We start from the raw sequence: 64270 nt of genomic DNA on the forward strand, positions 1-64270 counted from the left end.
TCACGGACTCTTCGGAAGATTCAGGAGGACCAAGCAGAAGTACTCCTAATAGTACCCTACTGGCCGAAGAGGAGTTGGTTTTCCCTGCTGAAGAAGATGGCACAGGACGAACCCATTCTTCTGCCTTTGAGAGAACACCTCCTCAACCAGGGCCCGGTATTTCATCACGATCTGAAGAGACTCCAGCTTTCAGCCTGGACCCTGAAAGGGAGATCCTAAAGGCTCGCGGTCTCTCGGACCAAGTAATATCCACGATGCAGGCAAGCAGAAAACCAGTCACCTCTGCAATATATATGAAGATTTGGAGAAGGTTCTGTACTGAGAGTGGCAATGCAGAAATAGATTCTTCCCTCCCCAATATTCCTAAAATATTAGATTTCCTTCAGGCGGGATTTAATAAGGGGTTGAGACCCAGTACACTGAAGGTTTAGGTTTCGACCCTAAAAGTATTTTTTGACTATCCCCTAGCATCTCATCCGTGGGTGGTCAGATTCCTAAAAGCCATCCAGAGGCTAAGACCCAGAATTAGGAAATCCTTTGCTCCCTGGGATCTAAATTTAGTCCTTAATGCTCTGTGTAAACACCCATATGAGCCAGCGGAAGATATTTCTATTGCAAATCTGTCCCTCAAAACGGCCTTTCTAGTGGCGAGAACGTCGGCGAAGAGAATAGGGGAAATATAGGCCCTCTCTATTCAGGATCCTTATCTTCGTATCTTAGATGACCGTATAGTGCTTAGCTTTAACCCAGCCTTTAGACCAAAGGTTGTCTCCACCAAAAATCTTAATCAGCAAGTAATTTTGCTGTAATTTTGTCAAAACCCTAGGAACCCCAAGGAACAGTCTCTCCATTCCTTGGATGTGAGACAGTCAGTAATTAATTACCTTCAGGCGACTAAGGGTTGGAGACAGGACCAAAATCTATTTCTCCAATATGGGGGGTAAGAATAGGGGGAAGAAAGCCTCAAAACAGACTATAGCCAGTTGGATTACTTCTACTATCTCGGGGGCCTATATTTCAGAAAATAGATCTCCCCCTATGGAATTGAAGGCCCATTACACCAGAGCAGTTTCCACCTCTTGGGCAGAGAGAGCAGGGGCTTCGGTGGAGCAGATCTGTAGTGCAGCCACATGGTCTAGCACAGGGGTCCTCAAACTACAGATTTTTATCCGGCCCGCCGGGTTGTGGGCGGAGGAGAACGGTGTCAGCGCCCTCTCCCTCCCGCTTGCTCAGGGCCCCGACAGCCGGATACTTACCTCTCCCCGTGCCTCTGCAGATCCGCTGTCTTCCTGCTGTGCGCTCCCTGTGACATCTCAGGTCAGAAGGTGCGGTGACGTCTTTCCACTGAGCCCTCCCCTGAGCCGTCACAGGCAGCTCAGAGCGGAAAGACGCCGGTGACGCTGGAGTCCGGACCCGAGCAGCGGCGGCAGGTGAGAAGTGAGGTTTTTTTTTTTTTTTTTATGTATGGAGGCATAGGGCATAATATTAGGGGTGACATCCTGCATGGGGCATAATATGGGGGGGTGACATCCTGCATGGGGCATAATATGGGGGAGTGACATGCTGCATGGGGCATTATAAAGAGAGGGGTGATATCCTGCATGGTGCATTATAACGACAGGGGAGTGATATCCTGCATGGGGCATTATATGGGAGGATGACATCCTGAATGGGGCATTATAACGACAGGGGAGTGATATCCTGCATGGGGCAGGTGACATCCTGAATGGGGCATTATATGGGGGGGTGAAATGCCGCATGGGGCATTATATGGGGGGGTGACATCCAGCATGGGGCATTATATGGGGGGGTGACATGCTGCATGGGGCATTATATGGGGGGGGTGACATCGTGAATGGGGCATTATAAAGACAGGGGAGTGATATCCAGCATGGGGCATTATATGGGGGGGTGACATCCAGCATGGGGCATTATATGGGGGGGTGACATCCTGAATGGGGCTTATAAAGACGGGAGTGATATCCTGCATGGGGCATTATATGGGGGGGTGACATCCTGAATGGGGCATTATAAAGACAGGGGAGTGATATCCTGCATGGGGCATTATATGGGGGGGTGACATCCTGCATGGGGCATTATATGGGGGGGGGTGACATCCTGCATGGGGCATTATATGGGGGGGTGACATCCTGCATGGGGCATTATATGGGGGGGTGACATTTACCTGCCTATTGGGGACAATTACCTGCCTATTGGGGACCTATGCTGCCTATTGAAATACCGGTTGATTTAACTTTACTTGTTCTTCATTTTAAATATTGTATTTGTTCCTGTATTGTTTTTTTACTTCAAAAAAAGATATGTGCAGTGTGCATAGGAATTTGTTCATAGTTTTTTTTTTTTTAAATTATATTCCGGCCCTCCAATTGTCTGAGGGACAGTGAACTGGCCCCCTGTTTAAAAAGTTTGAGGACCCCTGGTCTAGCATAAGCACCTTTTGTAAACATTATAAGTTAGATGTTGTCTCAGGTCATCAGTTGGGGTTCGGCCGAAAAGTTTTACAGGCTGTGGTTCCTCCCTAGAGTTGCCATACTTTGGTATTCTCCATGGTGCCGTCAGGATGGACGTAATGGAAAACCAGAATTAGTCTTACCGGTAATTATGTTTCCAGGAGTCCATCCGGGCGGCACCGTTAGTTCCCTCCCTTCTTGGTATATTGATGTGTACATCCTAAAATGTATAAAATTAAAAATAAACAAAATTTAGCATCCATCCAGGTGTGGTACTTGGAAAAACACAGAGGGTGGTGGGAGGGGCTTTTAACCTCTTGCATTTCCTGTCCCTGTAAAGAATAGGCAGGACAACCTCCATGGTGCCATCAGGATGGACTCCTTGAAACATAATTACCGGTAAGACTAATTCCGTTTTTTTTCAATTGTTGAATTTTTTTTATTTTTATTTTTTGAATGATAAATTCCTTTCAATGTGAAAGTGTCTGTTGATGGGAATGAAGTAGTGACCAGTTGTATGACTTTAATACACTTATGTTGACACACAAGTTATCACTGAAATGCCAAACATGTGCATGGATGGGAGTCTCATTAACCACATAGTGATGGAGCCAATTTTAACCTTAATAACCAGGTCAAATTTTTGACTAGTGTCACTTCATATGGTAATAACTATGGGATGCTTTAACATATCCCAGTGATTCAGATTTTTTTTTTTTTCGTTACACATTGTACTTTTTCAGTGGTAAATTGAAATATTGAAATGTTTTGCATTTTTATTTGTGAAAACATCAGAATTTTGAACAATTTGCAATTTTCAAACTTTCAATCTTTATTATCCTTAAACCAGTTAGACATGCTGCACAAAATTAATAAATAACATTTCCCATATGTCTGAATTACCACTGTATCATTTTTCAAATGTCTATTTTGTAAAAAATGTTGGGGTTAAAAGTTTAGCACTAGCAGCAATTTCTCATTTTTAAGAAATGTAGAAAACCTGATCTTTAGGGACCTATTCACATTTAAATGGACTTTGAGGGGCCTAGATATTTAAATCCCCCCAAATGTGATACCATTTTACAAACTGCACCCCCTCAAATACTTAAATTGCTGTTGGGAATTTTTTTTAACCCTTCAGGTGCTATACAGGAATTTAATGCAAAATGAAATGAAAAAAATTAATTGTAGTTTCTCTAAAATATTGCTTTAGCCTAAATTTTCTTTTTTTTTTTTTTTTTTTTTTTTACAAGGAATAGCACAAGAAAATGGATCCTAAAATTTTGTTTCCCAGTTTCTTCTGAGCGCGCTGATACCTCATATGTGGTCAGAAACTTCTATTTGAACAAATGTCAGGGCTCGGAAGGGAAGGAGCACTACCTGAATTTTGGAACGCTAATTTGGGTGAAACAGATTGCGGGCTCCATGTTGCATCTGCAGGGCCCTTAAGGTGCCTAAAGAGCAGAGCAGAACACCCCACCTCTATCCCCACAAGTGACCCCATTTTGTAAACTACTCCCCACAATGATTTTATCCAGGGTTATAGCAAGTAATTTGAACTCACAGGTATTACAGCATTTGATAACATTAGGTCATCATATTGCAAATTTTCTTTTTTTCCTAAAAATGTTGCTTTCGTCCCATATTTTTCACTTTTGCAAGAGGAACCATGAAAAAGTGGACACCAGAGTTTATTACTCACTTTCTTCTGAGCACAGCGATACCCCACATGTAGTTAAAATGTTCTGTTGGGACACACGGCAGGGCTCGGAAGGGAAGAAGCGACATTTGGAATGTACATTTGGCTGGAATAGATTGCAGACCCCATGTCTGTCTCATTTGCAGAGCCTCTGAGGTACCAAAAAAGCCGAAACCCCCACAAGTGACCCCATTTTGGAAACCAGACCCATCAAGAAATTAATCTAAGGCCTCCTTCACACGTGAGTGTCTCCGGTACATGTGGTGACAATTTCCACACATACCAGAGACACTTACACACATAGACCCATCTGCGTACATGTCAGTGTGTCTCCACAGAGCGTGTGTCCATGGGCACAAAACGCTGACATGTCAGTTATCAGCAGCACGGGCCGCAAAACGTCCCGCACACATGCACACTAATGACACACTTGTCACCTAACTCCCTGAAGCCATTGTCCTTTGTAAACAAACCAAAAATAAAAAACAATATCCCGCACCTGTCTAAAGTGTAAACAATCCAGTGTGCCACGCCGTAATCCATCTGCGCAACATTTTTTCAGCAGCGTGAGCGGTGGCATGAGGCGACCGTTCACACTGTGGAGCAGGGGAGAATGACTCGATGCAGCGAGCGGGCCCCTGAACTGCGCTGAGCTCAGCGCAGTTCACTGTGAGAATTTCTCATGGAGAACTGAGCTGAGCTCACTGAGCAGTTCATTTCTTGCTGCATCGAGTCATTCTCCCCTGCTCCTCAGCGTGAGCGGTCGCCTCAAGCCACCGCTCACTCTGATGAAGAAATGTCGTACAGATGGAGTAAGGCGTGGGACACTATAGATTCTTTACAATTTGGACAGGTGAGGGATATTGTTGTTTTTTATTTTTTGTTTGATTACAGGGGACATTGACGTCAGGGAATTAGGGGTGAATGTGAGTATAATGTATTTATTTTATTCTTAATTAATTCTTAATTTCTATGTAGACAGCGGGGGCTGAATACAACTCAACATTGTCCCTTGATCGCGCTGATCTCAGCGCAAGCAGGGGTCAATGAGAGATGCCTTCAGCATCCGGCGCTTGGGAACAGCGCTAACTGTACTGCCGATTCCCAGGCACTGGTACGTGTGATGCTGATGCAGCACACTGGAGAAAATGGACCTCATAATTTGTTATGCAATGTTTCATCAAACGTGGCAGTACCCTATATGTGGATGTATACTACTGTTTGAGTACACGGCCGGGGTCGGATGGGAAGGAGCGCTACTTGGCTTTTAGAACGGAGATTTCATTTGAATAGATTGTGGGCTCCATTAGCCGAGCCCCTGAGGTGCCAGAACAGCAGAAATACCCATAAGTGACCCCATATTGGAAACTTCACTGCTTAAGAAATTCATTTAGGAGTGTAGTGAGTATTTTGAACCCATAGGTGCCTCAAAGAATTTTATAACATTTGGACGTGGAAAATAACATTTTAGTGGTAAAATTGTAATTTTTATTTGCTGCAAATTTGTCAGTTACATAAGGGTTAATAGGTGAAACTGGACCCCAAGATTTGTTGCGCAATTTCTCCCAAACGCAGTGATGCCCTATATGTCGTCAGAAACTACTGTTTGGCCACATGTCAGAGCTGAGAAGGAAGGAGCGCTATTTGGAGCCCTAGAATAGTGTGCAGGTGACATTTGCAGAGACCCTAAGGTGCCAGAACAGCAAAAAAAAAACAAACAAAAGTGACCCCATTGTAGAAATTGCACCTCTCATTGAATTCATCTATGGCTGCAGTGACTATTTTGTAACATCGATCCTGTGCTTTTTTTCTAGACAATTGCAAACATGCCAATTTAGTGCCCATACATTGTGTACCCATATATTGTAGCACCCCCACACATTGTGCCCAGCTTGAGCTTCTGGCGTCATGCACCCCGTAAATTGTTAAGTGCTCTCTCCCTACTACAATAATGCCAAACATGTGGCCACTTACTGTGGTCTAGGCACAGTGGGGCTCGTAAGAAGGGGGAATTTGGATGCACAGATTTCACTGGATTTTGAGGGGATGGGAGCCATCGCTTTTCCAGAGTCTTTGTTCTACCAGGAACCCCCTATAGTTCCAGTAACAGATGACGGACCTGAGTGTGGGCTGGTTTTTCAGATAAATTAGGGGTTTTATTGGTAACATTTTGGGGTACATAATATTTTTTGATCGCTTCCAGAATAAGGCTTGGATCACATTCTTGTGTTCTATGCTGAACACTTACTTTGGGGTATCCGTGTAAATCCCACAAAAATGCAATTCAAACAAAACCCCCGATGGAACCATTCCCTATAATGAGGCAGATGGAGACACTTTGGAGTTTGTTTAGCATCTGCTCCGGTGATATCCATCTTTTTAGGCGTGCACAGATCTGTGGTCACCCACACTTGTGCGCTAAAAAGACACCTAAAATGATGGGACACTGCCCGAACATAGACCAGTCCAAAGTGACTGCTTCTGCCTCATGTGTGTGGTTGCGTTGGGGGTTTTGTCTGAATCACATTTTTGGGGATTTACACGAAAACCCCGGAAAAATGTGACCCGAGGCTTGTTTCGATTTTTGGGAGACAGAATGAACAAATAGACAGCAGTAGAAGAATAGTTATTTTTACACTGTTCACAGTGTTGTATAAGTAATAAAGACAGCGTTATTCTTCAGGTCAGTGCGATTAGTGATACCAGATTTAGATCAGGTTTTTTATATTTTGCAGCTATCAGAGTAAAAAAATTTTTTTTTTCGGGACCATAATCTGAGAGCTTCAGCTTTTTTTCCGAAAAGTGCTGTATCAGGGTTTACTTTCTGCATGACTTTCTTTTTTGAATAATTTTGGGCACATAACATCTTTTGATCACTTTTTAATCAGACTTTTCATACACAGAATGAACAAAAACAAGCAATTCAGTTATTGTTTTTTTTAATTTTTAGAGGGGTTCACCTTGCAGTAAAAGTGATGATCGATTTGTTTGTCAGGTCAGTACGATTATAGCGATACCAGATTTATCTTTATGCTTTGCCACTTTTACTGACAAAATATTTTACAGAATTTGCTTTTGCAACACCATATTCTGAGAGCTGTAACTATTTTTTTTTACTGAATGAGCCATCTTAGGGTTTGTATTTTTGCGTGATTGTTTGGGGTTTTCATTTAGGCTTATTTTTTTTACATCCGACTTTTTGATCACTTTTTCAATATTTTTGTGTAAATATGATGAAAAAGCATCATTTTTGGCGTGCTTTATTGATTTATTTTTTTAAGATGTTGGCCATACGGAATAAATAACATTCCACTTTTATAGATCAGGTAGTGCCGGATGCAACTATACCAATTATGTGTACTTTTTTCTGTTTAATTTTGTTTTAATGCAAATGCTGCATTCTTACTGGCAAAACAGCTTTGTGTTTTATGTTTTTACATATTTTATTTTACTTTTTCACTTAGTCCCACTGAGGGACATGTATATTTTTTACTTTGATCGCTGGTCTCAAGCATTGAAGTACTCGTATATTGCAGTGCTTGAGACCTGTCTGACTCGCTGACTTTTATTCTTTTGGGAAATCAGTTGCCACCATAGGTGTCAGGCTGCTTCTCTCTCACCATGGAAAACTCATGCTTGTCTGAACTGAACATTCATGTGCATGGGTGAGAGTGGGTTAAGAACATAGATGTGAGCCACGCACCTTAACAGCATTTGTGAGATAGTGTGTGAACATGGTTTACATAAGTAAATGTGCACTAAATCCATCAGGGCACTAGCATTGATGGGTATAGTGCAGGGCCTGTGTTATGCCTGCAGCTATCATTGAAAGCACAATAGGTGGTGCTTTCGTCAGAAAGTAAGTATCAATGTTGGCTCCTTGATGCAGGTCAAAATTGTAATAGGTTGGTATTCTGGTTAGATAATGCCCTGATGGTGGCCCTGATTGGCACTACTGCCCTTACTACTGTATGGGGCCCAGTGACCAGAAACAAAAAGGGGGGACCCCACCAGCCCATGGCCCCCCTCTCTTTGCTTCTGTTTACCAGGCCCTTAGGGACAGCAGCTCGGCGCACGATGCACCCGGTGAACGGAAATGAGTGTTGTACCTTTAATACGCCGGGTGCATCATGGTCCTGTGACAGGCTGCGCGGCTGTGCGCGCTCATGGTAAGGCAAGGCATTGTGTATGTGTTTGTTAGTGAGGAAGTGGCGTGCAGTGTGTTTGTATGTGATAGCGAGGGGGATGCTGAGGGGGAGGCTGCTGAGAAGGAGGCTGAGGGGATGCTGCTGAGGGGAGGCTACTGAGGGAGGCTAATGAGAGGGAGGCTGATTAGAGAGAAGCTGCTGAAAGGGAGGCTGCTGAGAGGGATGCTACTGAGGGGATACTGGTGTGGGGAGGCTGCTGAGAGGGAGGCTACTGAGGGGTTGCTGATGAGAGGGAGGCTACTGAGGGGATGCTGCTGAGGGGAGGCTGATGAGAGGGATACTGCTGAGGGGAGGCTACTGAGGGGAGTCTGATGAGAGGATGCTGATGAGGGGAGGCTACTGAGGGGATGCTGAGGAGAGGGAGGCTACTGAGGGGATGCTGGTGTGGGGAGGCTGCTGAGAGGGAGGCTACTGAGGGGATGCTGATGAGAGGGAGGCTACTGGGGATTCTGAGGGGAGGCTGATGAGAGGGAGGCTACTGAGGGGATGCTGATGAGAGAGGCTACTGTGGGGATGCTGCTGAGAGGGAGTCTACTGTGGGGGATGCTACTGAGGGGAGGCCGATGAGAGGGAGGCTACTGAGGGGAGGCCGATTAGAGGGATGCTGATGAGAGGGAGGCTACCGAGGGGTTGCTGTTGTGGGGAGGCTGATGAGAGGGAGGCTGATGAGGGGATTTCTGGTGAGTGGCTGCGGAGCAGGGGGTGCCAATTTTGTTTCAAGAGGGTGCCAACCTCCGCAGACAGGTAGGGACAACTAGTTTCTAAATGGGGTACCCCCCCTTACTCTTGACTACTTGATAATTTTTTTATATTATCACTTTGAGTTATGTTTTGAGGTGTATTTGTATTTATATTCTAGAATTTATAGGTTTTTAATGAATACCAATAATTTTTTAGTAGTGTATAATTGGTGACTACATATGCAATAATATACCATTTATATTTGTTAATTTAGTGATTGCAGGCTGAGACGGCGGCGGTGGGCAGGCTGAAGCAGCCATTAGATTCTTCTTGACTGGGCGGCAGAGCCACTGGCTATGTGAGTACCTAACTTAAGTCCATGCATTAATTTGTCCACCATTTCAGCACGTAATTGTATGATGCAATCATTCCCTCCCCCCTTCCAAACGTCAACCAAAACTTATAAGCTACTGGATGATCCTGAGCAAAACTAAATACCGAATTACAACATCAGACGGCCGCGCTCAGGATTCTCCAGGAGCTTATACATTCTGGTTGGGGAGGGAGGGAATGATTGATGGAATCTGCAATCAGAAATACAGATTATTATAATAACAAAAAAAAAAAAAAAAAATTTGTTACAATTAGTTAAAAAAAAAAGAAGAAATGTATGTGACTCATTCTCTTAAAGAAAAATAAATATAATACTCTTTATTAAATACAATACTCTTTTTTAGGTATATTTTAAGAAATGTTTAATAGGTTAGAGCAGAGTAGGGCCCGGCCAGAAGTCCTGGTAGCGGCGTAAGAAATCTTTTGGCCAAAATAAAAGCTGCTGGCTATGTGTGTGATCTGGTGTTCGATAGGAACTATTAATGTGTGATTGGTGAGGACGTGGTGCAGAATGGAGATTTTCCAAGAGTGGGCGGTGGGACTGTGGAAGGTTCAAGGGGTGGAGGTGGAGCCTGGGCGGAGTCTCAAATGGGACTGGAAATTTTGACAGTATGGGGCCCTGAAATTCCTATTGGCAGCCCTGGTGCCAATATCATTTTTGCATTGATCAGCTATAAAAGATCAGAAATAATTGCACTGAAGCTCAAAGAGGAGATTATGAGTAAATGAGGACTATAGTTTTGTGATGTAGTATAAACCTGATGGCAGGAAAAAAATATGCAAGTGTTTTGGCAGGAGTACAGTAATAACTTAATCAGTATGAGCCATTAAGTGCATTTATGTTCTACGGCACAGACACACAGCTCTGTAAAACTGCATTAGAGGGAACATGCAGAATTTTTATGCAGTAGTATTGCGCCATAGTCCAGTTTTGAAGTGCACAAAGCTATTGTTGGTGCTTTCGGCAGTGGGCAGGATTGGCCGTCTTGATCATTCTGTCCATCAGTAGCTCCGTTTTGGGGATTTAGGACTGATTCCTTGGACTACTTCTGGTAGTACTAACCAAACCATCCCAGGATTTCCCTATCCCCCATCATTTAAAGATGCTCAGCCACACTGATAAACATTATTTAGCCTTCGTCAAAGTCACTCAGATTCTTATGCTTGTTCAGGTTTAACAATTTTACCAAAATAATAACTTACTGTTCAATACTGCCTAATAAGCCATGCCAGGTGCCATTGTCCCGAGATATTGAGAGAGGGGCTATCTGCTGATTTTAGGCTACGTGCAGAATTTTTTTTTTGTCTTGTGTTCCTTTAGAATCCGCTTTAAAGGATGGACATAGACTTCCTCCTTTCTACCAGGCATTTTCAAAAACCTCTTCTGAGAGGAGGGGGTGGGCAGACACATGCACACCACTACTCATGTGAAAAGCAAAAGTAGATTTCCCATAGAAATTAGTGGGAAGTATTTTCCCCAGATATTTTTGAGGATCTTACAGAGGCTCTGCTCAGAAATGAAGACACCCTTAAAAAAACTTCCATATGAAGTAATGAAAAATTGATCTGATTTTTTTCAAGCAGAAAAAGACAAAGTAAAATAAAATTCACCATCGGAACACTCTCCTTCATAGACATAAATATGCACTTTCATATGAGTGGATGTCTATATTCTTTTCGAATATTTGGTAGGTGGTCCCTGGCAGCAGTTTTATTCTCTGTGAAGCATCAGGCTTGTTAGATATAATGCAAGTACAGACCCCTTTATGCTGATAGGCTTTGAAAGTAAATCTCAGTAGGATCAACCCACCTAAGTCCTCTATATGGGATGTGGGTCACAGAACGTTGAATAAAATGATACTTTGATATCTGCGATCTAAGGTCTCATTCCAGAGAAATACACGTTTTTCTTATATGTAAATGAGCTGTTCCAGACTATGGGCCAGACATTGATATGCATGAGAATCTGCCTAAAAGGAGGAGTTACCAGTGTGATGTATAATGACTGACATGTCACTGGCACACAGCTCCGCAGTCAGACTGGAGCTAGCTGCACAGGAGAAGATAGAAGATACCTTTGTCTCATTGCAAAGATTTTCAGCAGCACTTCTCCTCTCATTGTACTAGTAGCTCCGCTGTGCCTGATTTTAACCAGCACAGTACAACAGAGTTGAACCTTGTCTCATTGCAAATACATTTGTAGTGATATCAGCTCTGCTATACATCTTGCTCCCCCACACTGGTGGGGAGATGGAAGCTGAAGCACTAGGTGGACACCTGCAGTGCAAATGTGTTAGTCCAAAAGAAGAGTAGTGTCTTGTTACAGTTCTGATCTAATTATAGAGCTGTGCGTCTTGGGTCACACTGGTGTAAAAAAAAAAAAAAAAAAAAAAAAAATCCAATGTGGATTTCTCTGGAAAAAGACATTGCATTGCAGATATTTGATTCACCTTCCTATGACCAGCATGACCGTATAGACTGCTTAGGAGGGTTGATCCTAATTAATTATGAACATTTGTAAAGTTTGACACTTTGTTTTCCTGTAGCTTACTCAACTTTGTGGCATAGACCAATGTCAGCAAGATAGCAATGTCAACTTAACCGCTGAAGGCCTGGATAAAGCTCTGCATACACCTCCCCTACCTCTCGCTCGTTTCTAGGGGAGGGGCAATACCCTGTCATTTCACAGAAAATCATTATCATAATAAATAAATCTATATATCAGGTATTTAATTTTATCAACTGCTCCACTCAAAACAACTCATTGCTTATTAGCAGATATCATGTTGTACATTTGTTTTCCAAACAGACAGAAAAATGTGCAGAAGACTAAGGCTGTGTGCCCACTATGTGTTTAAGCATTTCCGCAGCGGCAATTCCGCTGCAGAAATGCTTAAAAAAACACTGGGTAGAAGGTCTGCCATGTTCCCCAATGATAATCCGCATGTGCTGTGCACATGCTGCGGAAGTTTCCGCTGTGGATTATCATTGCGGAAAAATACGCAGCACCGCCAATTATTTTGCGGAAGTGCTGCATTTTCGCCGCCATTGACTTGCATTGGAACGCATGAATTACTCATCACTGCATCTGTACATGCGGATTCGATGCGTTTCAATGTGCGGATGGTACCCGGGTTTGGAGAAGAGGAGACTCTCCTCCGGACCCGGGACCATAGTACCTGTAAAAAAATACGAATAGTAAAATAAAAAATATACATTATACTTACCTTCTGATGGCCCCCAGTGTCTTTATCCGATGCGTCCTGGCTTGCCGGCAGCTCGGGGTGGACTCAAGGACCTGCCACGATGTCATTTAGTCATAGTAACAGTTTTTAAGGTTGAAGGAAGAACAAATCCATCTAGTTCAACCCATAGCCTAACATGTTGATCCAGAGGAAGGCAAAAAAAAAAAAAAAACAATGTGGCAAACACCAAGCTCCACATTGGGGAAAAAAATTCCTTCCTGCCTCCATACGACAATCAGACTAGTTCCCTGGATCAACGCCCTATCAAGGAATCTAGTATATATAACCTGTAATATTATACTTTTCAAGAAAACCATCCATGCCCTTCTTAAATTTTAATAGTGAATCACTCATTACAACATCATGCGGCAGAGAGTTCCATAGTCTCACTGCTCTTACAGTAAAGAATCCACGTCTGTGATTAGGATTAAACCTTCTTTCCTCCAGACATAGAAGATGCCCCCTTGTCCCCGTCTCAGAGCAAAAAGATCAGTAGAAAGGTCTTTGTACTGTCCCCTCATATACTTGTACATCCCTAAGCCTTCGTTTTTCCAAAGTAAATAACCCCAAGTGTAATAACCTGTCTTGGTATTGCAGACCCCCCAGTCCTCTAATAACCTTGGTCGCTCTTCTCTGCACCCTCTCTAGTTCAGCTATGTCTTTCTTATACACCGGAGACCAGAACTGTACACAGTATTCTAAGTGTGGTCGCACTAGTGACTTGTATAGAGGTAAAATTATGTTCTCCTCATGAGCATCTCTGCCTCTTTTAATGCATCCCATTATTTTATTTGCCTTTGAAGCAGCAGCCTGACACTGGCCACCAAACGTGAGCTTGTCATCCACCAATACACCCAGGTCTTTTTCAGTGACAGCTTTGCCCAGTGTTTTACAATTAAGCATATAATTATACATTTTATTTCCTCTGCCCAAGTGCATTACCTTACATTTATCCCCATTAAAGCTCATTTGCCATTTATCAGCCCAAGCTTCTAGTTTACATAGATCCTCCTGTAATATAAAATTGTCCTCCTCTGTATTGATTACCCTGCAGAGTTTAGTGTCATCTGAAAATATTGAAATATTACTCTGTATGCCCGCTACAATGTCATTAATAAATATGTTAAAAAGAAGGGGGCCCAATACTGACCCCTGTGGTACCCCACTGTTAACCGAGACCCAGTCTGAGCGTGCTCCATTAACCCCTTAAGGACCAGAGCTTTTTCCGTTTTCATTTTTTGCTCCCCTTGTTCCCAGAGCCATAGCGTTTTTATTTTTTTGTCAATATGGCCATGTGAGGGCTTATTTTTTGCGGGACGAGTTGTACTTTTCAACGCCATTACTAGTTTTACGATATCGTGTATGGGAAAAAAATTCCAAGTGCGGTGAAATTGCAAAAAAAGTGCAATACCTCAGTTGTTTATTTATTTTTTTTACCACGTTCACTGAATGCTAAAACTGACCTGCCATTCTTATTCTCCAGGTCATTACGAGTTTGTAGACACCAAACATGTATAGGTTCTTTTTTACTTAAGTGGTGGAAAAAAAAATCCAAAATTTGGTAAAAAAAAAAAAAAAAAAAAAAAAAATAGCCCAATTTTCTAAGACCAGTAGCGTCTACATTTTTCGGGATCTGGGGCAGGGTGAGGGCTTATTTTTTGCGCGCCGGGGTGACGTTTTTATTGATAACATTTTGGGGTGGATCCGATGTTTTGATCACCCGTTATTGCATTTTATTGCAATTTTGCGGCGACCAAAAATCGTAATTCTCGCGTTTAGAATTTTTTTCTCGTTACGCCGTTTACCGTTGGGATTAATTCTTTTTTATATTGATTGGGCGATTCTGAACGCGGCGATACCAAATATGTCTATGTAGGTTTTTTTTTTTTTTTTTAAATATTTTCAGTTTGAATGCGGCGAAAGGAGGGTGATTTAAACTTTTATATTTTTTTTAAAAACTTTTTTTTTTCACTTTTTGCATGCTTTAAATAGTCTCCATAGGAGACTAGAAGCAGCAACTATCCGATCGGCTCTGCTACATACAGGGGATCAGCAGATCCCCTGCATATAGCAGAATTGGTCCTGTGCTATGAGCGCCGGCGCCGACCACTAGGTGGCGCTCATAGCGACCAGATCATGACAACCACAGGCGTCTGCTGCAGACCCTGGGTTGTCATGGACGCCCATCGGTGACCCGCGATCACGTGACGCAGTTGCCAGTGGGCGGGGCTTAGGACACGCTTCCCGGAGATTGACAGCGGCATTTAACATGTTAACAGCCGCGGGTGGATCGCGATTCCACCCGCGGCTGTTGCGGGCACATGTCAGCTGTAAGAATCAGCTGACATGTGCTTGGTTCAGTGCAGGCTCAGCGCCGGAGCCCTCACTGAACCGGGGGAGGAGCCCTATGACGTACTAAGACATCATGGGTTGCAAAGGGGTTAATAACCACATCATGTGACGGGTCAGGCGACCGCTGACGTCGGCAGGTCCTTTAGTGTACCGCGAGCTGCCGGCAAGCCAGGACGCATCGGATAAAGACACCGGGGGCCATCAGAAGGTAAGTATAATATTTATTTTTTATCATTCTTTCGGTCACACTATATAAATCCATGCCTTTTGCATGGATTTATATAGTGTGACCAAGTTGTCAAGCAATTTCCAAGTGATGCTAAAATCGTTTGGAAAGTACTTGACAACCCGCATGCAGAAATGTACGTGAAGAACGCTTCACATCCGCATGTCCCTGGCAGGAAAAACGCATGTACAATCCGCATGTACAATCCGCATGCGTTTTTACTGCCAGGGAGATGCATAAATGCTCAGGAAAAAAATCCGGAGCATCGTGGGCACATAGCCCAAGACCCTTTCACACGTCCCATTTTCTCTTAAGTGTTTCTAGTCTATGGGGCTCTATGTGGCCACAAAAAAAAAAAAAAAGTTTGATTTTAGTCAGTGTCACTGATGAAAAATCACCCTTTCAAGTCTATGATGAGTGAAAACTGCGGACAGCACTCTGATAGTATCTCAGTTCCCCCTTAGTGCTGTCAATTCTTCACCATTTGATAGAAGCTTGAGGTTTTTTTTTAACACAATCCATGATAAGGAAAACAAACTGATCCTGATAACTGAAGAGGATCAAACATGTTTTAAAAAAAAAAAAAAAACCCTCACATCTGCAATGAAAACAACAAAATAAACCACAGACCTGTGAACCAACCCAACACTAACTCATACCAAATTGTGAAAAAAAAAACACAAGAGATACTTATTCGCATGGTTTTATTTAACACTAATCTCAGCACACTGCTGGCAAGATGTTGACAAGATGGACAAGGACATTTCCAGTATCACACCATAAGCTACACAGCGGCCCAGGGACAACAGACAAACACTCTTACAGCAGCATACTGGTATGGGACACTAGGAGAGGGGTGTGAGCACAAGTAGCACTATGTTTTCCCATGGAGTGCAGCACTTCTAATAATTGACTATGACTAGAGGGAGTGTAACAAGCAGCAGAACAGTGCTATGTACACACGCTGTAATGCTTCTGTCCCATACATGAAAATGGGCTAATTGCAGCTGCCAGTGTGTACTTCCATCATGGGCAAAACCGTTCTAAGTGAAGAAAAAGGAGGGGGTGAGCAAAGCTGTTGGAATATGGCAATGTTTAAGGAACTGGGACCACTCTCATGGTGTTGGTGAAGCCAGAACCTGGCTGCCAGCCAGTTAGCACAATGGCAGAGTCACCTGTCTTGAAGAAACCACGGGCTTTGCCTACGGGAAGAAAAAAATAATAATTTAGAAATAATCAGAAGAAGCAAAGAACAAAGTGTATTCTAATACTGCCAAAAGTTCAAATTATACAAACTATGTTACCCAATAATGCTAAAAAATCCACAATAATCTTCGCACTCTGCACATTCCCACAATTTTGTATTCGTACACCGGTAAGCTATAACATTAAAACCCAATATTGTGTAGGTCCCCTCGTGCTGCTAAAACAGACTGCATAAATTCTCTAAATGGGTCTGGTAGTTTCTGGCAGCAAGGAATTGGCCAGACCCTTGAATTCCTGTAAATTGTGAGGTGAGGTCTCCATGGATTTCACTTTCCTGCAAATCACACAGATGTTCAATTGGATTGAGCTCCTGGTAATTTAGAGAGCAATTTAGAAGGGAAAGCATGTTTGCATCATCCCGCTAAAAGAATAAAGTGTACATCAAAAGATACAACATGAATGCCAGGACCAAGGTTTCCCCAGAGCACCACACTGTCTTAGCCAGCTTGCATTATAGTCAAAGCACATGCACCCTGCTGACCACCTTCTTCCATTGAGCCATTGTCCCCGTTCTGATACTCCGGTGTCTTTTTTTTTTTTAGATGCTTTTGATAATTGACAGGGCTTGGCATGGGCATGATAATAGTACACAGCCCCGTATACAAGCCATGATGCACAGTTATGTTCAGAGATCTTTATCATAGCAACACATTTTTTTCAGCAATTTGTGTTACAGTAGCTCTTCTGTGGGATCCAAGCAGGCAACCACCACTGCCCAACCACTTATCTTTACTTCAACCACTTTTGCTAGGCACTAACCACTGATAGAGAACATCCTACAATACCTGCAGATCTGGAGGTTCTCTGTTCCAGAAATTCTGACGTTTAGACTGGGTCAGTCATGTCACGTATGGCCCAATACACTGCTCAAATTAAAGGAACACCTAAATCGCATACAATCTCATTTGATTAAAGACTTAAATTGGAAACCTCCACTGAAATTGTGCAATTCACTGAGAACAAAAAGGACATGTCAAGGGAAACTAAACTCTTCAACCAACTGCGGTCTGCATGCCAAATCACATCAAAAAGAAAAAAAAAAATTACTAGCAGATTCAACTTAAGAAAATTTCATTGCAGCAAATCATAATGATTTGTGTGTGCCGCTGCCCCACCACATGCCTGCACACACTCCCAACAATGTCTGCGCTTGCGCCTACTGATACAACAGATTGTGTCCTGGGGTATTTCCACCCAGACCTTGGTCACTGGACCAGAAAGCTTTTGGACAGTCTTTTTTGCTACTTGGTAACATTGGATGCATGGATTTAAAATGTCCCTAATTGGATTCAAGTCATCTTAAACAAACTGTCTATGCTGGCGACAAGTCATCGATAAATCCTCAGAGGCACTGTTGGCCATCACTTGGGAGATTCGTACAACCCCAGATGATCAATTAACCACAGCCAGCCTGGTCATGGTGGATGATGTTCTAAGCGCCAAACGATTCAACATGAAGTCTCCAGACATTCATGTCTGTCACATGCACTGTGTGCACCAGTTCTCATTTATGAGAATGTAATGTCAATGGCAGACATGCCAATTTTAGCGTTCTCTGCCGATAACCAAACGAGCTGCATGGTGCCGAGCAGTAAATTCCCATTACAGAATGTTGGGCCTTCATGCCACTCTAAACTTTCAGAATCTGACTACACGAGTCACACCAGTTTCCTGCTGGCAGTGCGGATACTTTCCCCCTTGCATAAAAGGAGCAGATAACAGTCCTGCTGTTGGGTTGATGCCCTTCTGTGGCCTTTGCTGGAGGAGCTGACACACACACACACACACACTACAGTGCAGAATCTGGTCCTTTCTGCACAAGCAGTCTTACCAATCTCCATAGCAAAGTTGACTCTACGATCAACATCTTCTGCCCAGGCCTGATCTACTGGCTCTTTATACAGTACAGGGAAGATACCACGGTAGAGATGTGCTTGCCGGGCCGTTTGTCCATTACGGGTCACAGCTATAATTGGAGCACGTGGGCGATACCGAGATACCAGGTGTGCAGACCTGCAAATAGATAGTGAACAGTGTTTCCAGAGAAAGATATGCATTTTTAATTCAACCATCTACAGCACACTTTTTGACACATTTTATAGAAATCTGGCTGTAAGCAACAGAATTGTAAGAAACCTTCAGCACTCCAGCTGTTGCAAAACTACAACGCCAAGCATTCCACCAACTTTCAGGTTCAGGTAAGGAGTTGGGAGTTTCACAACAGCTGAATGCTGCAGGTTGCTGATCCTTGCATTAAATTACACTACCACAGAGGTTTACAAGACTTAAAGGGGTAAGCCGAGGAAATAAAAATGTATTCACATCGACAACTTTAGAAGTGATAAAGACTCATATCTATTGTACCTTTTCAGTGGTCACTATTATAACAGAGATGCAGCTCCTCAGTGACCCCCCCCCCCCCTCTTCTGGACCGCTACGCCACAGGTCAACGAGCCTGGCTTCTAATGCAAGTCAGCCCCTTCCCTCCATTCACAAGTAAGGGGGCATGGCTTGCTTGTTATGCAAGTTAGCCCCCTGACCAAGCCCTATGTTGTCTCTGCCTTTAATGTCATGCTTTGGTTGAGCTCTGGCTGCTCGACATCCATGCCCGCTTCTCCACAGCTTCCCTCTAAGCGCCTTGACATAGGTCAGTGAGCTGGCTTGCATTAGTAACCAGAAGCAAACCATGCCCTATGATCTGTAATGTATCAGAAGGGGGTGGGAACACTTCGGATCTGCATCTCTATTACAATGATTAGTTCTAATTAGCAAAAAGTGATGAAAACAGTACTAAGGGTATGAGACTACTGTTTAAGTTGTTCATGAAAATACATTTTTATTTCCCCAGAGCACACCTTCAATCCTGTACCTAGTCCCTGTAGCTCTGTATCAGACAAATTTCACAATATGGCATCCAAGAATTAATTTTTCTATTGCGTTCATGCTTAAAAGGGTACCTGAACTTTCAAGAAACCATTCCGAATAAACTGCAGTGTGTACATAAGGAAACTATTTGACCATTGTAGGACTTGTATCCTGCAGTTCCACAAGTTTTCTCCTCTGCAGGCTCTAATTTGCAATTCACTCTGAACTGGCTGAGAGAGGAGACTGTGGGGAGGGGTGAAGATAGTAGCTGCTGTGACCACCCCCATACACGCACACAACAGAGGGATTCTTGCTCTTAATTCTTTTTATCACGCAGAGAAGCAATATGGAAAAAAATACAGCAGCGCAGCACTGGGGTGAGGTACAAGACTTGTTAGAAAACTCAGCAGTGTATGTGTGTTTACTCCCTCTGCTTCTCACTCACACCCCTCTTCATAGACTATAATGGGCTGTCACATGACATTTTAGTAAGATGGCAGTCCAGTTTCTTTGAACAACAGATTAGGATTTATTTTTTTTCTGAGTGGATGACAAGTTCAGGAGATACATTTGTTGGGGGCATTTTCCATGGTATAAACCCTTTAAATGAAGATGTTCAACCCTTCCAATTTTGAGTACTTTTAAATCAAAACTCTGAAAAGAAAACACAAAAATGCTTTACCAAAGTTTTCATGTGCACTGGTTTCTTTTAAAGGAGTTATTTTTGAATAGTTAAAAGTAATTATAAATAAATTTGCTAACTAAAGGCATTCAATAGGTTAACTCCATGGGCAAATTAGTGTGACGACTATATAGAGCATTAAAAGGGATATTCTCAACTTGCATGTTCATCAGCACACAGCTTTCAAAGTCTCTCACTTCTTGTTGCTGGGGAGGCAGGCACTCTCAGTGACAGTTCTGATCAGCAGTACAACTTGTTCTGCACTTTATCATTCTACTGTAACACATTTAACTACCAGTATGCTTATGTTCTAAATAAGGCCTTTAAACAAGCACATGGCTGGAAAAGCCAGAGCAGAAATTAATAGAGCTCCTCTGGAAGCAACTACAGGTGGGGGTTGGGTGATTGTGATTTTGCAGGATTGATAACAGGTCAGGAGCCGAGTAGCTAACTGCTCTATAGAAATCAATGGGCTGGAGAGAGATGAATGAGTTAATGCCAGTGTGAAAATCAATTGTCTTGATGAATGGGGCCCTAGTTTCTTGCTTATCTGACAAAAGGATATTAGCTGCAGTGGTCATGTGATAACCAATCCCTTCCCTCTCCATCCTGGCTTCTAGGTGAATGTTGACTGGGAACACTGCAGCAAGTGTGTTAGAGCAGCCTAGGAAGAGAGTATGGGAATATTTTTTTTCAATTTATTTTCTTTTAAATTACCATATCCTAGACCCACGGAGAATAACTTAAAATTGGGAGAGATCTTTAAAATGTGTGCCATATTGTGGTAACTGCCACGTGTTAACAGGATTGTTTGAGCAAAAATATTTCTTCCCATTATGAAAAATATGCTGTGTCAATGAAATTTTACAGTCAACTGAGCTGGGGAATACATGTACAAGTTATTGCATGGCTGCTGATATATACCAGTCACAGCTGAACACTGACATTCTGAATTCCAGGACTCAAGTGTCAGTATTCGTCAATCGTCGTATTGGAGTAGAATTACCCTTTAAAATGACTTATTTTTTAAGCTAGACCTGAATGGTATATAGCTATATCATATTCTTTGCATATAAAAGCAGATTTCAAATTGGTTAAATATCTGTTATTTAAGTGTTTTTTGAAACATGGATATTATGCAATGCCCGTACACAAGGAAATGACCCTCACTATAGAAAGTCAAATGCTATAAATATACAGCAAAGAAAGGTCACAGAGTGAAGGAACCACATGGGAAAATGTCACCTGAAATAGGAGTAGCAACTTCAGCTGTCTGGACTGCTAAAAAAAAACAAAAAACAAAGAAAAAAAACCCTCCTTATCCATTTAATGGTCATATAACTTTACATGCTCATCACTGGGAAGTTACCTGATCTAATATATGATAATATAGGACTATTTGTGATGCAAAAACAACAAATAAAATATATACAGTACAGACCAAAAGTTTGGACACACCTTCTCATTTAAAGTTTTTTTCTGTATTTTCATGACTATGAAAATTGTACATTCACACTGATGGCATCAAAAATATGAATTAACACATGTGGAGTTATATACTTAACAAAAAAGTGTGACACAACTGAAAATATGTCTTATATTCTAGGTTCTTCAAAGTAACCACCTTTTGCTTTGATGACTGCTTTGCACACTCTTGGCATTGTCTTGATGAGCTTCAAGAGGTAGTCACCAGAAATGGTCTTCCAACAATCTTGAAGGAGTTCCCAGAGATGCTTAGCACTTGTTGGCCCTTTTGCCTTCACTCTGCGGTCCAGCTCACCGCAAACCATCTCGATTGGGTTCAGGTCTGGTGACTGTGGAGGCCAGGTCATCTGGCGTAGCACCCCATTACTCTCCTTCTTGATCAAATAGCCCTTACACAGCCTGGAGTTGTGTTTGGGGTCATTGTCCAGTTGAAAAATAAATGATGGTCCAACTAAACGCAAACCGGATGGAATAGCATGTTGCTGCAAGATGCTGTGGTAGCCATGCTGGTTCAGTATGCCTTCAATTTTGAATAAATCCCCAACAGTGTCACCAGCAAAGCACCCCAACACCATCACACCTCCTCCTCCATGTAGAGTCCATCCGTTCACCTTTTCTGCGTCGCACAAAGACACGGTGGCTGGAACCAATGATCTCAAATTTGGACTCATCAAACCAAAGCACAGATTTCCACTGGTCTAATGTCCATTCCTTGTGTTATTTAGCCCAAACAAGTCTCTTCTGCTTTTTGCCTGTCCTTAGCAGTGGTTTCCTAGCAGCTATTTTACCATGAAGGCCTGCTGCACAAAGTCTCCTCTTAACAGTTACTGTAGAGATGTGTCTGCTGCTTGAATTCTGCGTGGCATTGACCTGGTCTCTAATCTGAGCTGCTGTTAACCTGCGATTTCTGAGGCTGGTGACTCGGATAAACTTATCCTCAGAAGCAGAGGTGACTCTTGGTCTTGCTTTCCTGGGGCGGTCCTCATGTGAGCCAGTTTCTTTGTAGCGCTTGATGGTTTCTGCAACTGCACTTGGGGACACTTTCAAAGTTTTCCCAATTTTTCGCACTGACCCACCTTCATTTCTTAAAGTAATGATGGCCACTCGTTTTTCTTTACTTAGCTGCTTTTTTCTTGCCATAATACAAATTCTAAAAGTCTATTCAGTAGGACTATCAGCTGTGTATCCACCAGACTACTGCACAACACAACTGATGGTCCCAACCCCATTTATAAGGCAAGAAATCCCACTTATTAAACCTGACAGGGCACACCTGGGAAGTGAAGACCATTTCTGATGATTACCTCTTGAAGCTCATCAAGAGAATGCCAAGAGTGTGCAAAGCAGTCATCAAAGCAAAAGGTGGCTACTTTGAAGAACCTAGAATATAGTTGTTTCACACTTTTTTGTTAAGTATATAACTCCACATGTGTTAATTCATAGTTTTGATGCCTTCACTGTGAATGTACAATTTTCATAGTCATGAAAATACAGAAAAATCTTTAAATGAGAAGGTGTGTCCAAACTTTTGGTCTGTACTGTATATTTTTTGTTTTGAACACTATGCAAGCGAGTCCCGTATGGCCTTGGCCTAAATCAGCATACGTGGCTTTTACCACTCACAATCTTGAGCAGAAGCCTCAGCTGTGGGTAGAATACTTTCCATACAAATTTTTGCAATTGTTTAAAATAGATCTATGATGAAAATATGGTATATCCAATGAGCTAGCGTAACAAATATATTGAACAAAGTAAGAAAAGAAAAATTACAGCTCTGATGTAGCAAACAATTTTTAAAAGACTTAAAAAGGGAACCTGTCACAAAAAAACGCTATTAAACAGTAGAATTGGGGTTAACCCCTTCACCCCCCAGTCTAGTTTCACCTTCATGGCCAGACCAAAATTTTACAATTCTGACCAGTGTCACTTTATGAGGTAATAACTCTGGAACGCTTCCAACGAATCCTACTGACTCAGCCTTTTTTTGGTGACATACTGCACTTCATAACAGAGGTAAATTTAGGTTGACATTTTTTGCGTTTGTAAAAATATTGGAATTTTGGCGAAAACTTAATTATGTCACACAAAATAGTTGCCCATTTACCACATGTCTACTTTACATCAGCATCATTTTTTAAACAATTTTTGTTAGAAAGTTAGAAGGGTTAAAAGTTAATCAGCAATTTCTCGTTTTCCCAACATTTTTTTTTTTTTTTTTTTTTTTTTTTTTTTAAAAGGACCATTTGAAGTGGCTCTGAGGGTGTATGTGGCAGAAAATATCCCAAAGTGACAATTTTAAAAACTGCATCCCTCAAAACCACATTCAATAAGTTTATTAACCCTTCAGGTGTTTCACATGAATTAAAGTAATTTGGAAAGAAAAAAAATGAAACATTTTACTTTTACCCCACAAAAATGTTGTTTTAGCACCAAATTTTGCATTTTCGCAGGAGAAACTGCACAACAAAGTTTACTGTCCATTTTCTCCTGAGTACATCGATAACCCATATGTGGTGGAAAACTAATGTTTGGGTCTCGGAAGGGAAGGACGCCATTTGACTTTTGAAGTGCAAAATTGGCTGGAATAGATAGCGGACGTCAAGTCGTGTTTGCAGAGCCCCTGATGTGCCGGGAACCACCCCACAAGTGACCCCATTTTGGAAACTACACCCCTCAAGAAATTTATCTAGTTGTGTGGTGAGAAACTAAAACCTGGACATGGGGTGAAATATAGGAAAAAAACATTTTTTTATAAGATGGGGGTCGGTCTTCTAGCCTGAATAGGTATCTTACCTGGAGGGGGTCCTTCAGGAATCCGGCGCTCCTGCAGCAGGAAGTTGCGGTGGAGCAGAATCGCAGGGCCCTCCGTTCCCTCCCTCAGGAACCTGGCGGCTGCAGCAGGAGAGGCGAGATGGCCGGGGGCCGGTGCGGCAGAGCTGGCATCTTTCTGAAGCTGTGATCTACAGGAAAATGGCTGCCCGAGCTACCAGTCTGCACATGCGCTGGCTCAACTGGTCATTTTCCTGTAGATCACAGCTTCCGGAAGATGGTTGAGCACACCAGAAAGCCGCGCCGCTCTATCAGGCCGCTCACCGACCTGTAGCATCTCACCTCTACTGCCGCCAGGTTCCTGAAAGAGAGTGGGAATGGAAGGCCCTGCGAGCTCGCTCCGCTCCATCACCACTGCAACTATCAGGTAAGCTCTGCGTTCGGACCATAAGGCGGAACCCCCCCATTTTCCTCCCAAATTTTGGGGGGGGGGGGGGTGCGTCAAATGGTCTGAAAAATATCGTATTTATTGGTATAATATTTTTCAACTTTATTTAGTTCCTTTATTAGTTTTTTTTTTATTACTTTGATTGCTGGCATAATGCATTGCAATGCATTATACCTATCAGTATTACACTGACAGGAGACTCTCAGACCATGCTCCACCTTAGCTGGCAGATGTCACGGGTGCACCGATCAGAAGGGAGAGGGAGTCCCCTCCCAGCCTCCTAAATGTTGCAAGCGATATCAATCGTAGCATTTAGGGGATTAAGAGACAGTGACAACTGGAGCTCAGCTATTAGCTACATTGCACTCCTGGCAGCAATCGCGCTGGCACTGATCCTGTGCCCACACGATGGACCAGTGCCAGTGCGATTGATGAAAGCCAGAGGCTGCCAGAAGGAATAGAGGTACAGCTTGAGTTACCACTCAATACGTAGTGAGCATCGGTTGTAACCACGCCCCGGCACCGACAGCCGGCTCTGTACTGATGCACTGTTGTCAGTCTGTGCTGGGGGTTGTTATAGCAAACGATCACTATGTTGATTGAAGGAATAAAATGTATCTCCTCCCAGCAGCCAGGTTTTCAGTATGGCAGCCGCATTAGAACTCTATTAACCTGCAGATTAAACCAAACAGCCACACTTCTTTACAATGCTAGTAACTTGCAGATCAACCCAATATCTGCAGGTTAATAGAAGATTGTTTTTTTTTGTTTTTTTTACATGACAAGTTCCATTTAAGTAAAATATAAATACATTATTACGGCAGCAATTGTTAATTTCTTTAGCAGCTTTACCTGTAGGACTTCAAGGTGATAGTACACAATTTTAATAGTCCCCTCCCCACTCCTACCTGCCAGATTTGGTAAGGACGATGATTGCTCCACTACAGCATTTGAATGATGCTTCCACTGCTCCAACAGCAGTCGCTTCTGTTGGATCCTGGGTCAACGGGGACACACGTCTCAGCTCTTCAAACAGCTGTCTGTGGTAAATGGCTGCCTCCGCCTCGCGAGCGATCTAACAGCAATTGGACGGGGAGCCACAATTGCCAAATTCAGGCAATGGGGGAATGTGTCGTCAATGAATGAGCAAGAAGGAAGGGGAAACAGGAGGGGAGACATTCACATCAATCAGACTTGATTTTTTTCAAACAGAAACTACTTCACCTGACCCCATTCAGACAACAGCCATACTATTGACCTGCCTCTTCTGTGGATTGGAATAGCGCAAGATTTCGCAGCATTACCAGCAAAAAGGATTTTGCTACAGGTGAGCCCTACCTGCCAGACTCTGTTAGAACTATGAGAGCTCTTGCTAAACACTTAAAAGATGCCCCCACTGCGCCTACAGCCATCGCTTCCGCAGGGTGCCTGGAGCTAATGGTGACACGGGAAAGTTCCTCAAACAGCTGGCGGTGGAAAGAAGCAGCCTCGGCCTCCAGAGCAATCTGTGAGCCGGAGGGAAGGAGAAGAGAAGGAGAGGAGAGAAGGGATACAAACCAAAAGAAAGAAAATAAAGCAGAGTGATTCTCTGAGTCAAAAGTCACAAGGTTAGAGTGGAAGAGATAGAAACACTAGGGTTAAAGAAAGAAAGAAAACTAAGAAAGTATGAATCAGAAGAGGGACAGAACAATGGTAAAGATCAATCATCACACCTTTGAACCCAATACAATGCAGGATATCACAACTCAGAGATATACACTCCTCAACATTGAAAATGCAACACCAATAAGGAGAAGTGATGGAATTATGGAAATCACAGGATTGATAGACTTGAATGATTTGAAAACTTTGTGTCCGCTTTTCTTCATTCACATAATCTCAATTTGCTCGGTATCGAGTATGAGCACCACACACAAATACATGCAATTACTCCCTTTAGCATGTGAGCAATGAGATTCTTAATGGTTGGCAGAACTTTCCTCAAACACACTGAATGCACTTGGGCAGGCTATTCATCAAGATCTGCTGCTGGCAGCTTTATCTGCAATTTTCGTAAAAGGACGTCGCAGACGTGCTTGATAAGTCCAGAGATGCTGCAGGCCATGGTAGCATGTCTAGGCCACACAGGATGCTCACAGTAGCACGTGCAACATGCGGCCTGGAGTGGTGTTAAAAAACTCTTCTCATGTTCCTCATGAAGAGGTCCACAAGAGAACATCACACGAGTCATACTACCAGGATTATGGTATGGAGTAGCATAAGGTATAGTAGCCGGACCCTTCTAGTCTTCATTCCAAGTATACCAACAGCTCAGCATTACATGGATTTTGGTCGTGGAACTGCCATTTCTCCATAGTGTGCAGGGAGCCATTTTTCAACACTGCACTTTGCCAGTGCTTGCAAGTCTCTACAGATTTGTCCTCCATCCTGCAGATCTGGGACATCATTGGTCGGCAATTACAAAGGGAGCTGCCAGCAGCAGATCTTGATTTCTGTGCCCAGGTGCATTCAGTTTGGCAGTACATTTCCCAGACAACTATTAAAACCCTCAATGATTGCAAGCCACGGTGTGTAAACGCGTGCATTTCTTTGCGTGACGCCCATACGCTATACTTAATGAATTGAGATGTTTTGAAACGGTTTATATTTTATCATCCTGTGAATATCATTAACATGCATATTGAAGGGGTTGTCCAGTACTATTGATAATGCCCTAATGCATTTTTATGGTGAAAAGAAGGGTCTTTGCAAATACCTTCTGTTGCAGTTTCTGCCTGTGAGCGGCGCTGTTGCTGGCCGCTCACAGGCATCACGTGTCCCCCTGGCTGCAGCCGGCTTCGACATCCGCTGACGTCACGTCATGTTCCGGATACAGCCGGGGGTCTCTGCTGCGTTCCACGGTGGATTCTGGGTTGTGGGCGGGGTTACCCAGCGCGCTCTCCCTCTCCTCATTCATTGGGAAAGCGCCCAGTGGATGCTGGGTGTGACGCGCAGGGTAACCCGGTCCACAGCCCATCATCAACTGCGGGGACCACGTCACGCCTCACTTGACGTGACATCATCAGGTCATGTGATGCCTGTGAGCGGCCAGCGATAGCGCCACTCACAGGCAGTAACAGCAACGCAAGGTATTTACAAAGACACTTCTTTTAACCATAAAAATACATTGGGGCATTATCAATAGTACTGGGCAACCCCTTTAATCCGGTGAATTCTATAATTCCCCCACTTTTCCTACTTCGTCTTGAAATTTCAATGTTGAGGAATGTATAAAGGTTGACCTTCTGTTAAAATATGTTGCACCTCACAGTGAATATGATAACTCCAAATGCTAGAGACAATATACCAGAATAGACAGTGTGCATATACCACCCTACGATGGTGTATATTGGATCTGATCTTCCCATAGAAGTCCTGTTTTGTTGGCTTTTAAATTAACCTTCACAGATAAAAGTAGTTTGCACTGTAGTTCTGTATTGTGCAACAAATTACATTATGTACATACTTCAGTATAGGAGGCCCTGGATTAACTAGATCATATTCTTTATATTTATATTAGAGTTTTTTTTTTTATATTCAAATAGGTCCAACATTTTGTGCCATTAAATACAACATTTATAGGCTTTTTTTTCTGACAGTATAATATCCCTTACTTCCTTTCACACAGCCAAAGTGATAAAGGATATAATTCTGGCTGTCTCTTCCGCAAAAGAATCTAAAAATAATAGTTAGATTGCCAAAACAGCAACGGTGATAAATGTTGCAAAATGGCTGAAAACACTGGGGGTGAAGAAAAACAATGCACATTCACTGACTATTTTATGATAATTGCTCAGAAAAATTTGTGATCCTAAGAATGTACTAAAATTTTAATACCTTAAACGGATTGTCGCATGAACAAAGTACAGTACATGTTAATCAAAATCTTGGAATAATAATAATTTCCACAATTGGATGTGTTTAAATAAAATGTTCCTGTGCTGAGATAATCTTATAAATGTGCCCCTGCTGTGTACTGTGTAATGGCTGTGTCTGACCGTACATGAACATGGACTGATCATACCACAGCTCCTGGGCAGGGGAACATGTGATCACTGCCGATTCTTTCCTTTACCTCACAAAAAAAAATGTTTTACCTCACAGAAATATGCTCCAGATCCAAATTGTGGAACTTGCCTTTGTTCCAAGATCTATTGATTAAAATGTACTTTGCCTACAGTTAAAGGGGTTGTCCAGTGAACAGTTAGTATACTGCAATGAATACGGAGTAAAAACTATGGTAATGGTGCACTAATTAACCCCCTTTACGACCTATGATGTATAGGTACGTCATAGATCGCCTTCCCTTTTTGGTGCGGCTCCGCAATTCACCCACGGCTGTTAACATGTTGAATGCCGCCGTCAACGGCATTTGACACGATTGTGCAGGAAGCGCGTCATTAGCTCTGCCCATTGGCATGCCAGTCACATGATTGTGGGCCGCCGATGGTTTTGGCATGGCAACCCGGGGTCTGTTGGAAACTCCTAGCAAATTAGCATTTTTGTTACATATAGCAGGGCTTCAGACCTATCATGTGCAACACAAGCGATTAGATGATTGCAGCTTCTAGTCTCCCATGGAAAAAAATCTAAAAAGTTCAAATCACCGCCCCCCCTTTTGCCCCATTCCAAACAAAAAAAATAACACATAATTTGGTATCACCGTGTTCAGAATTGCCCAAATCTATATATAAAAATTATTCAGATCGGTAAACGGCGTAATGGGAAAAAAAGTCAAAATGTCAGAATTATGGTTTTTTGGTCGCCGCAACATTGCAATAAAATGCAGTAAAGAGTGATCAAAATATTGTATCTACCCCAAAATAGTATCAATAAAAACATTAGCTTGGCATGCAAAAAATAAGCCCTCACCCAGCCCAAGATCCCCAAAAAATAGACCTTTAAACAAACTTTGGAATTTTTTTCACCGCAAATTACAAAAAAAAATTAAAAGAACCTATACATGTTTGGTATCTACATACTTACTTGTAATGACCTGGAGAATCATAATGGCAGGTCAGTTTTAGAATTTAGTGAACATGGTAAAAAAAAAAAAAAAAAAAAAAAAAACACATTTGTATTATTGCTCTTTTTTTTTGCAATTTCACCACACTTGGAATTTTTTCCCCCTTTTTTTCACTACACTACATGGTAAAAATCAATGGTGTCGTTTAAAAGTACAATTCATCCCACAAAAAACAAGCCCTCAAATTGCCATATTGACGGAAAAATAAAGTTATGGCTCTGGGAAGAAGGGGTGCATAAAATGAAAACGCAAAAACTCAAGGTGGTGAAGGGCAGAAATATGTAGATGGATAAAACATATCTACGATAGTTTCAATAACACTGTGCTCCTCGAAACATGATATTTTTGGCCCCAACAGGATACCGTTGTCGGCAGTGACGTCACACGCCTTCTCATCGCTAACACATGTGGCTACCAGGAACGCTACTGGCCAGAGCCCTGGTTCCATTATCCACGCTTTACTGAGGGCACCAGAGGGATTCACTCCATGGTGCCTGAACTGAACGTAGGTTATTGCGGACTCCTCACCCACCAGATCCTCTTTCATAAATCAGAACTATCTCCCTAATACAGGACTGCACTCTAAGTAAGTGGACCTTCACATGTTTCCTGACCAGGACACTTTTTATGCTTGATTGTGTCCACTTATTGGCATGTTGGCGTTTTCTTTAGGAGACATTCTACATTGACTAGCTATTTAGCTATCACTTTGTTCATTTTTGTAGTCTAATGGGGTATTTCCTTATCTATTGCACCTTATTATTTGTTACACTAACTGCATTGTAGGTGTCTATTCAAATTTTAAACAGCAGATTGTTCTACAGCAGGGGTGGGGAATCCTTGTTCTGCCAAAGGCCATTTGGATATTTATATCGTCCTTCGGGGGCCGTACAAATCGCTAGCTAACTCCACCCACAAAGTACGTCCTAACGCTAACATTGATGTCAGGAAGTAATCCTTCATTGCATGCGCCTCAGCGTTCAGCAGTGAACACTGCATGTGTGTGCTCACAGAGGAAGAAGACATTAATGGGCCGGCAAAACAGCTGCTAGCCCAAGCACTGCAGTCCCCTGGAATCGGGCAGGATAAAAGGTCATTGAGGACCATAAACAGCTCGTGGGCCTGAGGTTCCCCACCCTGTTCTACAAGGACACAGGAGTTCGTTTAAGGTTGTGCCTTTATCTCTTGCCTAACATTAGCAAGCTAGCATTTTGCGTTTTACTTAGCGAGATAGGACCATAGATTTTACTCCGTGTTAATTAGTTTCTCATGTGTCTGCACACAGGGCCTGTTGGTCTGCCAGCAGCTATCAGCACACATTTGTTTTCCCCCCTTTGGCGGGCACTAGTGTTATATGTGTAGGCATTTAGAATACTAGAAGCCATGGCCCAGAAGGCATTCCCTCAGAAACACTGTTTTAAAACAGGCAGACCATTGTTTTACCTCACAGTAAGAATCAGCTGTGATCCCCTGCTGTAATGTCTGTATACTCTTTTGCTTCCTCCCCTGCCCAGGAGATGTGGTATAATCAGACCATGTTCCTGCACGGTCAGACACGGCCATTACACAGTACACAGTAGGGGCACATCTATAAGATTATCTCAGCACAGGAACTTTAAAAAAAACACATCCAATTGTGGAACTTATTATTCCAAGATCTATTGATTAAAATGCACTTTGTTCGTGGGACAACCCTTTTAAGTTTTTGTCCAAGACTACAATATTGATTCTCTATCTTTAGGACAGGTCATCAGCATCAGAGCAGTGTGGGGGTGCAGAAGCTGGCCCCACCTCTGCTGGAAGTACATGTACATATGAAATAGGTTGGAACTTGTAGCAGGCTAGTGTGAGACATACACAGATTAGGTACACCATGCAGCACATTTCTCCATCACAGCGAAAAAATAAATAAAAATCAGGAGAGGCATGGAGGATGACTGCACACAACGGTACCGGGTCCAAGCACAAATACTGTGCATGTGCAATGCATTTAATCCACATCTGCATGCTGCGCATTTGATGGGGGTCAGTGAAAAATAAAAATGCAAAACATTTCATATTCGAAAGTGCACCTACAAATGCCATCAGCTGAAAAACTGCAACTAAAAACTGCAAGCAATCTGCAATACAGATCATATAGTACAATTTGAGCATTTCTCCATTTAGAACGCACTGCTAGGCACACGTTACAGTTTGATTGCTCAATTCATTAAATTATGCAGAAACGTTGTGTAGGAGATATGATATAATATTTTACTTATATCACCAAAAAGCCTCAGAATAAATTCCTATCGCACAATATGAAGAGATTCCAGCAATAGTGATTAAAAAAATATTTAATACATACATGTAATAAAATACTGAATGAAATGACAGGGAAAGAAAACCTCAAAAGACAGAAATACCCACAAAGCTAGAACTAGTATAAAGATACATTTATATAGGAGAGCCAATGGTATTGATACCTAAAGTGCCAGTGCTGTGCTTTAGAAGAGGGTAACATTTATCCCACCTAAATGTACTGGCACTTTAGGCATCTACATTTGGCTCTCCTATGGAAATTTATCTTTATACTAGTTTGGCATTTGCGTGTCCCCTTTTTGGAGGTTCTCTCTTTCCCTGTCATTTTATTTTATGTATTGATTCAATAAAAATAATTTTTTCAATCACTATTGCTGGAATCTCTTCATATCCTGGGAAAGGCATTTACTATGCTCAGGTTTTTTGGTGGTATATTTATATAGGGAAGTGTCTAGCATTACATTTTTCTTTGGGACTATTGTGATTGATAATATTTTACTTGTTGCATTGTGGCATAAAGAAAATTATCTGACTGGTAAAATATTCAGGGACTGCTTGCATATAGGATATTAATCCAAAAAGAGCAAGAAATTGAGTATATCAGATCATAAAATGTAACCTTTATTGAATAAAGTCATGACAATAAAAATCTGATAAAAGGCACTCCAGTAACTTCATGAGGTGGGCATCGTCAAAATGGCATTGAATCACATGTACCATACAAATGGATCACAGGACACGGACAACAAAGTTTGTGGAAATAAGGTATATAAAGTGTACAAATTGGACCCAGTAGCTATAACATACCAAAAAATAAGTAAAGTTGCATAGCAATCTTATAAAATAGAATTGGTGTTAATAGCCCACATCCATGGGTCAAAATGAACCCAATCCACATATAATCACATATACAGTGTTTGCCGTGGTGTCCATTACCTGGTGGAATAAGGGGGAGAACAAACTAGACGCTCCGTGGCACATCGGCTGGTTTGTTCACCCCCCTATTCCACCAGGTAATGGACACCACGGCAAACACTGTATATGTGATTATATGTGGATTGGGTTCATTTTGACCCATGGATGTGGGCTATTAACACCAATTCTATTTTATAAGATTGCTATGCAACTTTACTTATTTTTTGGTATGTTATAGCTACTGGGTCCAATTTGTACACTTTATATACCTTATTTCCACAAACTTTGTTGTCCGTGTCCTGTGATCCATTTGTATGGTACATGTGATTCAATGCCATTTTGACGATGCCCACCTCATGAAGTTACTGGAGTGCTTTTTATCAGATTTTTACTGTCATGACTTTATTCAATAAAGGTTACATTTTATGATCTGATATACTCAATTTCTTGCTCTTTCTGGATTAATATCCTATATGCAAGCATCCGCTACATATTGTTAGAGTTTTATTTATATATATATATATATATATATATATATATATATATATATATATATATATATATATATATATATATATATATATATATATATATATATATATATATATATATATATATATATATATATATATATATATATATATATATATATATATAAAGTCACATGTACATTGTGTGTAATGAAATTGACTTTGTAAATTTAGGAAACCTAGAGTATTCAATTTTTTTTTTTTTGTGATATAGCTATTCAACATAGCGTTATAATCCAGCTAAAAGGACAGCATGGACATAAATATATAGAATATATGCAGGTGGAGGAGATATGTTAAAGAACATTGATGCTTCTTCCAATCCAAAAATTCACAACCTTGATAAAAAAAACCCTACACCAAGCTCTTTCTGCCATCAATGTATCTGGAATATAAGGTAGTTTATGCCAATGTGCGTACCAATAAGTGATAAAGAGAAGGAGAGAGTGCAAACCTTTGTGAATACAGTGATGCATGGGTAATCTGGCGGGTTGCCTGTCAGCACACTCCCATAGTGGCTATAAAAACGTTCCCCAAGAGCCACCTCCGTACCAGGCACAACCAGGACAATCTTACTCAGCAACAAAAGTGCAGGGGTGGAGGAAGAACGTGGAGGGAATGTCCTTTCTGGTCCAAACCAATACAAGTCAGTACTGAGCGGGTTTGAAGGATTGGGTGCATCAGCATTAAGTTATAGGTCAGAGGAGAAATGTGATAAAATCAAAAGATGAAAATGGGGAAAAAAAATAAAAATAAAATGGTAGAACTTGCCAGCGCTCACTATAAGCTATCTAAATACTAACTACGCAAAGGCATTAAGCAAGCAAATTCGAGCAGCGCATGCCAAACCAACCACATCTGAAAGATTATACAGCAATCACTGCACACATTTTTTTTGACACAAGTAAATACACACACATACTGAATCTAGAAACATACAAAACATTACTGTATGACTAAATACATCAACAAAATTTGTTCTAGTTATACATAAACAGTAACACTTCTAGTGTAAAAACAAAACAAGAAGTCTCATCTATTGTAAAGTATTGTGTGTGTGACTACTCTCATTTGGCCAAGTACAGCGTACCATTTAAGTTTTTGCATTTGATCCAAAGAATACTCACAGCGTGCTGCATGCGCACTGCCTCCAGTGGGTAGTCTCCCTTAGCGGTTTCCCCAGAAAGCATGATACAGTCTGCCCCATCCAATACAGCATTGGCAACATCACTGCCTTCAGCACGAGTTGGGCGTGGCTTTTTGATCATGCTCTCCAGCATCTGTAAAGATTAAGGTTGGCACACTAGGTAAGAGTTTTGATCCAAGAATGTGACCTTCAGTCATATGTCTGTAAATAATAGTATTACCTGTGTGGCGCAGATCACTGGTTTGCCAGCACGATTGCACCGACCAATCATCATCTTTTGAGCAAGGAACACTTTTTCTGCTGGGATCTCGATACCAAGGTCCCCACGAGCCACCATGATGCCATCACTAGCGTCTAAGATTTCATCAAACCTAGAAGTTGAAAACAAAGACAACAAGCAGTTATGTCAATTTTCTTTAGTTAAAACACATGAGTTTTAATAAAATGGGTTTAGCCATCTTCAAATATTGGCATATTGCTAGAATAGGCTATCACTTTGGGGTCCAGCCGCTGGGACCCCCCCCCCAATGATCCAGAGAATAAAGGGCGTCAAACTATTGGTATAATGTCTCTTTATTTTTCCAGCTAAATGGTGAAGTAAACAAAGGATGTGGTGATACAGCAGCGTTATACTGCTCCTTTATCCTCAGGATCAGTGAGCATCCCAGATTATGTTCCACTCAATCCACCAGTGAAACTTACCTTCTTACTCCTTCATGGTTCTCTATCTTGCTTATAATTTTGATGTTTTTCCCTTTCTCCCCCAAAACGTCTCGAACAGCCTGCACATCAGATGCCTTGCGGATAAATGATGCAAAGACCATGTCTACTCCCTGTGCAACTCCAAACTGAAGATCCTGAATGTCTTTGGTGGACACAGCTGGTAAGTCTACAGCAGCACCAGGTAGGTTGACTCCTTTTTTGCTACCAAGAGATCCTCCGTTCTCTATCTCAGTCAAGCAATAGTCAGGACCTTAAAAAAAAAAAAAAAAAAAAAAAAAAAAAGGGAGATAAACCTTTTTAAGACTTTTGTTAAGATTTTGATCAAGTATCCACACTATTGCTCCCCTTCCTTTTCACAGTTATGTGAAAATGCAGAAGATCAGATATGGGTTTGAATTTTTCCTTCTTGAAACCTTTCACACGACTACAGGTAAACATCGAAGAAGAAAATGGGGAGGGGAAAATAACAAAAAACAAGGCCCCAAGTAAAACTTTAAAAAGAGGTTAAATTGTAAAGATAATCATACTTACTAGATCGCAGTTCTTACCCCATGTCTCCTTTCAACTTGCCCAAACATGAATGGTAATTTTAAAACGGGAGAATAAAATAATGTATGCATGTTCTATAGTAAATACATCCGTTAAATATATTTATATCCCTGTATACATGAGACCTGTCAATCACCTGTAGTAGTACTGGGAAGAGCTGGCAAGGGGCAGAGCTGGACTAGTCTCCAAATATGGTCCCTGGCCAGATCTTCTTAGTATATTTTCTCTGAAATGCTGAAGTGTTTTAGAGAATATACCTGACCGCAATCATTTATAATCGGATATCAACACTCTCCACAGATACAAAATCGATTATGTTCCCTGATCTATGTTCAAGCGCCAGGAATGTTACATCTACCCAAATTATAGAAAGGTTATGTTTGGCGAAAGTCTGCTTGGAAATATGGTGGTGATATTATTCCACTAGGAGAATCCTGTTGGAAAATATGAATATTCCAATTATGTCCTTGCACCAATATTGCCTTTCATGCAATTAGCCATACTCTCATATGACCAGGAGTAGATGTGAGGGATGCTGGTGAGACCCTTTATAATAAAATCTCTCATCCAGAAAAACTCAATGTTGTTCCTTACTTTTCTAAATGTACCATCAACCCAGAAGAGGTGTGCCTGTCAGGTGCTTGGGAAAGCAGGATATGCGTGTGTACTAGTGAGATACCCAGAGTTTGAGCGGAGTGTCAGCTTACTGCGATCCAATTCTCTCGCATGAAAAAAAATCGGAGCATAGGTGTGGAGAAGATTGAGAACTTAATTTCTCCATCTTCTTCACAGTCTAAGTCTGCAGAAAATCAGACTTGTATGGGGGCGCGTCAGCCGATTAGCAGAGCCACTCACAGCATGCTGCAATTTTTTTCTCATGCCAGAGTGGCATGAGAACAAAAAACACATCTGAAGTGCCCCATAGAATAACATTGGCCCGAGTGCTATCAGATACAACATTGGATAGAAGTCATCCGATGTATACGCTCGTGTGAGCAAGCCCTTAGGCTGAGGCTCTATAATCAGGGCTCTGTGGAGCCCATATCAACAATTCCAGGAATCTGTTCTTAAACTCAAGATAGGCCTTGATGACCATAACTGAGGAATAAATCAGATGCCTCCTGATTATCCATTATGCACTATCATTTACCTGTATTTTGCAGCATTGAAGACACAAAGAAATGGGCAATATTGAGGACCATAAGACAAGGTGGTTGGCCAAGGAAATTTAGTGCACATCATGCATACTTCCCTTTGATATCAGAACATGTCCAACACTGTCCAGCGACTCAATATTCACGAAAATAAAGGCAGTGGGGTGCAGAAAATGGCAGCAGGTGCTCTAGACTTCGGAGTCAAAATTTTAAATATTTGGCTGTAACAGATGACAGTGTTTGCCAATGGGTTGGAGAGTGGTACAATAATGAGTGTCTGCAGGTAACAGAAGCATAGTAAAGGTTCCTTGCAAGTTCGGGGCTGCATTTCAGGAGATGGGAATTTGGTTAATATTAATGGTGTCCTCCATGCTGAGAAATGCGGGCAAATACTTATCCATCATGTAATACCATCAGGGAAGCGTCCAATTGTCCCCAAATTTATTCTGTAGAAGGACAACCACACCAATCATACAGCCAATGTCATTATATTCAGCAAAAAGAAGAATAAGGAATCCTGTAAAGTAATGATATAGCCCCAACGGAGACCTGATCCAAATGTGGAGTCTGTCTGGTATTATAAAAAAAAGACATTAGGATTTGCGCACACACACACACGATGTATAGTAATTCTGATTAACTGCATATAAAAGTTCAGCTGTGGGATTTTCCTGGCATTTTCTTAGTTACATTTCACAGCAAAAGCCATGGTCCGTACACAGCTTACAATAAACCAAAGGGATCTCATTGTTTAAATTTGAAACACTAGAGGACATTACCTAGAACTAGAAGTCCGTCAAACATTTATAAAAAGATGAGAATAAAATTGGGCCAAGAGGCCTAAAGTAAAATTACATAAGCTGCAGGAATTTGTGGCAAGTATTGGTTGTGGACTGCATGTGACAAGAATCTCTTGTATTCCTCATACAGTACAGACCAAAAGTTTGGACACACCTCATTTAAAGATTTTTCTGTATTTTCATGACTTTGAAAATTGTACATTCACACTGAAGGCATCAAAACTATGAATTAACACATGTGGAATTATATACTTAACAAAAAAGTGTGAAACAACTGAAAATATGTCTTATATTCTAGGTTCTTCAAAGTAGTCACCTTTCGCTTTGATGACTGCTTTGCACACTCTTGGCATTCTCTTGATGAGCTTCAAGAGGTAGTCACCGGAAATGGTTTTCACTTCACAGGTGTGCCCTGTCAGGTTTAATAAGTGAGATTACTTGCCTTATAAATGGGGTTGGGACCATCAGTTGTGTTGTGCAGAAGTCTGGTGGATACACAGCTGATAGTCCTACTGAATAGACTGTTAGAATTTGTATTATGGCAAGAAAAAAGCAGCTAAGTAAAGAAAAACGAGTGGCCATCATTACTTTAAGAAATGAAGGTCAGTCAGTCCGAAAAATTGGGCAAACTTTGAAAGTGTCCCCAAGTGCACTTGCAAAAACCATCAAGAACTACAAAGAAACTGGCTCACATGAGGACCGCCCAAGGAAAGGAAGACCAAGAGTCACCTCTGCTTCTGAGGATAAGTTTATCCGAGTCACCAGCCTCCAAAATCTTAGGTTAACAGCAGCTCAGATTAGAGACCAGGTCAATGCCACACAGAGTTCTAGCAGCAGACACATCTCTACAACAACTGTTAAGAGGAGACTTTGTGCAGCAGGCCTTCATGGTAAAATAGCTGCTAGGAAACCACTGCTAAGGACAGGCAACAAGCAGAAGAGACTTGTTTGGGACAAAGAACACAAGGAATGGACATTAGACCACTGGAAATCTGTGCTTTGGTCTGATGAGTCCAAATTTGAGATCTTTGGTTCCAACCACCGTGTCTTTGTGCGAAACAGAAAAGATGAACAGATGGACTCTACATGCCTGGTTCCCACCGTGAAGCATGGAGGAGGAGGTGTGATGGTGTGGGAGTGCTTTGCTGGTGACACTGTTGGGGATTTATTCAAAATTGAAGGCATACTGAACCAGCATGGCTACCACAGCATCTTGCAGCAGCATGCTATTCCATCCAGTTTGCGTTTAGTTGGACCATCATTTATTTTTCAACAGGACAATGACCGCAAACACACCTCCAGGTTGTGTAAGGGCTATTTGACCAAGAAGGAGTGTGATGGGGTGCTATGCCAGATGACCTGGCCTCCACAGTCACCAGACCTGTACCCAATCGAGATGGTTTGGAGTGAGCTGGACCGCAGAGTGAAGGCAAAAGGGCCAACAAGTGCTAAGCATCTCTGGGAACTTTAAGATTGTTGGAAGACCATTTCCGGTGACTACCTCTTGAAGCTCATCAAGAGAATGCCAAGAGTGTGCAAAGCAGTCATCAAAGCGAAAGGTGGCTACTTTGAAGAACCTAGAATATAAGACATTTTCAGTTGTTTCACACTTTTTTGTTAAGGATATAATTCCACATGTGTTAATTCATAGTTTTGATGCCTTCAGTGTGAATGTACAATTTTCATAGTCATGAAAATACAGAAAAATCTTTAAATGAGAAGGTGTCCAAACTTTTGGTCTGTACTGTATGTCTGTCCATAGGGTAGGGTGGCAAGACAGAAGCCTTTTCTTACAAAGAAAAACATCCACGCTTGACTATGTTTTGCCAAAACCTACATCAAGTCTGTTGTATTATGGTCTGATGAGACCAAGGTTGAACTTTTCGGCCATTCCAAAAGGTATGTTTGATGCAAAGCCAACACTGCTCATTGCCAAAAGAACCCCATCCCCGCATGATAGAGGCAACATTCAGCTTTGGGGCTGTTTTGCAACTGAGGCTTCAGTCAATCTTACATCATAATCTTCAGGCATCTGCTAAAAGGCTGAAGAGGAATTTCACCTTTGAGCCAGAAGATTAAAGTTTTAGAAAGGCCCAGCCAGAGATCTGAATACAATTGAATATCTGAGGGTTGACCTGAATAGGGCTGTACACAGCAGATGCCCTCACAAGCTGACAGATTTAGAGCGCTATTAGAAGGAAAAGTGGCCAAAGATTGCCAATTCTAGATGGGCCATGATGAGCCTGAATTCTGTCTTTATATAAATAGATACTTCAAGTATTCGTTTAAGGTTGTCCATATTTATGCAACCACATTATTATTTTTTTTTTTTTCCCCCTCAAAATGAATTCAGTTTGTTTCTCAATTTAATTGTGTAGGATTATGGTTGACATTAAGGCTGTGTGCCCACTATGCGTTTAAGTGTTTCTGTACCGCAATTCCGCAGCACTAACGCTTAAAAACGCTTGGTAGAAGGTCTGCAATGTTCCCTAATTATAATCCGCATGTGCTCTGCACATGCTGCAGAAATTTCCGCTGTGGATTATCATTATGGAAAAATCCACAGCACTAGCAGTTATTTTGCGGAAGCGCAGCGTTTTCGCCGCCATTGACTTGCATTGGAAAGCATGGAATCCGCATCACTGGATCTGTACATGCGGATTCCATGCGTTTCAATGTGCAGATGGTACTCGGGTCTGGAGAAGAGGAGGCTCTCCTCCGGACCTGGCTACCATAGTCCCTGTATATAAAAAAAAAAAAAAAAAAAAAAAGAACAAAACTAAATAAATATTATACTTACCTTCTGATGGCCCCCAGTGTCCTTGTCTCAGCTTGCTGGCAGCTCGCGGTGGACTCAAGGACCTGCGGTGACATCATTTAGTCATGCGACAGGTCACGCGACTGCTGACGTCGGCAGGTCCTTTAGTCTACTGCAAGCTGTGGGCAAGCCAAGACAAGGACACCGGGGGCCATTAGAAGGTAAGTATAATATTTATTTTTTACCATTCTTTCGGTCACACTATATAAATCCATGCCGGTTGCATGGATTTATAGTGTGACCAAGTTGTCAAGCACTTTCCAAGTGATGCTAAAATCGCATGGAAAGCGCTTGACAACCCCGCATGCGGAAATGCATGTGAAGAACGCTTCACATCCGCATGTCCCTGGCAAGAAAAACGCATGTACAATCCGCATGCGTTTTTTCTGCCAGGGAGATGCAGAAATGCTCAGGAAAAATCCAGAGCATTTCTGCATCGTGGGCACATATAGCCTAAAGGTGGAAAAATGATTCTCCTTGGTAATGATTTTTTTTTACATGACAAAAACTCACCCTAAAGTGAACGATAGCATTTCCAAATTTAACAGATGTTTGTTTTTTGTTCTTGCAATCTACTCACCAAGCTCTTTAACAAGCAGGGAAATCAGTCCATCATCCACATAAATCTTGCTGCCAGGTTGCACTACTTTGGTAAGATTCTTGTAATCAACCCATAAAACATTTTCATCACAGTTTTCCTGGTAGGCGTCATCAAGGGTCACTTTAAGGGTTGCGCCCTTCTTCAATTCAACCTCTGCAGTACCACTCTACAAAAAGAAAACACCATTAGGCAATTACAAGTCATATGTCACATATTAAAAGATAACGGATTCATCCTGCACGGAAACACAGGAAGCACGAGTCTGAGCCGGGTTCAGCTAGAGCAGGGAGAGGATACATCAGCCAAGAAGAGGGCAGGGAAGGGGGCAATGCCGGACTTGTTGTCAGAGTTATATAATAAAAAAAAAAAAAAAAAAAAAACCAAGAAAAAGAACACAACAACCAATAATGGTTACTGAAGTGATATTAGCAGTCACTAACTAAGCACTGATCAGCCATAGGATTAAAACTATCTGCCTAATATGGTGTACGGTACCCCCACCCCCCAACCTCAAGTGCACACTCTTTCACGTAATCCTGAACAAACTGAGGTTGCAAGGTGCATTATCCTACTGAAAGGGAGCACTGTCATTAAGGAACAAGTGTAGGTATCTTGTGTGTTTAAGGTAGTATCCACATAATTAGCAGGACCCAATGCTTATTAGGGTATCCACTTGCTTTCTTGCATCAATCCCTTAGTAAATCTGTAGGATCTAAAAGAGAAGATGATTCACTAAAGCAGGCTCCTTTTTCAGTCAGTATGGTCCAGCTTCATGCTCACAGTAGACACTTTGATCAGCGAGCAATGACACTGTTCACTGTATAGTCTACAACTACACAGGCTCTTTTTATTCAGCTTGGTGTACATGGTACAGACATCTGTCATACCCAGCAATATGTACTATAGTACATTTTTAGTAGGAATTCAACCGGACAGGCTAGTCTTCACGCCTCATGAGCAACCCTTGGTTGCCCATGATCCTGTTGCTGGTTCAACAGTGGTCCTGGTTTGAACCAATTTTTGTTAGGTACTAACCACTGCATACTGCAAACACCTTCACAAGATCTTACATTTTGAAAATGCTGTCACAGTTGCCTAGCCATCACAATTTGGCCCTTTAATATTTACGTTGCCCATTTTTCCAGCTTCAAACACAAGACCTTCAGGAATTAAAGGTTTCCTTGCGTTCGTTTAATATATCCAAGTCTCTTAAACAGATGCCATTGTTAAAAGAATCAATGCTATTCACTTATCAGTGGTTTTACCCACTTCCTGCCAGGTGCTGTACTTGTATATCAAAAGTCTGGAGGGAGTACATGGAGAGATCTGGAACGGAGCCCGCGCCACTGGTGTAATACACAGCCGACAGCCAGCTGAACCTACTATGTTTGGAGAGAACGCCAATCCTGACATTTTAACCCCTTACATTCTTTATTGACCACAGCATTCAATTAGACTATTCAAATGCAGGTTGCCAATGGGTTGTTATGGCAAGCAAGTATTTCAATGGGGTGGACGAGGCATACAAAGTTTAAAGCACCACACTTTATTTCACAACCGGAGTGGTACTACTAATGCATGTTACCTGAACTTACCGAAAATACTTACCATCCGCAGTCTTCTGCTCTTCCCGGTATCGCTACAGTCCTGTTCCACCATTATGTGGCCGCAGCTCCTGACTGGCCGAAGTCAGTGCAAATGGTCACAAGCTCTCAATGCAAGTCTATGAGTGCCTAGTTCTGGCTTTCATAGGTTCACATTGAGAAGTGACTTATGGCAAATAATAGAGCAAACCGGCAGGATGCAAAGAGCAAAAACTACCAAAGTGGGCAGGGAACATGCATTAGTGATACCACTAGGGCAATGAAATAAAAATGCCAGTGCTGCTTCATACGTAGGGAAAAAAACAAACCACACACTATTGTGTAAAAGTCTTAGGCATGTGTAGAGAAATGCTGCAGAGTAAGAATGCTTTCAAAAATAGAAGTGTTAATATTCTCTATATCAATTAAAAAAAATGCAAAGTGAATGAGTAAAAGATAAATCTAAAAATAATAAATAAATAAAAAATATTTGGTGTGATCACCTTTTGCCTTCAAAAACATCATCAATTCTTCTATGTACACATGCACAAAGTCACAAGATAGATATACCGCATCAGCAAGATCTCCCCCAGGCAAAGATTTCAGAGAAGACAATGCTGTTTAACCTCTTTTAAAGAAGCACCAAAAGGCAATAATGAGGACCATAGACGCAGTGGTTGGCCAAGATAGAAAGATGAAAGACGTGATTACTCCAATTTGAAATTGGAAAATGTCCAACATTGCAATCAGCTCAAAACTGGCAGCAACCAGCAGAAACCAACTACATTCATCTACCATTAGAGAAGTCTGTCCAGAAGTGGTCTTCAGGGAAGAATCGTGGCCAAAAACCACAGCTTCAACATGGAAACAAGGATATTTAAGCAAATGAGTTGGGAATTTTGTCAGAATTAATGTTTTGCTCAATGCTAAGATATACTGGCAGATACTTATCCATTATGCAATATAATAATGAGGCATCTGATTGGCTCCAAATTTATTCTGCAGAAGGACAACAACCCCAAACATACAGTCAATGTCATTAAGTACAATCTTGAGCGTAAAGAACAATAAGGAGTCCTAGAATAAAGGATATGGCCGCCACAGATGTCTGGGATTATATGAAGAGGGAGAAGGATTCGCGCAAACTTATCTCCACAGAAGATCTGTGATTATTTCTCCATAATGTTTGCAATAACTTACTTGCTGTGTACCTAGGAGAATTGATGGTGTCTTGAAGGCAAAGGGTGACCATTCTAAATATTGATTTGATTTACATTTCACTTTTGTTCATTCACTTTGTATTTTACTAAAAACAATTAACACGCATATTTTTTAAAGCATTTTAGCTTTGCAGAATTTTGCCCCACGTCCGCTCAAAACAATTTTTTTTTACAGTACTCTGATTCTCTGGATAGATAGAGAGACAGATATTTATATAATTGTTATGGAAAGAAAGTTGCAATCACCCTTCTTTGTTTTCTTTAATGAATAAATAACGAAAAGTGGCAAATAAGTAAAATTTAGGTCAAAAGTGTACCAGACTACAGCTCTGCCTGTGATATACAAGCCCTCACGCAACTCCATTAACGAAACAAAAAAAAAAAAAAAAAAACAACAATCCCTCACAGAACTAGGTTAAACTTAAAAATAATTATTGCTTCTGGAAAATTGGGATGAAAAAGGAAAACTGTTTGCAGATGGAAAAGGTTAATAATATGGCTGATGGGTGCAGGTCATGTGTTTTGAGAATGATTGGTGGGATGAAATCACAGACAATTAATGCTCCCTTCTCAACAGTATCACATATCCAATCATTTTGAGCTAAGCATTGCAGAGGTTTCACGACTGACCAAACCAGGTTTGGTAGAAGAGTGGAAACGAGAATACTTACTCCTTTGATAAGCCCAGTGCGAATTTCTGGACCCTTGGTGTCTAATGCGACAGCCACTGGCCTATACAGAATGGGGTTAGAAGCAAAGCTCTCTGTGGCCGCGCGAACGTTTGTGATGGTGTCTGCGTGGTACTAGGAAAAACAATAAAACTAATTTAATACTTCTTACGTAAAGGCATTTAGTAGACATGCATATTATACTAGGATAGTTGAGAACAGAAAGCTTCTGTGGACACTAACACTGAATTAGATAAAGACGCCAGCGGCCTCTGGTCACATGGCATATCAGAACACCCAGCCCCTTACACATCTGCCAAAAAAAGAATAGTTTGCACAAAGTAGAGAGCAACATTTAATATTAAAAAAATAAATTATTATTATTATTAAGTTCCACTTATCCCCTCCCCAAATATTCTATTTTCATAGCAAACAGCTGCAAAGAGCAGCTTGAATTACACCTGTGACCTTCTACTGTACTGGTGACATACACAAGCCTAACCTCATGGGTTCCATGGGAAAAGTTCAGACGAGCGACGTTCATTCCAGATTTTATCATCTCTTTAAGCATGTCCACTGAGCGAGAAGCTGGTCCTAGAGGAACAAACCCCCCCCAAAAAAGTAAGCACAGAACAAGTTTTTGCGCTATAATTCTCAGTCTTTTCGTAAATTTAAGATCTTTCTATATAAACACAGCCATCTTCTGAACATCATACACATTCTAGAAAATAAACCACATTTCGCCCACTTAAGAAAAGCAAGTTAAAAAACAAGCAATGCTATCTGAAGTGATACCAGTAACTTACCAATGGTGCAGATAATGCCAGTATTTCGTGCTACTATGGGCTCAGAGTCAATGTCCAGGCGGCACATGTGCTCCAAGAAGGTGTCTGCCATTGCAGCATGCAGCTGTTGTGTCTGAATGAAGGCACTGCCGGCCTCAGATGCGTGGGATTTAGACATGGTGACCTGCAAAAGAAAATAGCCAAGGATTGTTACCAGCACAACAGATCAGCAATCTACGCAGTGCAGCAACAGAAAGATGAGAAAACGTTGCATAGCTCCTTGGCCTCATCCACACTGTATGAAACCACAAAGCTAGAAACAAAGATGAAATGTGGGTCATGTTCATGTCAATATCCAGCTCCACTGGGTGCCAAATGCTATCACATTTTTCCACCCACACTTTCCCTGTATCATCAGTATAAACATTGATGCAGAATATTTTCTATGGAGAGAATATGGCAATTAAATGACATATTTGATTAGGTTTCAAAGAAACACTGGCGAAGCTCTAAGGTTCTGTTTAAAGAGAATCCACAATCAGGTAAAAAAGTGGTCAGATCTTGCTTTTTTTTTTTTTTTTAAATTTCCACTGTTCCACTGAGTAGTACGGTTTTTGTTTTATTAAAATAAGCCATACTGTCCCAGATATCTGTAATTTTTAATTATTTTTATGGTCTTTACCAAGGGGTCGTGTCTCAGAGGATAATAATGCAAAGCAGGGTAAAGACATCCCCAAAGAATGAGAGGCACGCCCCCTTCTAACGTCCATAAAAAATGTCCATATCTTTGGAACGGTACAGCAGATTTAAACAAAATAACAAAACTGAATATTTAGGAGACCAGCAGGAATAAAATAAGAAATGGTCACTTTTCATCTGGTGACAGGTCTTGTTTAATAACAACCAGTGATCGGCCGTAGTGGACACATTCCCATTAAAACCAGAAGAAGAAGACTCCAGCGGTTAGGACACTGAAACTACCAGCAAGCAGTGCATATTGACGCTGGCGCACGACACCGATCAGATGTTATGGTCATATGCCTGCTCCTGTCTTGTGAAGCAATGCATGAGGGCTAGTTGTGGATGCATTGAACGGGGAAATTAACTTTAACCCCATGCCATTGTACGTTTATAGCGCATGTTTAAAGCTGCTGCAATCTACCAGGAGCAGTTCCATCCCCAAGCTGTTCCTGAGAACCTACACATTAAATATCCACACAACAGTAATAACCTGTCAATGGAGTTCTCCACGTTTTTTTTTGCTGTGAAATTTAAACCGTATATATAAAAAAAAAAAAAACAAAAAAAAAAACTAGTCCAGCATAAAAACGCCTCAGCTACATCAATGAGAATTTATTTTTTTTACTGACCATTGCAAAGAGACAAACATAAAAAAAAATAATCAGTCGATCATTAAAACACCCTTTAAGCATGGTAACTAAGGGGTTTTAGTTTAATTGTGTTTACTTGCCATAGTGCATCCTTTTGGTGAAGTGAGAGGATTTCCGGCACATGTACCATCTAACCCAGTATATATGAGGACGTCTCTAATAGAAAGGTGCAGTATGAACCAGACCACCAATATACTGTACATCTGACATTACATTTATGAACACCTGTGTTTTTATTTTGTTACTATGGGCATGTTATTTTTAAATGGATTTAAAGGGAACCTGTCATTAGATTCATGCAGCTTGTAGTTCGGGCAGCATGAATTAGCCTGGTTGCACAATTGTAGCCTGGTATATTTTATTCTGAAACGCTGTGGCATTTCATTGAAAACTGTCTGAAAGGACTATAATGAGAGACCTGACAACTCAGACGTGGTTCCTGTGTGTGTACATAGGATTAAGATTATCAATCAACGGAACAAGAAGAATTCGGCTGGAAAACACATCAGATTTGTCATAGTTCAAGAAGCATCAATCTAAGTCACCTTTAATAAAATTAGGCAAGACGTGTTTTTAGCACATTGACCCCACTTCTTGTGCGAGATGAAATATCTGTTGGGAGTCACTATTACTATATACCGTATATACTCGAGTATAAGCAGAGTTTTTCAGCACATTTTTTGTGCTGAAAAAGCCCCCCTCAGCTTATACTCTGGTATATAGAAATTCCGTTGGTGGATAGTGGGGGGGGAGAAGAGTTTGCGGCGGAGGAGCGCCGCACATGCTGTAGCCGTTGCTGCAGCTACCACGTGTGCCCGCTACTAAAGAGAATGCATATTAACTTTTCTCCACACCCATAGTCCCGGCATGGAGAGGAGTGAATATGCCAGCAGCTCACATCAGCGTCTGAGAGCGCATGGAAGTGACGCCCTACGCTGCTCAGATGCTGACGTGAGCTACTGACAGCCAGGAAGCAGCGCTGGAGCAGAGGTGAGGAAGGAAGGAGAGTGTAAAAAGTTTATTTTTTTTGTGTGCAGTGAGGGGCTGCCACGCATACCAGGATTGGAGAGAGGGATGAGGGGCTGCCACGCATACCAGGATTGGGAAATTTACCAGTAGCTGCTGTATTTCCCACCCTAGGCTTATACTTGAGTCAATAAGTTTTCCCAGTTTTTTTTGTGGTAAAATTAGGTACCTCGGCTTATACTCAAGCCCAGCACCTTACACAGATCTGTCAAAAGAGTTATATTGGTATAATAGTTTTCTTTCAGTTGTTATTCAAGCAAGTACAACCAGCGGGACCTCCACAGTTCACTAGAAGGAAGATGCCACAGCAGTCAGAGGAATTATAATGCCTACCAGATAGTGCCACGCTTGATTACTGGCTGTGTCTGGTATTGTACATCAGTGCTGCTCAAGAAACTGTAGCTTAAAGCAGGGGTCGACAAAGTTGTTCAGAATCTAGGAGCCAGCCAAAAAATTTAGGAGCCAGAATTTTTTTTAAGCAAACTTGGTTTTTAATTTAACAAAAAAAAACATTACAAACGTTATAAACAACATTTTACTTTTAAAGATAATAAATATTATATTTTGATATTTTAGATTTTAGGCAACATTCTAGTGTTTTTCACTTTGCTTTTTGTGGCCATGAACATGCCTTGTGATTTTAGAGCTGAAGTACCAGTGGTCCACAGCCTTGGCAGGATCAAACGCCTTCACAGATGGCCCATTCATGGTGATCATAAACAAGTCACTTAAACTTTCTTCTTGCATCCTTGATCTGAATTTATTTTTGACCATGTTCATCAAACTAAATCCTCTTTCACAACATGAGGTTGAGACAGGGAGCACCGCCACAATCGACAACAGGTTTCCCAGAACTGGAAATCTCTCGGTGTTGGAGAGTGCCAAATCCAGAAGCTCACACAGTTTTTCCTTTTCCAAGGACCTTAAACTCATACCACTCATTGAGGAGTGAGTGAATGCATTGGTCATCACTTTCAGGTGGAGATAGCTGTTTACGAAAATGATGAGCCAATGCAGTAATCTCAACCACACCGTAGTCTTGCAATGTTGTTCCTGCTGGCCAGGCAAAGGTGTCAAACACTGCGGTGGATCTTTCAATATTTATATCACTTAGAAATCGCACTGTCAAGTATTTAACTGCATGATTAATTAAATTAGCTTTTTCCTGCTGAATTGATGCAGCTACAGTGTTGCTCAGTCCATGTAGCTGTACATTTTGAAACAGTCCTTGAAGAGATGTTCCTGAGACAAATCTGGCCTCATGTTTTGGTGCATCTCTAAGTGAATTGATTGTTGAAATTGTGCTTTTCACATGCAACTCAATTGTGCTTAAAAAAAGCGCTTCCCTTTGAAATATAAGTGACAAGTTTTTAAGAATTTCCAGATAGTCCAGTAGAAAATGGAGCATGTGAACAAATTTAAAATCTGTGAGCTTTCTCAGTAAACCATGAGCAGCTGCAGAGGCACTGTCTTTTTCCGCAGCCACACTTTCTAGGTGGATTGTCACGCATTTCCAGTCTTTGACAAGTGCAGACAGAGCACCGACTTTGCTTGCTACCCATCTGACATTATGCAAGTATTGGAATTTCAGAATTGTAAGCTGCAGGTTTTCTGCTACTTGCTTCAGCTGTCGCATTCTCTTAGGTGAGTATTGATAAAATTGGTAGAGTTTCTTTAAAATAGAGTCAAAATCATCAATTAATTTAGCTCGTTTTACTGAACTTAATACACTTAAGTTCAATCGGTGTGCAACACAGTGAATGCCAATTAAATGACTAATGTTTTGGCGTATTTTCTGCACCAAGCCATTTTCGGTCCCAATCATGCTGGCAGCACCATCTGTACCAATGGCAATCAAGTGACTTGAAGAAAGCCAGCCTACAAGACCAAGTGTTCTAAGTTCTTCTGTGAGCGCTTCTAAATATCCATCTGCAGTAGCCATTTCAAGAGGAGAAACAGAAAGAAATACTTCTTTGACCCTGTTGTCCTTGATGTACCTGACATACAGAATCAGTTGTTCAACCCCTGCTTTGTCAGTTGAGCCATCTAGCATCAAGCTGACATATTTTGCCTCTTTGAGCTCACTGATTAGGTTTTTCCTGATTATTTCTGCAATATGGGAAATGAATTCTTTGCATCTTTTATCGTTTGCATATTCCTGTCGCACAGCACTCCCTAATTTCTCCGTCAACTCTAGCAACCCTTCAAAATCTGTGAAAGGTCTGTTGTTTTTGGCAATATAATAGGCCACATTAAATAGAATGGTCATATGTTTAAAAATGTCTTCATCCATTTTCCTTATACAAGCAGCCAATGGAGTAGCTTCTGGAGCCAACGCTGCATGTTTAGCCTCCACACAATTTAGATGCTGGAGAGACTTTGCATGCTTTTTGAAGGTTTCAAGTTTAAAGGGTCCTGAAAATCCTTTTACGATCCTAGATGCTTGGTCAGCAATGCCAGGGAAGGAAGCACAAATCTCGCATATAGCTATACCAGTTGTATGGTCAAATTTAAGCCATGCGAGTTCTTTACACCACTCTTGCCTAAATCTCCTGGGTCCAGCAGTTTGACAACGGCTTGTTGATGGGGACTCCTCTGCTGGTGGGTCAACTCTTGTTTCTTCAGTTACCTGTTGCCCGGCACTTTCTACCTGTTGCACTGCGCTTTCAAGAGAGGTCTTTGTAAAGAACTGTGTCATTTTCAGTTGCTTTTCATTTTCTGGTATTCTCTCTGTTGCTCTGCGCTTCATTTTTTTCCTGAACCCAGAAAAGAAAAAAAAATGTGCACTTTGCTCTGCTATGCCAATTATAACTTACACATGATCTCTTTACCCTTCTTTGTCCGAGTGGACGAGGCAGTACTCCGGCTTCGTTCTCCCGGGGGCACCCGACTTTGTTCTTCCAGCAGCACTCCGCAGTCCGCCATATAGTACCCATATAATAATGGGATACACTGTGAATATACTGCCATATAGTAACCATATAATTACAGCATATACTGTGTATATACTGCTATACCCTACTTACAAAAAGATTTAGCAATGTAGGAAACTCCATTCAGTGGTGGTCCAGCAGGATAGGGTCTCTCAGCACTTCTAGAGAAGATTAAAAATCAATCTGCCTTATTATCCATATATTTTATTTTCTAACCATAAGAAGTTTCAAATCCTTTTTTGTAGGAACAACACTTTTCTAAATCAATGAAACAACATACTCACCTTAAATGTTTTTTGGAGGGAAAAGTAAAGATAAATTGTTGTTCCGTTTTTTTCTTGACATTTTTTTTAAAATTTTTACGAATGCTTTAAAAATTGCTTTTTTTTAAAAAAATAAATAGATGTCATTACATTTATAAATTTTTTACATTCTCAGTTTTTTTCTCAGAAAAATCAAAGAAACTAATTTTTTTAAAAAAATGCCTGTTCCGTTTTTTTGTTGACAAACTGTACATATAGACCCCCTCACACACGGCGTCTCCCCGGGGAGCATGGCCTTTGTATGTACTTACACAGGTAGCGGGAGATGAGAACGGGCCCCCGGCCACAGCGATCCTTCCCCCGTAACCCAACTCTCCCTGTCCAGTCCCGGAGCATAAGGGGGGCGGAGCAAAGTGGAGAAGGCGGCCTGAGCGATACTGTCCCTGCTTTCTCCGATTGGATGACTCCGTGCAGGAGGTGGGATTGGATTGAGAGTATTTTTTTTTTCTTCTCAACTCCTCAAGCACCAGGCAACATTTTCTAGGCGCCACTGGCGACCAGGCGCCTGGGTTTGTCGAGCCCTGGCTTAAAGGGAATCAGTCAGCAGGTTTTGCCACCTAATCCGAGAGCAGTATCATGTAGAGACAGATCCAGATTCCAGCGCTGGAACATTTACCAGGCTACTTGCTGTAGTATTGATAATATCTTGATAAAACAGTGATTTTATCAATAGAGGACTAGTAAAACTGCTGCCATGTATTCATAATAATAAGCTCTATATAGCCATGACTGATTACTACATAGGCAAAAAGCTGCCATACACAGAAAGCTGCCAATCAGTTGTGTGGGCGGGCAGGCTTATACGGAACTCATGGATCTACAACAGATAAACCAATTTTATCAAAACTGCAGCAAGCAGCACAGTAAGTGATACATCACTGGAATCAGGTTATCTGTAGCTAAATTACGTGGTTCTCAGAAAGCATAGTAAAAGGCTGGTCACAAATTCACTTTAAGCACTGTGCTTTCACTAGTACATTTCTACTGAAAAAGCGGTCTAATGATGTTTGAAAGCCTTCGAACACAATGACATGCAGAAATAAACCTTTTAATACATTTTTATTACACTGAACATCTTGTAAGGTTTCTCTGCTATTCATATACAAATAACTGTGTCATATGTTGAATATGGGAAAAAAAATCATATCCTAGCCTCCACAGGACTCCAGTAAATGCACAGAACAACCCCTATTGATACATTTTGATTCCCTTTTTTGTGAAACCCCATCTAGTAAAAAATACCACACGTATAAACATAAGGCACATTCCTCCCAAGTAAGGTGGCAGAAAAAAAAATCAAACTGTCTGAAATGAAGGCAGGCAGAACCAACATCATAAAATGAATCACTTCATCTAACAAGATTACTCACGACTTCTGGAAAATGAATGCTGGTCACAGTCCTGCCATGCCAGCCTCAGTGGCCCCATTACACTGCAGGCATTGGAACAGTACACGTCTTCATTCATTTACTAAATTAGGATCAATGCCCCCTAACAATATACATTTCATTCTCAGATGAGATAGGCAGCAATTGCCTCCGGTACCAGCAGATAGAATGGATTGCGGCTGCTTGCAGAACGGTGGAGGGTGTACCTGATGCAATGCGCGCTGCTTCCTCTTCTCAGGGATTGACACTAGCCTGCTCTGGCAGCATCCTCTATGCGGCTTTATCACTCCCCTCTTGTAGGACATGACACCATGAAACCACTCCCTCCGCCTGGAAACCCCAGACTGTACGTGCAGCTGCACACGACCACGTCACATGCAGAACCCCACAGTTCTAGAGTTACCTCTGTACTCATGGTATGTACTCTTACACAAAGCATTACATTACTGACCCCTAAACAGCCCCCTATTTAATAAGTCCAAATCAGGTCATGTGGATTTACTGAAAATGGCAAATAGAAAACATAAGCGTGAAGGTGACCTGACAATGTACAGTCTTATAAGCCATCCTATAAGGGTATAATGGAATACATTACTAATATAATGCAGATTCCAGTAATGACAGCCCCAGTGACATCACCCACCTACACAGACAGAACTGAAAGCAAAGGATGCATCTGGTAAATTCCCAATCTACTAATGCCAGTCATTCCTGCTCAAGTGCCACACTGTAGTGGAGGTCCCTTCATAACCACAAGTGAAGGATATTACTCAGCTATTCCGTTATATCGCTGCACAAAGGAAGTCTGAGCAATAAGGATGTACAGAATATGAAGAAAGCGCAAAGGAATCATAAATAACAGATCCTGATCTATTCATCACAGGAACAGACTCATTACAGCAGGGGATGAAATGGGCATATCCCTTCTCCTGCTGGGATTTCACCACACACAGGGCTCATGTGAGGAAACCCTAGACCAGATGCAAGAACGCACTGACCTTCAGCTGCAGTCTCTTAAATCAATCATGGGAAGAGCTCCTACACCCTAATGCAGCAGAAATACAGCCAACAGATTTAAGATTTGTTCACACAAGACTTTAATGGAGGAGAAAACCCACATGTAAATATGAGTATTTTGTGGCATTGCAACATGCGTTTAAAAACAAAAAAATAATGCATTAAAGAGGTTGCCTCTAGTTGTTGAACAGTTAAATTGCTTGGAAAATGAAAAATTAACATTTTCATTTCATAGTGTACAGCTTGCTGTCCATGTTAGCGGCCACCCTGCAGTTGCTCAGTATGCTTTAGAGCAGGGGTCTCAAACACGCGGCCCGCATGCGGCCCCTGAGGCTGCTTTATGCGGCCCGCAGGCACAGACCCCTTGACGATCCCGACCTGGTCCAGGAGGAGCCGCCGACAGCAGCGCTGCATTGCCGCACAGAGACTGTTTCCCAGCACTGCATTTCCAATGCCAGCCGCCGGCCAATCAGAGGCCAGCAGCTGATATCTGCGTGTCGGCGCAGCGAGTATGACGTCATTGCCATATGCAGATGTCAGCTGCTGGCCTCTGACATTGAAAATGCAGTGCTGGGAGACAGTCTCTGTGCGGCAATGCAGCGCTGCGGTCGGCGGCTCCTCCTGGACCAGGTCGGGATCGTCAAGGGGTCTGACTCTGTGGTGCCTGCGGGCCACATCTGCAGGAAGGCCGCCGAGGGAACGGAGGACAGGTGAGAATCATCTTTTTTTTTTCTATTTTATGTGTGTGAAGAACAGGGGGCACATAGCCACAAGATGGGGACCTGGATGGGGCACATAGCCACAAGATGGGGACCTGGATGGGGCACATAGCCACAAGATGGGGACCTGGATGGGGCACATAGCCACAAGATGGGGACCTGGATGGGGCACATAGCCACAAGATGGGGACCTGGATGGGGCACATAGCCACAAGATGGGGACCTGGATGGGGCACATAGCCACAAGATGGGGACCTGGATGGGGCACATAGCCACAAGATGGGGACCTGGATGGGGCACATAGCCACAAGATGGGGACCTGGATGGGGCACATAGCCACAAGATGGGGACCTGGATGGGGCACATAGCCACAAGATGGGGACCTGGATGGGGCACATAGCCACAAGATGGGGACCTGGATGGGGCACATAGCCACAAGATGGGGACCTGGATGGGGCACATAGCCACAAGATGGGGACCTGGATGGGGCACATAGCCACAAGATGGGGACCTGGATGGGGCACATAGCCACAAGATGGGGACCTGGATGGGGCACATTAGTACAAGATGGGGACTTGGATGGGGCACATAGCCACAGGATGGGGACCTGAATGGGGCACATAGCCACAGGATGGGGACCTGGATGGGGCACATTAGTACAAGATGGGGACTTGGATGGGGAACATTACTACAAGATGTTTGCCATTATTACTATATGATGCTAATTGTAAGACAATATTACTGAATGTGGCCAATTGGGGGAAACAAAATTGTAAAAATCAAAAAAATAAAAATAAAGCATGAAAAAATATTGGGCACTAAAAATGCTGTTTTATATGTAAACTAAAGTAAACACAAAAAAGTGCACGTTTATTATCGCCACATCCATAACGACCCAAGCTATAAAAAAATAAACACGGAAAAAATGTTCAAAAGGTGTATACAAAAAAAAATGGTATCACTAAAAATGTCACATTGAACAAAGAATGCGGCCCCCCAAATTCAAATTTTTTCCATGTGCGGCCCATATACCCAGCCGAGTTTGAGACCCCTGCTTTAGAGCCTGCTCATAGCTGAATAAGGCTGGAACCGACCATGTTCAATGTTCCTGTGCTCTCCCATGCTGCAGAGGAAAAGCGGACTCTGCTCGGACTCTGCTCGGACTCTGCTCGGACTCTGCTCGGACTCTGCTCGGACTCTGCTCGGACTCTGCTCGGACTCTGCTCGGACTCTGCTCGGACTCTGCTCGGACTCTGCTCGGACTCTGCTCGGACTCTGCTCGGACTCTGCTCGGACTCTGCTCGGACTCTGCTCGGACTCTGCTCGGACTCTGCCTTATCCTCGGGAGTGTACCACTCATGGCAAAGCAGGAAGCTGGAGGCAGAGGAGCAGTCCACTCCTGAAGAACATCTTGTATATTGCTTTTTATTCAGTGTAAGATTATATAACCCTAAACTATGGCCAAGATTTACTGAGCAAAGTGCACAATAATATAAAAGTGTATGATATGGATGGTTGTCTTTTGTTTGTTTAGTTTTTTAATTGTACTGTTTCCGTGCCTTGGTTTTGAATTGAATACCTCAGCAAAGGCAACATCTGCATAGGTTTTATGAGCTCCTATGTTTGCATGGCTTTCCATTTTCCTCTGACATCAAATCCACACTTGTTCCCACAGAGAAACAAATACTGCATATTTTAACACTGCGATTTTTTTTTTTTTTTTTTTATGTGAGCAGAAAATCTGTTGCACCAGTTCCAAGAAAAGTGGATGTGATTCAATTAAGTCTCATGTGCACTGTGCGTTTAAAGAGATTGTTGAAATTAGTTTTCTGGAGCTTTTTCTCTTATGGTCTTCTATGGGGAGCTTGGAAAAAAAACACATGTAAAATACATTTGCGCTTTTTAGTGCAGAAGCCTAGTGTTTCTGCACAAAAAAACAAACAGATCCACAATGAAAATGCAATAATCAGAGAGGACTTCTCCTGTGTGTTTTAAAGTAGGCACCTGCAAAGAAAAAAAGGGGTACCAGAATTTTCTCACATGGTAACATGGCCTACAAGGGTTCTCTGGGATTTCAACGTGAGCAAAGTGCACAATTGTAGTGTGTAGTGACCAGTTTGTGGTACTACAGCTCAGCACCCACTGAAGTGAACAGGAGCCCACTGCAGCACCCGCGAACGACCACTACAAGGTATACAGAGCTCTAGTGTTTCGGCACTGTGCACATACAGCCATCGTGGGAGCTACAAACAGCTGATCATTGAGGGTACAGAGTATCAGATCCCACTAATTTGATATTGATCTATCAGATCAAAGTCCTGTAAAAACCTTTTACTTTGGAATTGATACTTTGCGCTCCAATGAGGACAGGGACTGATGGAAGTTATGACAATATCTGTACAGTGCTGCCATCTTCACCAACTCCATCATATGACACTATTGTTAAGGCTCCATTTACACTAGGTGACTGGGGTTGATAAATGACTGCCATAGGGTACATGCAAGCCAATCATGGATCATTGAATGGCCTACTTAGTTGGTCTTATCTCACTTTCATTTGCACAGAACAATTAGGCCACGTTCTCACGCTCTGCATTTGGTCAGTATCTTACATCAGTATTTGTAAGCCAAAATCAGGAGTGGGTGAAAAATACAGAAGTGGTGACGTGTTTCTATTATACTTTTCCTCTGATTGTTCCTCTCCTGGTTTTGGCTTACAAATACTTATGTTCAGTATTTTAAATTTGACTGTGGCCTAAAAGGGGTTGTCTGGTCCTTTGCTAACAGTCTGCAGTCACTCTGTGTGACTGCAGAATCCTCATAACATGTACACTGCTGGCTGTCAGGAACCTCCAGTGTCAGCAGGAAGAGCAATCGGCCATGTGACATGCTCAGCCTCCTCAATACAACACGTCTAGTCGTAATGTAGTCAGAAGTATGCAAATCGCGTACTTGTGGTCACATGACGGCCTGCTCTCACCGCCATTGGAGAGTCCTGACAATGTGCTGTGCGCATGCTCAGATGATTCAGAAGTCTGCAGAGAAAAGTGACTGTAGACTTAGCAAAAGACCGGACAACCCCTTTGACTCGATCGTTCTGTACTCATATAACAATGTTATTGGCAGTATATGTCCTGTCATTTCACTAGCCTGTTTCCAATTATTGGCCTATCTAGATGAGCGCTAAACCTCCCACACTGGTCTAACATATTAGAAAAGAATTTCTGTCTTTGGAAGATTATTAGATGTTATATACGGTAGCTTGTGAATAATGATCAAGAAAAGGAACGCCATAAACAATGAGTACAGAGGCACAATGACATATGATGCCAATCACGGTGAGTCTCGTGCATCATGCCATCATATATGGAGACACTGATAAAAGCAAGCGTCTACATGTTACAGCTCTGCATAGAGAGGCATTAACCATCCTATCGCCCCATAGTACATGCTTTGTGCTACTGATCTAGTCAGTTCCTGCCTTGTACAGTGAAGTCATTAGCCCTTCACTGCAAGTTCACAGTGCATCTCCCTGAAGGATACTTTATTTAGATCCGCCATATATACCACGTCCCAAAATACCACAGCAGCCTCTTCAGAGCTGGGTCTTGTAGTATTAAATGGCCGTAAAAATACCTTGTACTATTACATAATGCAAGTTCAGTTAAAGGAGCGTTCCTCTGTTCTGTTTTTTCAGTATTATTAACCCGTACAGACATATTATTTAATTAGATGTTGTGTTAGTTTCAGATCTGAAATATAAAACAAAAAAAAAGTTTGAAAAAAAGAAGAAAAAAAAAAAAAGTGCTCTGTGCCTATTGCATCATGTCAGTCATCTCCTTTAGATTGCAAGCTCTTATGTTCAGGGTCCGATCTATTTTTCTCTCCCATTCTCTTGACTACATAGGAAATAAATTACTGAAGTGTTTTACCCAATGAGAAAGATAAGAGACACATAAATGAGCAGATAACATGCCTCTCCATGTTGCAATCTGTCCCTAGTCAATCTGATTACATCACAGGATTAATAGGGGAGTGCCTGCCAAAATGCATCATAGACGCAGTAAAAGGACCCAAATGTAAGCGGTGTCTAAGAGCAGAAAAGACATAAAACTGCTCATAAAAGGCTAAGATGCAGATGCATCATAGGCAAGCACCTACATGCTTCATCCATCAGCTGTTACAGAATACGTGCCATTATAAGGCTCTGCAAAAGGAATAAACGTACATGGAATATACAGAACAGTTATGTAATCAGCATCCTAATGCACCCATGTATCAAAGCTGAGCACATCGGCCAATTACAATCTACTTTTCATCTTTTTAGTGCAGTTTGAAAACTAGAAGATGATCTCTGATTGGTCGGCAAGGGCACCAGGACCACTTTCTAGAATGAGGGCCTCTGCATCTGCCATTATGCAGCCACTAGTGTGGCAATCTACAGAACCCCCAAGGCCTGACACCCTGTAGTCACACCTCCCTGCATCTCCATGGTGACAACTGATGCAGCACTTTATAGAGGGGGAGCAGCCATCTTTAGTCTTAAAACCGCTCACTGATCGATTTCATGCTCCTGAGAATAACATGAAGGCACTGTACAAGTGGAGAGGGAAAAGTATATTTATAGGGAACACCTTAAGGGTTAGGTCAAGAATACTGGCATAGGCCCTTGTGCAATGCGCATTGCACACACTGAGACACTATGTGTAATTATAAGACCAGTGCATTATGGGTAAAATGGGATTTTCACAGCTCTTGTGCATTAATAACTGACTATAAGATGACTGCCATAAGCCTGTGTCATAGAGGATGACATAGCGGTGTGCAGCTCTTACCTATGGACCCGGGTGTGTCAGAACAATAGCAGCTCACTCCGCTCTCTCCTCTCTCCGTCGTCCGTCTGACAGACTCAGTAGCCGGCAGCTTCCCAAGAAGCAAGGTGATCCTGCAGAGCCGAAGCACGGTCCACACCTGCCGCACAGATCCTTGCGCCTCCTTTAATGCAGGTAATTTCCCCTCTGTTTAACCTACCGATAAATCTCAGTTGCCATTACTCCTTTGCTTTCTTTTCCTAATAGACTAATCTACGTTCATGACCAACTAACAAATAATAAGTGAAGCAGAACTATTTTTCTAGGCGGAAGGATAATTAAAGAGGCCTTGGTAAAGTGACGCATTTTCTTTACAAACCAATGGGAGTACAGTAAGGTAGCATCTGCCGAGTGCGTGCTCGGAGGAGCGAACTGCGCATGACTAGCACTTCACGGCTTCATCCAGTTCTCTCAGAGCATCGAGTGCCGCTGTGTGATTACTGGGCACGGAGGGCGCGCACATAGGGAGGAACAGCCCCGTGTATAAAGCTGCGATAAAGAGCCGTAAAGCAATTACCACTGAGTAATTGGCTCTGATAACTGCTGCTATTTATACAGTCAGTGCATGTGAGGGTAAAGACCAGGCGGGTGGCACTGTGTGCGCTAGATAGCAGCTTACTACTTACGTGATAGTGACAGAAAAGAAAAATTACCCCTATATTTTTACAGTAAACTGTGATGACTGTGTGTGTGTGTGTATATATATATATATATATATATATATATATATATATATATATATGTGTGTATATATATATATATGTGTGTGTATATATATATATGTGTGTATATATATATATATATGTGTGTATATATATATATATATATGTGTGTATATATATATATATATGTGTGTATATATATATATATATGTGTGTATATATATATATATATATGTGTGTGTATATATATATATATATATATATATATATGTGTGTATATATATATACATATATGTGTGTATATGTAGCACCCTGAGGATTCGGCTGCTACAGGGGTATTGCACCTCAACCCAGAGGTGTGATATTCCACTCCCGGGTAAGGATGGAGTGTGGAACTGAGCTCAGATAGACTGCATGCACTACATACATCCCATTTCAGAGGAGCAGGCCGACGGTACTCCCACTTAGAAATGTGCAGGTACAACCGAGCCTGTTCCTGGCTGGAGTGGGAGGGGGGTGGTACATCCCATGTAGTGTAGGGGCAGATAGGGGGAGCAGTCTGGGTAGTGATAGGAGCTCATTGGGTGCTGGTCACCTGAGCTCACACATAGAGGGATATATAAGGAGGGCACCAACTTAGATCAGGGTCAGTCAGCTGCAGAGGACAAGTTCAGACGCAGAAAGTGAGTTGGAGAGGAGAGAGAAGGAAACAGCAGCCCTGGAGAGAGAGAGAGTGGAGCAAAGAAAGACCCAGAGGGGGAAGACTGAAGGGACCCAAGAACCCAAATTAGAGCACCGGGTGAGGAGTCAGCATCAGGGTACCGGAACCCAAGCTGGTGGGGGCAAAAACAATCCCCAGCCAGAGACCGGAGACCGTGGGCAGTGTCTGTCACGGTCACCCACCACATTCACCCCGAAGGCACACCACATGCAGGGTCAGGGAACCCAGGGCCAAGGGTGTCCCAAAAGAAGGCCCGAGGGAGCTGGACCTAGGTGAATCACTGGTGGGGACGGCTGAAGAAAGGACAGAGGGAGAGCTCAGGGCCACGCTCCGGACTTGTTTGGGGGTTGGCTGGATCCAGGACCTGGTGGACGCAGCATGGCTCGGGTGGTCACTAGCAGCTGGAGTGACCAGTACAACATCTGCAGTAAGTAAACACCCTTAACTGCACAACCCGAGTCTGTCTTCATTGCCGGCTGCACCGCACCACCACAACCCCCATCCTCTGCGCCTGTCCCCTCTGAGGCTATACCCCTCCCGTTGGGGGTTATCCCACCAAGCTGCGCACCCACCATCAGCCTCAGCGGACCCTGCAGCAGCGGCGGCCACAGTGACCGCATCACAACGGGTGGCGTAGTCGACACAAAAGAACTCTTAATAACATCTGTAGGACTGCCACATAACACTGAGCTTGACGCCCTGGGCACGGGACCGGGTCACAGCCGCTCGGAGACTACAACCCCCCCCATCTGATCCGGTGCCGGGTATTCCCCTCAAAAAGGAATATGTCCCAGGGGGCGCGTCAACTTTGGCGTAGTCGGCAGGATTACGTGCCCGCAACACCCGGGTACTGCGTGCCTGAAGAAAAGTGCAAGTTTACCTCAGAAAGAAGTCTCCCGCCGGTTCCGGAGGGTCCACGCCATCGGACTCCATCACCAGTCGTTTCCCGCCGATTGTCCGCCATTTCCAACTTGTTCCCGCCATCTGCAGAGTTTCCCGCCACTGGGCGACGCTTCCCGCCAAAACCGCAGATTTCCCGCCTTGGAAGAGCAGCGGACGCCATTATGGGCGTGCCAAAGGAGGGCAAGAGGCCACCTCCCATCGTGGGCCAGGACAGAAAATGGCGCCAAAAGTGGAAACCGCCCCCACCAACAGAGACTGTGATGCTAGAGGTGTCTGTCAGCGTGAAAGAACTCCCCCTGGAGCTGACAGTCACCGAGTTGCCCCGGGACCGCCCTCGAAGTGGGAGGAGACGAAAGAGAAGAGAAAAGATGGGTGTCGCCTGGAGCAGTCTGGAGCGAGCGCACCCGGAGGCAAGAGGTCTAACGAGGAGTAGCGGAGAAGCTCACCCGGAGATGGAGAGAAAGCAGAACAGCACCGGCCCGCTGGCCAGGAGTCTGCTAGAGACCGAGGAAGGAGGGCAGAGCAGCACCGGCCCGCTGGCCAGGAGCCTGCCGGAAGCAGAGCAGAGCAGCACCGACCCGATGGTCAGGAGCCTGCTAGAGTCCACAACCCCGCTAGGTCTAGCGGAGATCTTAGCGCAGCTCCCCCGAGACCGGGAGTGTGCACAAACCGCCCTGGAGGGCCTCGCACGGAGGATGGCCCGGGTACAGCGTGAGATACTGGCGGAGTGGAGCCGGGAGATGACCCAGCAAGCTGAGACCAGTCAACGGAGCACGCTACCCTGGAAGAGGAAACAGACCGCCTCTGAGGATGGCGCGGGAGGACCCAAGGCCGGAGACGGCGCCGAGAAGGGAGCCGAACGCATGGAGGCAGGTAAAGGGGACGCCTATACCCCAAGCCGTGACACCGCTTACCTGCCCCAGCTCCCCGTCGCAGAGCCCGAAAGTCCCCCTGCTGTGCCCGTAGCCGCCATGTCACCGCCATGGACTAGGCCCCGACCGGAAGCCGCCGCAGCGACCCCTGTGACGTCACGCGCCTCGATCCGGAGCGTGACAAAGCAGGAATTACCACCAGCCTGGTCGCAAGGCCTAGTACCCCCAGGCGCCGCACCACCAACAGCGCCCCCTACCTCCGCGGAGCCTCCGGCCTGGCCGCAAGGCCAGGTAGCCCAGGGCGCCGCCGTCCTAACGGTGCCCTTCACCTTCCAGGTGCCCCAGGCCTGGCCGCAAGGCCTGGGCAACCCGGGCGCCACCACCACCGCGCCCGCGCCCGCAATACCAAGGGTGCCACACCTGGGGGAGGACCTCTTCAGCCAGCTCACATGGCCGGACGGGCGACCCTTCATCTGGCCCGAAGGATACCATGAGCTGGGGCGGCAACAGAGACGAGGGCCCTTGTGTGAGCCCCTGATCCCGGCTCCGAAGCCCGTGACTCGGGTCTCGCCTCCTTTAGAAGAAGCACAGTTTGAGTGGGACCCCACCGGAGAAGATCTAATGGGGTTCACTCAGGAAACTCGGGCAGTCGCCGCTGAGCGTACTGAGTGTTGTCGTCAGCAGCTAGCAGAGTTTGCAAAAGAACGGGAGGAGAGGCGGGCCAGAGAACAACAGGCCCAAATCCGGAGCGCGGAGCAAAAGAGCCGGACTAGGAGGAACCCCTGTGCAGCGCACTGTCCCCGCACCATCGGGACGGTGATAAAGTTCAACCCGCAGCATGGGTGGGGCTTTATTCGGGACCGTAACAACCGCGGTGACGTTTTTGTGACCCGCAGAGACGTCGAGTCCCACCTGCCGGAAGGTCACAAAGGCCGTGACCTCTACGTAGGAGACGAAGTCACTTTCACCCGGCACAAGTGTGCCAAAGGACCTTACGCCCTCCACGTACACCGCTTGACGGAGGAGGAGTTGCGGTACGGAGAGGAGGAGCCAGAGGACCCGGACGGGTCTGAAGCAACACCATATCAAGAAAGAGCAGGAGGAAGATGCCGTTGAGTGCGGCCGAGAAGTGATGTAAATAGTTACCCAACCGGGTACCAAAGAGATTGTTGCTACATATATATAGTCCCCGTTGGGACCAGCTGAGTGAACTGTTCACCCGTTAACCCCTTAATCCCACAGGCTGAGGACTGTGAGCAGCCACTCCCTTCCCTCTACCTGGCCGAGGACTGAGAGCGGCCAACTTCCCCTGTATATAGTTGCGCGTCCTAAAGCGCCCCCTACCGGTTTTATAGGAAAACCAGTTTTTCAAAGAGACTGTCGCACTTTTCCCAGACACACGTTGCACAGTGTCCGGAGGAGGAGGAACCAGGAGCCTGAGACGACGAGAAAGTTTTATCTGCTAAGATATGATATATATATAATGTTTTATATGTTTTATTATGTTTATGAAAAAAGAAAAAAATGTATGTTTTTGGTGTTTTATGTCTTACAGCCCGAGGACGTGCTGTGATTTACCAGGGGGGAATGTAGCACCCTGAGGATTCGGCTGCTACAGGGGTATTGCACCTCAACCCAGAGGTGTGATATTCCACTCCCGGGTAAGGATGGAGTGTGGAACTGAGCTCAGATAGACTGCATGCACTACATACATCCCATTTCAGAGGAGCAGGCCGACGGTACTCCCACTTAGAAATGTGCAGGTACAACCGAGCCTGTTCCTGGCTGGAGTGGG

The 64270-nt window shown here is 42.9% G+C and overlaps 1 protein-coding gene across 3 annotated transcripts; it reads right to left on the reverse strand.

Annotated features, from left to right (window-relative positions):
• Window positions 1-15962: 15962 nt before the first annotated feature.
• Window positions 15963-59441, reverse strand: PKM (pyruvate kinase M1/2). Of its 3 annotated transcripts, none has more exons than XM_073652744.1 (11): window positions 59282-59441; window positions 45671-45833; window positions 45367-45458; window positions 44868-44999; window positions 41373-41559; window positions 35451-35721; window positions 34969-35119; window positions 34729-34881; window positions 25699-25865; window positions 18373-18554; window positions 15963-16477 (listed from the first exon to the last, which is right to left on the reverse strand). In XM_073652744.1, the coding sequence occupies exons 2-11, from the start codon at window positions 45825-45827 to the stop codon at window positions 16371-16373; spliced, it is 1599 nt and encodes a 532-aa protein (XP_073508845.1). In that variant the 5' UTR covers window positions 45828-45833; window positions 59282-59441; the 3' UTR covers window positions 15963-16370. The 3 variants fall into 3 exon arrangements, with proteins under 3 accessions (XP_073508845.1, XP_073508844.1, XP_073508843.1); XM_073652743.1 differs by lacking the exons at window positions 25699-25865; window positions 59282-59441 and adding exons at window positions 26129-26295; window positions 52917-53051; XM_073652742.1 differs by lacking the exon at window positions 59282-59441 and adding an exon at window positions 52917-53049.
• Between the last annotated feature and the right edge of the window lie 4829 nt (window positions 59442-64270).

Source organism: Phyllobates terribilis, unplaced genomic scaffold (assembly GCF_046119375.1).
Source record: "Phyllobates terribilis strain yellow unplaced genomic scaffold, ASM4611937v1 Scaffold_11__3_contigs__length_659146591, whole genome shotgun sequence".
Taxonomy (NCBI): Eukaryota; Metazoa; Chordata; class Amphibia; order Anura; family Dendrobatidae; genus Phyllobates; species Phyllobates terribilis.

What these genes read in the sequence shown, in the direction of transcription:
- PKM (XM_073652743.1), bottom strand. Translation starts at nt 53,015, where the DNA reads ATGTCCTACAAGAGGGGAGTGATAAAGCCGCATAGAGGATGCTGCCAG. An exon ending in GCACTGGGCTTATCAAAGGA is followed by an intron (nt 41,560 to 44,867) that starts GTAAGTATTCTC and finishes TTCTTTTTGTAG; the next exon opens with AGTGGTACTGCAGAGGTTGA. An exon ending in CAGTGATCTGCGCCACACAG is followed by an intron (nt 34,882 to 34,968) that starts GTAATACTATTA and finishes TAATCTTTACAG; the next exon opens with ATGCTGGAGAGCATGATCAA.